The sequence below is a fragment of the Miscanthus floridulus genome, chromosome 9 (assembly GCF_019320115.1).
Source record: "Miscanthus floridulus cultivar M001 chromosome 9, ASM1932011v1, whole genome shotgun sequence".
NCBI lineage: Eukaryota > Viridiplantae > Streptophyta > Magnoliopsida > Poales > Poaceae > Miscanthus > Miscanthus floridulus.
The window spans coordinates 15,970,329-16,041,895 of NC_089588.1; the positions used below are offsets into that span (position 1 = coordinate 15,970,329).

The 71,567-nt window shown below is 44.4% G+C and overlaps 3 protein-coding genes across 3 annotated transcripts; 1 reads left to right on the forward strand and 2 right to left on the reverse strand.

The window, feature by feature from the left end:
* Nucleotides 1–21,044: 21,044 nt before the first annotated feature.
* On the forward strand, nt 21,045–26,249 carry LOC136481431 (2-isopropylmalate synthase A-like). Its single transcript, XM_066478777.1, has 12 exons — nt 21,045–21,739; nt 22,344–22,557; nt 22,650–22,730; nt 22,863–22,952; nt 23,045–23,131; nt 23,448–23,548; nt 24,112–24,145; nt 24,254–24,328; nt 24,609–24,692; nt 24,775–24,909; nt 25,607–25,752; nt 25,842–26,249. The coding sequence occupies exons 1-12, from the start codon at nt 21,045–21,047 to the stop codon at nt 25,981–25,983; spliced, it is 1,884 nt and encodes a 627-aa protein (XP_066334874.1). The 3' UTR covers nt 25,984–26,249.
* Nucleotides 26,250–43,060: 16,811 nt separating this feature from the next.
* On the reverse strand, nt 43,061–44,297 carry LOC136481432 (protein FLX-like 3). Its single transcript, XM_066478778.1, has 3 exons — nt 43,751–44,297; nt 43,429–43,562; nt 43,061–43,344 (listed from the first exon to the last, which is right to left on the reverse strand). The coding sequence occupies exons 1-3, from the start codon at nt 44,266–44,268 to the stop codon at nt 43,187–43,189; spliced, it is 810 nt and encodes a 269-aa protein (XP_066334875.1). The 5' UTR covers nt 44,269–44,297; the 3' UTR covers nt 43,061–43,186.
* A 5,048-nt stretch (nt 44,298–49,345) lies between these two features.
* Nucleotides 49,346–52,641, reverse strand: LOC136481434 (protein FLX-like 3). The gene is made up of 4 exons (XM_066478779.1): nt 52,509–52,641; nt 50,037–50,583; nt 49,715–49,848; nt 49,346–49,629 (listed from the first exon to the last, which is right to left on the reverse strand). Exons 2-4 carry the CDS (start codon nt 50,552–50,554, stop codon nt 49,472–49,474), a joined length of 810 nt encoding a protein of 269 aa, XP_066334876.1. The 5' UTR covers nt 50,555–50,583; nt 52,509–52,641; the 3' UTR covers nt 49,346–49,471.
* Nucleotides 52,642–71,567: the final 18,926 nt, after the last annotated feature.

The following is a 71,567-nucleotide window of genomic DNA, read 5'->3' on the forward strand; positions in this document are numbered from 1 at the left end:
CATTTCCCATTATGTTTTTTGGAAATTGCATTTATGATTCTATATGTACTGGTTATCGTGTTTGACCTTGATGAAGACATGGATTTCCCTTGCACATTAGTAACCCGAAGTGAATGCCATAAAGTAGAAGTTCCTAGAGTCCTAGAGCAAAGCAAAAGCTCTTAGATTCAAGGATGTAGGTCTGCATATAATCAAGGATGTCGAACAACAATTGTTTGAATTATTAATTTTTCGATAGACCAATGGATGAATGTATGAGCAAATATTTCATCCTTTAGTAATGTAGATAGAAAGGACGGTTCAGGAGCTTTGGTTCTTCGTTGTTGCATGTATTCTCCAACCTTGTTTGGACTTACTGGTTTGGTTGCAAAAAATTGTCAACCAACTATCTGATTTCATTCTGCTTTCTGCTGTTCTAAAGATAAAGGATACCTGTGTGCTTGTACGTTCAAGGCCTAGCCTGGGAGGATCTTGACAGCTACTTAATTGCCAGAGGTCTCGAGTGTTTTGAGGTCTATATGTGTGTTATGCCTGAAAGCTGACTATACTCTAGAAATGTGGAGATTGCTTAATCCAGATTCAAAATTGATCAAATCACAAAATTCTATTAATGTAGCTGCTCTGCTTTTAATCTTTATGTCATCTATTTTAGGATATATATTATTAATATATGTTAAATTTATAATCTTGAAACCTGTCGGCTCCGCTTTGTGCTTCTGTTTCGTATGTCATTGTCTATAATCAATGGTGCTTTTTCAAGAGTCAATCTTGACCATGCAGACAGTCCTCATTGGAAGCAAACCATGATGAAGGTTCACTTTGCCGCTTCGGCATTCTGCAGATCCTGCTCTCTACCTTGCCAAGCATCTTTTAATATGAATCACGCACCAAAAGCGAGCCAGCGAGAGTGCCCACATCGCTCACCGTTCCAGGCCGTCGGATTGGGCGCATCGACGGCCCAGATCGAGCCCTGGTAAAGCGGGTGGGTGGCCAGCGACCCCAGCGCGAGCGGGGTGCGGGCGACGCCTGCGCTGCAGCCGCGGCGTTCCCGGCCATCCCCGGCTGCCGTGCCGCGGTAGCGACCAAGCTACGCCGCTACAGCCAGGCCTGTGCTCGTGGCCAGCAGGCCACGGGCCGTCTCCGGCCGAGGCACGGCTGGCCCCGGTGTCCGTGCGGGACCAGCGCAGCTCGCCGGCAGACCAGGCGTCGGCGCTGAGGCCGTCCCCGTCCGGATCGACGCCGGCGTCGGCACCCTGCGCGCGTGCTCTGCTCTGCTGAGCGCTCCTGGGTGAGGAAAGGAGAATAGAAGCTTTTTCAGAGTTCCCAATGCAAAATCTCCTGACACATATAAAGCCCTGGTTTAGTTCGCGAAAAGTTTTTCCAAAAAGTGCTACAGTATCTATTACATCGAATTTTGCGATATGTGCATAGAGCATTAAATGTAGACGAAAAAAACTAATTGCACAGTTTGGTTGGAAATTACGAGACGAACGTTTTGAACCTAATTAGTCTATGATTGAACACTAATTGCCAAATAAAAACGAAAGTGCTACAGTAGCCAAATTTCTAACTTTCCACCCACTAAACACAGGCAAACAGTTGTTAACTGTACATCATAGCTCATTGAGAATAAGGAAAAGTATAGGGGCCTAAGTGCAAAACGTTTGTCCTATTAGGTTTCCCTTTTACTTTCATGTTTTAATCCGCTAATAAAAGTTATAAAATCTATATGAAAACATACAAAATTCATAAAATAAAAAAAACAAGTTCTGTTTTGTATCTCATAACGAGATCTATGCAATTGATATATAATATCGTACACATTAGTGCAACTTGAAATATTCAACATTAACGATTCAGTTTGTCCATCTATATCCATTTCACATTTTGAAGTATTTTTATCATTTATTTCCAGATAATCATGCTCCAAATTTTATATGGCATCTGTATAATAATATTTGAGAAACAAAATCAACCAAAGGTTTATTTCCACCGGTTAAAATACATGCACGTGATTATACTCTTAAATAACCACGTCTATGAACGTTGTTGCCCATTTACAAAAATTCGTTTCTCTCTCCAAATTCTATACTTCATATAAAAATTGCTTAAATGACTAACACAATGCATAACAATAACATCCATTATTGTAAGGCTAAACAGGTAATCTAAATACATACACTAACATTTGTATATATTCACGTATCCACGAAGGTCGCTCCATATTAGTCTACACGTAATTTCCACCTATAATATTTTCACGTACGTTTTCTTGCAAACCAAGGATTTGTCTTACCAACGTTGCTTAAAAAAACTTTAAAATTGCATAGTAAATCACAAAAAAAATTATAAATTAGAAAATCAAGTTGATCTGAAATCCTGACGAGTAGAACTATGCAGTGCATCCATAATATCACATGTTTTAGTAAAAAAAATTTCATATAAACTTTTACTTATGCTTTTTAGGGGTGAATAAAATTATAACTTCATGATGATAAAGTCTCCAAAATACATAAAAATCATAAAATAAATAAAAAATTGCTGAGTTTCTCATCACTACACCTATATTTTTATTGCCACTGGCCTAATCGAAAGAGAAGGCGCGGCAAAGCTGCGCCCGCGTTTCTAGTAGAAGAGTATATATCAGTAGGCAGCCTCCAGGTGTAACATCAAGTAGTAATATCGTAGTGCATTAGTGATTAGTGCTAAATTTGCACTGGTCAAGGTTGTTTGCTCTAATAATAAGGTCGACCATTTATGCTTGGCAATGGATGAAGTTTTGGTCTTCATGTTTGTTGATCTCCACTGAGGCTACTGTTGGGCCCATGCTGATTCGACGGGATATTATTTTGTTCATGTTGCAGTGCACAGATAACCCTCTATGGTACACCAAAAATTGTTGGGCCCATTCATTATACGGCAAAAATATTTGGTTATAAAATATATGAGACATGAATCTTAATGAATCTGATTGTTCATTTTACTTTTTACAAATTTTATTTTGTTTTGTATTTTACCGTAGCGTTAGCGCAGGGACGGTAACGGTAGTGATTTTAATAATCAAGTTTCTTTTCCATGAACCGTATATATGGTGTGTGCGGTGACTATGGATGAAAATGATATGGAAATATCCCGAACCGAACCGCAGTCGTTTTCTACATTTAACCCGATCGAATTCGTTTTTTGCGGACAAAAACGGATACTAAATTCGAAAATGAAATACGGAGTACATAATTCGAAATTCGGTACGAAATCGGTTTGGGCATTTGTTCGTTCGATTTCTACATTTCTACATTATATTCGCAATATACCGAATTTAAATTCAGTTTGGAACCGAATTTGGTCCAGCAGGGCAGAGGGCACTAGCCCATGTACTAGCCCAGCAGGGCACTAGCCCAGCAGTGCACTAGCCCAGCCCAATAACGAAGCTAACCCTAATCCCCAAACTCCCACTCCCCATCCCCAGTCCCCAGCGTGACTGCCCGACGGCTCCTCAGTCCGCCCCCTCCCTATTGCTTTGGCTAGCGCTGGCGGCGCCGTCCGTCATCCCCACGCGCGTGCCGAAGGTCGGCGAGGAGGCGCGCCTTGAACCTCCGCGTTCGCGACGAGCGCTCCAGGTGGTCCGCCGCGCCGGCCAAGTTCTCGAGGTACGCCGGGAGCACCGCCGCGCCCTGCAGCTCTCTGCCTGCCACTGCCAGCCAACGCCGCTGTCGATGTTTTACCACTGATAGCCTGCCACGGGGGTACCCGGGGCAGTATGTTCGGGTTTCGGCGTATGCCGAACTCGATGGTTTACGCAAGAGACAGCCGATTTATCCTGGTTCAGGCCCTCGATCGTAGATCGAGTAATAACCTTACGTCCAGTCAGCCTTAGCCTTTGCGTTGGATTGATTATGATCTGCTCTGTTCTCTCCTTTAACAGGAGCATTGCCCTCCTTTATATAGTCAGGAGGCCAGAGTCCTAGTTGGTTTACAATGAGATTTCCTAGTAGGATTACTTGATAGTTCTACTACTAAAATTTACATGGGAAGAATCCTAGTTGAACTAGATCTTCTCTCTCCCTTGCGGGGTATCCTGTGGGTCCCGTATCGACAAGCCCCCGAGCACTTCATGGTTGAGCTCTGAAAGTCTCGCTCTGTCCCTTCAAGTCTTGTTGAGTAGGAATAAGATGTCATCCGAGTGCTTTCTGAAGTGAAACCTTGTAGCGCTTCTTAGGATCTTTGAGTGGTGAGTGTTTTTCTGAAAAAAATACATCCATCTGGTTGTAGCCTCCGAGCCTCTTGCTATTTGGAATAAGGAGCTGGAGGATCTTGTCTTGAAGTTGTTCCGATTGTTCGTTGAAGTTTTATCAAAAAAAACTCGAATATGGCTCGTTCTAGGTTCTTTTTGTCGTAATGTCTTGAAATGGTCTGTGTTGAGGAAGTCTTTTGGTGACGTGCGCTTTTTCAAAGAAAAAGTGCACTCACTGAGTGTAGCCCCCGAGCCTCTTGCTATTTGGAACAAAAAGTTGGAGGGTCTTGATCCTTTATGTTGTTTGAAAGTTTGTGTTCTGAAGTAGTCCCCAAGACTTGATTAAACCATCGTCCGAGTAGTCTCGCGGCATCCTTCCGAAGTGGCCTTTTAGTCTTGGATTAAACCATCATCCGAGTAGTTTTGCGGCATGCAGCCTCTGAGCTTATGTCCGGGTTCCTTTTTGGTGAAATTACACTCACTGAGTGTACGAGCCTCGTGCTTTTGGGTTTATCCCGCAGCTCCGCGCTTTCTCCGAGTTCTTCTCTTTAGAAAAGAAGTCGGATGAAGAGTTTTGATGTATCGTCGTCATTGTAGTCTTGAGTTTCTTGTATTCTTGGTCTTTTGTCTTTGGTTCCGAGCCTCCGGAATTAGTTGAAAATAAAAACCGGGTTCCCTAGCTTAGTGTTGATTAGGCTATGGTGCTGGTCGAGCCTCCGAGCGTATGTCCGTGTTGTTTTGTTCAGGAGGAAATCGGATGCGAGGTCCTGGCGTATTCTTTGATGGTCTGCTATTGCCAGATGTAGTTGTATGGTGGTGGTTGAGTGTAAATGCCTTTTGTTCACGGGTTGTACTGTGCTGGTATATTCTTCCGAATATGCCCGTCTTCGAGTACTGCTTCCTCTCGTCTGAGTCATCTATTATTGAGTCCTGTCTTTTCACTGTGTCCTTTGTTAGGCTTATTTCGTTGGTACTCCTAGTCCATGTGCGCCGATCCTTTGGTCTATAAATACTGTCCCGGAGTGCTTGTTTTCATTCATTGGATATTCTGTTGAAACCTTGGTGGTCACGAACATGGTAGTTTGTGAAGTAGAGCAGCCCCCGGGCATGTTTTGTAGTTCCTATGTATCTTGTCGTAGCTAGAGGAAGTCTTGTGATAGGGATTAGAGGTAGGCTAATCCTGCGACAGCATTGTGCCAGGATGTACGTGGTGGTAGTTGGAGAAAGTCTTGTGATGTGGGCTTCGTTCCTTCATCCGGTAGTTCTGGGTTGATCCTCGTTGTCTGTCTTGAGACCGTCCGGTGCAGATCAACACCATATTCAGCATCACATCGGTCTTGGGTAGACAGATGCCTGCCGGCCTTCTATGTTCCATGTTGCCCTGTCGTGCTGTCGATTTCCGCCTTGGATGCACTGCGTCTGTCCTTTGAAGAAAACAGTGTAACTGATGGCGGTTTGTCCTTCCGAGTAGCAATTTGGGACACGTAGTCGTTCTAGAGGCTAGTCGTGTCTGTGTTCCTCTTTGCTACTTTGCTTTTCGTGGTGCCGAGTTCGTTGGGTCTTGTAAGATTTGTAATCTTCTATTTTTGAAGTCGCTTGTAATGTAACGAATCTTGTCTTCTGAGTTGTCTTTGACTTTTCTGTTGTGATCCCTGTCATTCATGAGACTACCGAGTTCTTTCTTACATAGCCGGGTTCTTTTGTTCCTTGTGAGGTAGCCCTTTCTTTCTTCTTTCTTTCTTCTTGGTTTGACGGGTTGTTCTTGTATCAATCTGATAACCCTGCCGTGGCGTTGGACGGATAAGTCTGAAATTTGCCCATTGGTTTGTACCGTTGTGAGGATTCATGCCCTCTGTCGTTTTAGCTACGTCGGTAAATGGACCGTTGCGTTCCCACATTGTGTTTTAACGGGCTTTATGGGCCGTTTGTATCACTGAAAAATCTATTTAAAGACATTTTATCTTCCTTTCCCTTATCGCCTAGCTCTTGCCTTTAAACCCTAGCTTTCAGAAATCTACCACCGTCATTGTCGCCATCACCCGAGCACCATCATTCTAGCTTCATCTTCCTTAGTGCCTTTTTTGCTTCCGCTAGTTCATGGGAAAGAAGAAAACCGCAAGCAAGTCTCAGGCGACCTTCGTGGACAAGGAGTCATCCCTGTCTTTGATTGAAAACCAGGAGTTCGTGGCCATGAGGGCAGCTCAGAAGGTTTGGCCGGCTCCAACAACAAGCGAAGACCAGCTGCGCGAGCTCGTTAGCGACGGCTTGATCCAAAGCAAAGTCATCGCTGAATGGAGAGTTCCGGGCGAGCATCGGGTTCCGGCTCCGGGTCCTGGTGAGATTGTCCTTTTTGTTTTCTTTGTCCGCGCTGGACTTTGTCTTCCTGCTTCCGCCTTCCTTCATCAGTTTCTTGGTTATTTCGGGGTTAGTCTGAACCATCTAACCCCCAATGCCGTTCTCCATCTTTCTGTTTTTGTTCACCTTTGTGAAGCCTTCCTTGGGATCCCTCCTTCTCTATCTCTTTTTTGCTTTTTCTTTTGTCTGAAACCTCAACCCCGCCGTGAAGAAACCAGCGCCCTCGGCGGTTGCGGGATTCAGTTTCGCCAGGGTCTCAAAATTAAGTTTTTTGATTATGACCTGGTTGATTCTGTCAAAGATTGGCGTGTCGAGTGGTTCTACGCTGCCAATTTGATCCCTTCTCTTGTCGTTCACTCCGGATCTGGTCCTGTGGTGAATGACCGATGGGACAAGAAGCTTGAGTCACCTGCTGAGATTCAAGCGATCCAGCCACTCCTTGATAGGATTAGCATGCTAAAACAGTAGGGTTTGACCGGCTTTGGTATTGTTTCAAGCTTCCTTCATCGCCGGGTTCAGCCTTTGAAAGAGCGGGAGCATCTCGGCTTTGAGTATTCTGGGGCCGAGGATCCTTCATGCATGGTCCTAGCTCTTGAGCTGACCGGTGAGGAGGTACTCGAGCGCCTCCAGAAGATGCTGAAAGGAGTGAGCGTCATTCATCCTGCCATCTCTGAGTTCTCGGCCATCAACCCGCCCCCAGCTGTGAGTTGTCTATCTTTTTATTTGAGTTCTTTATGTACTCTTGCTGCATCCGTTCTTGCTTAGCTTTTCCTTGTCTTGATGTTTTATCTTTTTTTGCAGGAGCTTGGGTGGAACTTTGTCGATCCGATCCCCCTTGATGTTCTCCCTGCCGTGGCGGAGACTGGGGATCGTCTAGTTGGTACTTCTGCAATTAGTAAGTCTCAAACTTTTACAGCCCTTCCTGGGGTTTCTTTCAGATTTGTTGATGTATATGAAGAATATGTTCCTCGTCTAGTCCCTCGCGGTCCTCGCAGTGTCCCGAAGAGGGGGCGAATGGATGGGTCTTCATCTGGCTTGCCTATCTCCAAGAAGCCTCGCAAACCAAGTACTCCCTCAAGTACTCCAGTTGTTGCAAGCATGCTCTTAGGTGAGCACATTTAATACTCTTTGTTCTTTTATTTTCATGTTTCTCTCTTGAACCGAGTAATTTTCATCTCCTTTTCAGCAGGTGCTCTGGTTTCGTTGGCTGAGGAAGAAGAGGATGATGAAGTCCCCCTCATCATGCGGCGGTGAGTTGTTTTTCATATTCTTGTTGCATTGAATTTCTCCTCTTTGTTTTGAATTTTAGTCTTGAACTTTTTGAAGTAATCGGAGGTCGGGTGTGAGTTCTTCCGAGGCTCCTGCGCCGACTTCTTCTGAAGCTCCGGTGTCGAGCTCTTTGGTTGCCTCTGTCCCGAGCTGTAATGCTCCTCCGGTGCGGAGTTCTCCCATGGCTCCAGCCCCGGCTTCTTCCACGGCTCCGTTGTCGGCTGTCCCGCTCCCGTCGCCGGGTGGCGGGGACGTCTTCGCCGTCGTGGTTCCCCCTGCGAGGCTTTCTCTTGGCTTCACGAAGAAAAAAGTAGTCGGGTGAGTAGATTCTAGCTTTATCTTTTTGGCTTTTATCTTCCTTCCTCTGGTTTTTATTGGTGCTTCCTTTTATCACTTTTCAGTGTTTCGTCTTCTCTAATTTCTTCATCGACTTCTTCTCTGCCTCCCGCCGCGCCAACGAGTTCTGAACCTCGAGACTCACAACATTCTGTTGATGAAGTCGCCGCGGGGGCTTCAGAGCTACCTGGCGGAGTTGCGGACTTGGTCGCTCCGGAGGTAACTGTGGCCGTCACGCCGGGTCCTTCTGTGGGTTTGGCTCCGGCTTCCCTGGAGGTTGCTTTGGTCATTCCTTCTTCGCCCCAGCCGGCCTCTCCTTCCCCTTCTCTCGCTTCCGGCGGCCCCTCCTTTTCTGGTGACGTGGTGCAACAGTTCGATGCCACTCATCGGTTATCGGAGCTGACCACATCCTGGGGGAGCTTGTCGGCCCTCGCGACTTCTTTTGGTGAAAAGCTCCAGGTAGGTTTTACTGCCACTCCTCTTTTGCATGCTTGTTTTTCTTCTATCCTTACGCCTTGTTTCTCTTTGCCTCTTTTTGCTTAGTCTTTCTCCCGTGATCATTCTGGCTTCTTTTTCTCATCTAAAAATGAGAGGAAGTTGTCTTCGGAGGTGGACGCTCTGAAAGCCGATCTTGACCTCCTCCGGGCTGAGTTGGTGATGGAGCGTCAAATGCACCAAAAGGAGGAGAAAGCCCTTCGCGCCCGGGTAGTGGAGACGAAGAAATAGAGAGATGCTGCGGTGGAGTCTGTGAAGAATGAATGCAAAGGTGCCGTGGGTTCTGCCTGTTTCTTCTTGTATTTTGACTTCTTTTTCCGCTGACTTGTTCTTGGGTGTCCTGTCTAGCTCTCCGAGTTGAGAAGCAGAAGCTCTCGGAGAGTATTGATGAAATGAAAGCCCTTGTCCGTTCTAGTCATAATAAAGCTGAGGAGGTAATTTCTCATGCTGAGGAAGAACTCGCCCTTGCTAAGCTGATTAGGCGCGGAGCTGACAGAGATCTTGTGCAGGCCCAAAAAACTATTGAAGGCTTGTCCGGGAAGCTGGCGACGGCTACTGAGAATTGGAATGTTTTGTGGAAATCTTTTCGTTCAGTAGCCGATGTCCTCCGGACTCCAGCGGATGACGGGCAATCTTAGGGCGCAGTTCATTCCCCGGATTCCGACTCGTTTCCAAGAGTTCACGAAGAGGTGTGCCCAAGTATGTACCAAGAATGTGCTGGCCCAGGTCCGGGTCCTTGCTCCAGAGGCGCCTCTCTCCAAGATAGCAGAAGAAGCTGAAAGCCAAGAATATCTTGACGCCGTTGAGAGGATGGAGTCTGAGGTCGAAGGTCTAGCCAGTAGGGTTGTAGACAGTCTAAATATTGACATTTCCCTTTCTGATGACAACGCCTGACTCGATTGAGCATCCCCTTGTAATATTACACTCCTTTTTAAATGAAGATTCTTTATTTTTGTTGATGTATTCTTTGCCTGGGTGCGGTTGAAGTTACTTGACTTGCTGAGTACTTTGTCCTGTTCCCGTCTCTGCTCCGCAAAACAACTCTGTGCGTTATTCTGACGAGACCCCTCGATTTGTCGAGTACTTTTCTTTTCTCCCTCCTTTGTGATCCGTCGAGTGCTTTGTCCGTGCTATGACTTGTTAGATGTAGATCTTTGCGTTAACAACCTTTCGCCTGCGCTATGTAAAACGACTCAGTATAGAATGTTTGCCTTGGCAAACTTCGGCATCCGAGTGCTTTCTTGAGTAGCGCTTGTGCTTTTCCGAGCAAAAAGTATTCCTATCTGGATGTAGCCCCTGAGCCTCTTGCTTTTTGGAATGAAGTGCTGGAGGGTCTTTTGAAGTTAAATTTCGGTCGACTCAGCCATTTTGCTTTTTGTTTCGGGTGTTAGCTTTTAGCTACCCTCATCGGCGAGCTCAAGCGTTTTTTCAGCTATTTTGCTCTCGGCCGGGATGCTCAGGCATGTTTTCAGCCATTTTGCTTTTTTGTTTCGGGTGTTAGCTTTTAGCTACCCTCATCGGCGGGCTCAAGCGTTTTTTCAGCTATTTTGCTCTCGGCCAGGGATGCTCAGGCATGTTTTCAGCCATTTTGCTTTTTTGTTTCGGGTGTTAGCTTTTAGCTACCCTCATCGGTGGGCTCAAGCGTTTTTTCAGCTATTTTGCTCTCGGCCGGGATGCTCAGGCATGTTTTCAGCCATTTTGCTTTTTTGTTTCGGGTGTTAGCTTTTAGCTACCCTCATCGGCTGGGCTCAAGCGTTTTTTCAGCTATTTTGCTCTCGGCCGGGATGCTCAGGCATGTTTTCAGCCATTTTGCTTTTTTGTTTCGGGTGTTAGCTTTTAGCTACCCTCATCGGCGGGCTCAAGCGTTTTTTCAGCTATTTTGCTCTCGGCCGGGATGCTCAGGCATGTTTTCAGCCATTTTGCTTTTTGTTTCATGAAAACAACTCGTTGAAGGTCATGACAAGACATGCTGTGGATGAATGCCATCTTTATTGATCATGAGTATAAACTACTACATATGTTGTTGAAGAGTATTGCTTTTCGTCGATTGTGAACGTTGGTCCCTTGTGGCTTGCATATCTGTTTTTTCTTGAGTTGTTTCTACGCGTAGAATCTTCTTAGCTGGCTGATGTGCCATGTATTGCTGACTTCTTTTCCATCTTCGGTTATTAACTTGTATGTGCCCTGGTCCGGTGACTTTTGTGACAATGAAGGGACCTTCCCATGGACTGAGTAGCTTATGTCGTCCGTCAGTCTTCTGTATCCTTCTTAGTACTAAGTCTCCGACTTGTAGTGATCGAGGTTGGGTACTCTTGTTGTAATGCCGTCTTAAACCTTGTAGGTATCTGGCTGATTGGAGGGTAGCATTTACTCTGATTTCTTCTGAGCTGTCGAGTTCTAATCTTCTTGTGTGTTCCGCTTCTCCTTCATCGTATTGCTCTATCTTTGGGGATGTCCAGATCAAGTCGGCGGGCAGTACGGCCTCTGACCCGTAAACTAGGAAGAAAGGTGAGTAGCCTGTTGCTCTGCTTATTTGAGTTCGTAGTCCCCATACTACTTTCGGTAATTCTTCAATCCATTTGGACCCATAGTCCACTAGTTCTTCGTATAATCTTGGCTTTAATCCGGCTAGTATGAGTCCATTAGCCCTTTCTACTTGTCCGTTGGCCTCTGGATGTGCAACAGACGCATAGTCTATACTGAAACCACAGTCTTGTGCCCAGCCCTTGAATTCTGTAGCTGTGAAAGGGGAGCCTAGATCTGTGATGATTCGATTGGGCATGCCGAAGCGGTGCATAATGTCTTGGATGAACTCGACTGCTTTGGTTGCGCTGTACTTCGCGAGTGGTTTGTATTCAATCCACTTGGTGAATTTGTCGATTGCTACGAAGATGTACTCGAAGCCGCCTTTTGCTTTTTTCAGGGGTCCTACTTGATCTAGCCCCCAGCAGGAAAAAGGCCAAGCAGGTGGGATGCAGATAAGATTGTGAGCTGGTACGTGGGCTTGTCTTGCAAACATTTGGCAACCTTTGCATTTTTTGACAAGCTCTTCTGCGTCTTTCAAAGCGGTTCGGCCAGTAGAATCCGGTGCGAAATGCTTTGCCAACCAGTGTCCTTGAAGCGGCATGATTTCCATAGCAACCTGAGTGTATTTCATCTAGGATTTCTTTGCCTTCTTCAAATGAGACACATTTTAGTAGTACTCCTGATGATGCTGCTCTTCTGTAGAGTTTATCCCCTACTAGAACAGTAGTTTTTGCTTCTGCGAACAACTTGTGTGGCCTCTGCTTTATCTGCTGGCAGTTTATTTTCTTTGATATAGTCAATGAAAACTTGGGTCCATGAAGTGTTGATTATCAAGATCTGAACGCCTTTAGCCTGAATTTCATGTGTTGTTTCACCGGGTTGTTTGATAGAGGGAACTGATAGCTCTTCTATGAATATGCCGGGTGGAACTTTTGCTCTGTCTGATCCGAGCTTGGCAAGGACATCTGCTGCAATGTTGGAATCGCGTAGGACGTGTAAAATTTCTAATCCTTGGAAATGTTTTTCAAGTTTCCGTATTTCAGCACAATAAGCACCCATGTTTTCTTTGGTGCAATCCCAATCTTTGTTGACTTGGTTGATGACCACTGCTGAATCGCCGTATACGAGTAATCTTTTTATTCCGAGGGTAATCGCCACTCATAGCCCGTGGATGAGGGCTTCATATTCTGCTTCGTTATTTGTAGCTTGCCATAATATCTGAAGGACGTACTTGAGTTGTTTTCCTTCTAGAGAAATGAGGAGAACGCCTGCACCGGCCCCGCCTAGTTTGAGTGATCCATCAAAGTACATCTTCCAGTGGTCAAGGATTGTATCTGATAAAGGCTGTTGAATCTCTATCCATTCGGCCACGAAATCGGCGAGGGCTTGAGATTTGATGGCTTTCCATGGGGTGAAATTGATGTCAAGAGCTCCAATTTCAACTGCCCACTTGGATATGCGCCCCGTGGCATCTTTATTGTGTAGGATGTCTCCGAGTGGAAAATCTGTCACCACGGTAATCTTGTGGCTTTTGAAATAGTGGCGAAGCTTCCGTGAGGTAATGAGTAGAGCGTAGAGTAGTTTTTGTACATGCGGGTACCGGATTTTGGATTCTGACAGTACTTCGCTGATGTAGTATACGGGACGTTGCACTTTATACACGCGCCCTTGTTCTTCTCTTTCTATGACTATTGCTGTGCTGATTACGGTAGGAGTTGCCGCAATATATAGCATCATATCTTCATCTTTCTTTGGAGGTGTCAGGATAGGCGATGAAGTGAGGTATTCTTTAAGTTTTTTGAAAGCTTCGTCGGCCTCTATTGTCCACTCGAACTTGTCTGTCTTCTTTAGTAGTTTAAAGAAAGGTAACCCCTTTTCGCCGAGTCTTGATATGAAATGGTTGAGGGCCGCCATGCATCCTGTTAGTTTCTGCACATCTTTGACACTTCTAGGTGGGCCCATTTCTGTTATAGCTCGAATTTGCTTGGTGCTGGCTTCGATCCCGCGCTGACTGACCAAAAATCCGAGTAGTTGTCCTGAGGGAACTCCAAATACACATTTATTTGGGTTCAATTTCCATCTCCATTTCTTCAAGTTTTCGAAGGTTTGCTTTAAATCTTCAATTAGAGTGTCTGGGTTCTTTGTTTTCACCACCACATCGTCCACGTATGCCTCCACATTTTCACCGATTTGATTCCCAAGGCAAGTCTGGATAGCTCTTTGGTACGTGGCGCCAGTGTTCTTTAGTCCAAACTGACATGGTCTTGTAGCAGTAGGCACCAAACGGGGTGATGAAAGATGTCTTGCTCTGGTCTTCTTCTTTTAGTGCGATCTGGTGATATCCTGAATAGCAATCGAGAAAAGATAATAGCGCAGATCCTGCTGTCGAGTCAACTATCTGGTCAATGCGTGGTAGCCCGAACGGATCTTTTGGGCAATGTTTGTTGAGATCTGTGTAATCGACGCACATACGCCACTCGTCCGTGTTTTTCTTCTGTACAAGGACCGGGTTTGCTAGCCAATCTGGATGAAGGATCTCCTTGATGAATCCGGCTGCCATCAGTTTTGTTATTTCCTTTTTAATTGCTGCCTTCTTGTCGGGTGAGAATCATCGTAGCCAGTTGTTTTACAGGTTTGGAGCTTTTGTTAACATCAATTCTAGTGCTCAGCCAACTCCCTTGGGACTCCTGGCATGTTCGGCTGGCTTCCAAGCGAAGATATCTTTGTTAGTCCCGAAGAAAGTTGGTGAGCGCGAGTTCCTATTTTGCCAAGAGGTGAGCACTGATAGTTACTGTCTTGGAGGTATCGCCTATGCCTAAGTCGATTTGCTTGACGTCGGCTTCTTTTGGTGGTGCGATGATGCTGGGATTTTTAGCCGGTATTTCTAATTCTTCTTGGCTTGTTTCTGCAGCGATTGCGGCTATTTCTTTTCTTCCATTGTCGGCTTGCGCTTTAGCTGCAATTTGGATCGCCTGAACGTCGCAGTCAAAAGCGCGCTTTAAATCGCTTCGAAGAGAAAGGATACCGTTGGGTCCTGGCATCTTAAGCAGTAAGTACGGATAATGTGGTATTGCCATGAATTTGGCCAGTGCTGGACGTCCGAGGATTGCATGATATGATGAATCGAAGTCGGCGACTTCAAATTTGATAAACTCTGTTCGGTAGTTTGAAGGAGTTCCAAAGGTAATAGGTAAAGTAATTTGTCCGAGTGGCATGGCTGCTTTGCCGGGTACTATTCCGTAAAAAGGTGTGCTTGTTGGCGTAATCATCCCGGCGAGTTGTAGTCCCATTTTCCTTAGAGTTTCTGAAAAGATGATGTTAAGTCCAGCTCCTCCATCGATTAGTACTTTGGTGACGGTCATACCAGCAATAGTCGGATCTAGAACCAGTGGATAATGGCATGCGTTTCCCACGCTAGTCCATTGGTCTTCTCTGGTAAATTGGATAGGATACTACGACCAATTGAGGTATCTTAGTGTAGCCTGGTTCTGCTGTCATAATGGTCCGCAGTGCTAGTTTTTCTTGATGTTTGCTTCTGCAATCCGGAGCCCCTGAGAAAATCACTGCTACCATTCCCCTGGGTTTTTGGAATCCTTTGTCCTCATGGTTGTCTTCTTCTCTTTTCTGATTGTCCTCTTTGGTGTTTTCCTTACTATCTTTTCTTGTGTATCGATCATTGAAAGTGTAGCAATTTCCTGATGGTGTGCCTCCCACTAGGGTGCAATGGGCAACGTATGTTTTCAATGTCATCATATCTTCTGGGTTTGGGAAACTTCTTTGATTTGTCGGCCATTGCCACAGTATTGTCTGGTCTACGTTTTCTTTCTTGATGTCTGCTATTTCGGTGATTTTGCTTGTCCGGGTTAGTCTTGGTTGCTTCTGTCCAGGGAACCTCTCTCGTGTTTTTTCTTCTGCAGTAATCATCTTTTCTACTGTACGTCTGAATTCTTCATTGTTTCTTAGATTTTCTTTGCAGAAGTCTTGAAATTGCCATCTAGCCATGATTCCGTGAGAGAAAGCTTCAATTACTTCTCGTTCGGTTATGTCATGCACTTGAGCTCGTAGTTCGCCGAATCGTCGATAGTAGTTTCTAAGACTTTCACCTCCCTTTTGCTTGAGTCCTTTTAGTTCTGCATGAGTGATTGGGTGTATAATGATTCCTGCGAAATTCTCACAAAAAGCTCTTTGCAAATCCTCCCAATTTCTGATAGATCCTGGATTTAGTTTATCGAACCATTGGAGGGGCATGGCCTCCAGTGCCATGGGGAAGAAAAGGGTTTAGATATCATCGTCTCCTCCAGCTAGTTCAATTGATTGTGAATATATTCTGAGCCATTGCTTTGGTTCAGTTTTGCCATCATACTTGGAGTGATTAGACGGTTTGAATTTGTGAGGTAATCGCACCAATGCGAGCCTGTTCGCGAAGCAGGGGAACCTAGTCGTGTGCCTTGGTTTCTTTGAATTTAGATTCGGCGCCTTCCTCTGGCCAACTGTTGTTCTGATGGGAACAATCTTGCGAGGTTGTCTGGGATAGGTACCCTGCTCCTAGTCTTCCTTAGTTGTTCAAATCGGTGGCCTTGATTATGTTCCTTCCTACTTCCTCCGTCATGGCTTCCACCCGGCCCAAGTCTTTCGAAAGCGGATTTCCTTTGATTTTGATCTTCTTGCCGGTGGGTTGTTGATCTGGCGGGTAGTCTTGATCGAGCTTTCTCTTCATGCGTTCTCGGGATTGTTGATCGGAGCAAGTCCTGGAGCTGTTCATACTTCTCACCAGGATGCGAAGTTGCTCCGAGTTCTTCTAATGCTTCTCGAATCTTATCGTAAGGCGTATTCGCCGTGCGTCTTCCTTCGACTTCTCGTTGCGATTTTCTTTTGTCGTACTCAGCCAATTCTGACTCGTATCTGATCCAAGCTTCCCTGCGCTACCTAGCACGGTGTTGGCGCCCTTGCTTCAACTTGTTTTTTCTTTCTCTAGCTTGTTTCTGACTATCTGTTTCTCCGTCGTAGCCCTGGGCAAAGGGTGATATGTTGGATTCTGATTCATCTGATGATCTGACATCGGGTGCTTCTGGGGGATTTAATGGTGACCGCGGTCGTCGAACCATGAGCACTTCTCGTGCATAAGTCGTTCTATTATTGGCGTTAGTTTTCATGCTGTCGGAGTTGCTGATAACTTTAGTGGATGCTTCGGTGTCGTAGATCGAGTCTCCTTCTTGGTAAGGTAAAATAGTTGTTGTTGTTGTGCCGACTAGTTGGGTTTCGCTACCCTCAGGAATGGAATCCGGCCAGTGGATGATACAGTCCTGCGATGTTATCGTTAGCACGAGACCCTCCTGAGCTCCTGTCAGTGGTATCCCGAATCTTGGATTGAAAAAGTCTTTCGACCTGTCCCTGATAGGATTTTGTCATGTTGTCGAGCCCAAATGGAAAAGAACTCGACTTCTCGAGAGAATTCTGGGGGTAATCCGAGTTGTTTTGAGTCGTGCTTTGGAATCTTGCCAAAAAAGAACTCGGTTTCTTGAAAGCACTCGGATAAAACTTCGCCTTAGAGCTTGAATTCGAATCGGATACGGGTGGTCGTGAAATCCGATTTGACTCGGATACTATGAGCTGTGCGAATCTTTTGGTGAGCTGATCCGTTGCAGTTGTTGAAATAGGAACTTATTTTAGATGATCTGGATCTTCGAGGAGATGGCTTTGAAGCTTGTCGTTGTTGTCTGCCTCGCAGATCCATGAGCCGAAGATGAAAGTTGATCCCGTCGGGAAAATTATGTTGTCGAGGTCCATCGAGCTCTCGGAAGCAAAGTCGCCGAAAGCCCCTACCTGGCGCGCCAGCTGTTGATGTTTTACCACCGATAGCCTGCCACGGGGGTACCCGGGGCAGTATGTTCGGGCTTCGGCGTATACCGAACTCGATGGTTTACGCAAGAGACAGCCGATTTATCCTGGTTCAGGCCCTCGATCGTAGATCGAGTAATAACCTTACGTCCAGTCGGCCTTAGCCTTTGCGTTGGATTGATTATGATCTGCTCTGTTCTCTCCTTTGACAGGAGCATTGCCCTCCTTTATATAGTCAGGAGGCTAGAGTCCTAGTCGGTTTACAATGAGATTTCCTAGTAGGATTACTTGATAGTTCTACTACTAAAATTTACATGGGAAGAATCCTAGTTGAACTAGATCTTCTCTCTCCCTTGCGGGGTATCCTGTGGGTCCCGTATCGACAGCCGCCGATCGTAGTGCCCATCGATGGCGCCCACCGAAGACGGCGTTTCTGCTCCCACGAAGGGCAAGGCCAAGGCTAAGACCAAGACCGTGCGCCAACTTCTTGCGCCGCCGACAGCACGGGCACCGGCACCGGCACCGGCACCGGCAGCTACGACTTCTCCAGCGCCACCTCCAGCTCCAGGTACAATCGGTCTGGGGTCTTGATGTTCCGCTTGGCTGCTCCTGCTAGCTATTTTACATTGTCGTATGCTCTCATACAGAACCAGTGCTAGAAGCTTTGCAGACATGCACTACTAGCTAGCACGTGTAAGACATATATGTTTCTAGATTGATGAAGTTTTAGTTGTGGACGTGTGATATCATACTGAGTAGAAAGTTTCAGTCTCAACTCTGAACATGTATGATATATCTGATGCATCGTTCAGTATGTTTTCTTTTCTGAAGATTTGTAGTCTTGATATGTGTGTTGTTTGTCAATGCTGGAGCGGTACATATGAGTCTGCTGGCTAGGGACATACACTAATCCCCTCTAGAAATTCAGGATTGGAACATCAACTTAGTATTATTCAGTTCTGCACTGAGTAATAAAGCCTGGTGCACTTAGGATTGGAACATCTTTTTTTTCTAGACACAAAACCAAAACCTGACACAAAGATTAGATAAGCACGGGCTATGAGGCTAGATAAAACCTAGTCTTCTATTTTGGTGCAGCATTGATTTGCCTTTGTAATTAATATTTTGTCCTGCAAAATCTGATATTTTTATTGGGAAAAACTATAGTTTTTATCAAAATCTGATATAGTTTTTATTGGGAAAAATCTGAGATATTTTTATCAGTACTCTAACTTATTTTGGTCATTTTGCTTGATCATCAGGATCTAGGAATAAAAGGTCTGCATCTCAGAGTATTAGCTCTGGAACTTGTGATAGTCCAGCCACACAAGCATCCGTAGCAGCGTCAGTTTCAGTGATCGGTTCCAGTGCTCCTATTGTTGACATTGACACCAGTTGCACTGGCGCTGGCACTGGCACTGGCCCAGCCCAACCTGGTGGTGCACCAGCAACAGACACACCTGCAGCTCCAGTTAATATTGGCGAAGATGATCAAGATGATGAAGAGCAGGCTCATCTTTCTGGCAAGAGGTACAAAAAATGCACATCACATGTCTGAAAGTATTTCACCAAGAAAAAGGAGGTTATAGAGGTGGATGGAAAGCAGTATGAGTAGCTGTGGGGGTACTGCAATTTCGCTAGGTGCAATAAGAGGTACAGAGCTGAGGGCCCTTGTGGGACGACTGCATTCAAGAGCCATTTGAGGTCAAAGCACAGTATTGTGGAGGGACAACAACAGCTTAATGTTGGTAAGAACACTGGTTCTGAAATTGCTCATATCGTGCCTTTCAAATATGACCAAGAAGTTAGCTTGAGGAAATTGAACTTGGCAATCACCATGCATGAATATCCTTTCAATATAGTTGAGCATGAGTATCTTGTTGATATTTTCCCCTTACTAATATTTTGTTCAGATGCGAAAGTGGTTGGATCAATTGTGAGTGATCTTGAAGTTGATGCTTTGACTAATGTTGTGGCTAAACTGAAAATTGAGGTATGTTTATCCTCTCCTCTGTCTATATTTGATGTTGGCTGCTGTTAAAGCTATCTTGTTGAGTGGAGTAGCACACTGCACACACTTTCAACTCCATCTATATATGGTGCCGTGGCATGCATGTACTTGGTCTAGTACTGGTGGCCTACTGGAGGGAGGATCGGGTTGATTGTAGCACAAATAAAAACATTTCTTATTCTCATACACTGATCACACTAATACCCAAAGAGAGTGCATTGCATTATCAGTAAGCCTTAATTATCAGCATATGCACGTTCTGGCAAGGAGAGATGGATCGGATGCACTAGCTAGCTGCCATATGCAACTCGGCTGATTCTATGGAACTCCCTAATGCTCCTCTGTATATATTCACTTTGCAAATTTCTAGGACAAGGACAAGGAGGGCGATGGGGACTCTGAGGAGGACAATGAGGATGCAAAAGACATGGAGAGCGATGGGAACTCTGATCCTGACATCATGGATGATGCTTATGAGCTCTAGATGTTCATGTTCTGTTAATTGTGTGTCGTACTACTTAAGACCACGGGTCACGCACTTGTTAATTTGAACTAGATCATGCACTTGTTAGTCGCGAACTTGTTATGTATTTGGCCATGAACTTGTTTAATGTTATGCTCTGTGGATCGGTTCGTATTGAATTCTCGTATTCCGACCGTGTTCGATATAATTCCGCTCGAATTGTTTCGTTTTCGAAATTCTCGATATTCCGTAAGTTCGTGTTCGTTTTCGTGTTCGGTTTTTCCGCTTTCGTTTTCGTTTTCGTATTCAAATGTAAAAGTAGAAAACAGTTGAGGAGTTCTCCGTTCGATTCCGTCCGTTTTCATCCTTAGCGGTAACGAAGGCTGAGTCCGGGTGTTCCCATAAAGGCCCCAAGGCCCCAAACGCAAAATGAGCCAGGTACTCCGGCTTCTTGTGCCGTGGGACAGGTCCGACTGCACGAGTTGGTAGCGGCGGCGCTAGAGTACAAGTCGCGCACGACCACGGCACAGCACACCGCCGCTCCCCCTCACGCCCTCACCGCTCTCGCGTGCTCGCCGCGGCGGACGCCGTGCTGCGTGCTCCGGTGTGTCAGCCAGCCCGCCGCGATCCGCTCCGCTCCGTGCCACCTACGAAACCACCACCCGTCCGGATCAGGATACATACTATACGAGGCCGTATCCGAGTCATCATCCCGTGCTGGCTGCCTTGTCGGACTCCTCTCCTTTTCCAAATCACTCCCATTTCCACCGTCAATTTTTAGAGACTTTTCTCTGTGTGTCATTATAAAAGATCGTAATTATTTATGTGCCTCTGAAAAAATTTAGCGGTTTTCAGCGCCACTACTCTAACTTTTTCGTGTCATCCATGCCACTTCCGTCAGTTTGGGCTCTAACGCCGTTAAACTGTAGGTGTGAAAAGACGAAAATGCCCTTAAGTTCAAATATGTTATTAATTTTTTTGAGCATCTTAACGACTTCAAATGAAAAAACTCAAAATTAGAAAGTTGTAGATCTCGTCGAGATCTATAATTTTCATATAATTTTTTTTCATTTAATTTCGTAAAAAAATAATATAAATTTTCTAAGATATATTAATCATATCAAATTATATTTTTTTTACGAAATTAAATGAAAAAAAATTATATAAAAATTATAGATCTTGAAAAGATCTACAACTTTTTAGTTTTGAGTTTTTTCATTTGAAGTCGTTAAGATGCTCAAAAAAAATTAATAACATATTTGAACTTAAGGGCATTTTCGTTTTTTCACACCTGCAGTTTAACAACATTAGAGCCCAAACTGACAGAAGTGGCATGGATGACACGAAAAAGTTGGAGTAGTGACGTTGAAGACCGCTGAATTTTTTCAGATGCACATGAGATATTACGATCTTTTTATAATGGCACGTCTCCAATGTTTACACAAGACCCCGCCGCCGCCGCCCGCCCCTCCTAAACCCCCGCGACGACTCTGAGCAAGCCGAGTCCCCGGCGACCAACCATGGCCTTCTCCGCTAAACCCTACTGCTCCACCACCACCAAACCGCCCACCCCCACCACCCACCTCTCCCCCTCCCCCTCCCCCTCCCCCTCCCTCTCCGCCCATGGCCTCTCCGCCGCCGCCGGCAAGTCGACCCCCAACATCATCCGCCTCCGCGCGTTTGCCCAGCGCATCCGGGCGTCGCAGCAGCAGCGGCGGCGGCGGCCCGAGTACGTGCCGAACCGCATCGACGACCCAAACTACGTGCGCATCTTCGACACCACGCTCCGCGACGGGGAGCAGTCCCCCGGCGCCACCATGACGAGCGCCGAGAAGCTCGTGGTCGCGCGCCAGCTGGCCCGCCTCGGCGTCGACGTCATCGAGGCGGGCTTCCCGGCCTCCTCCCCCGACGACCTCGACGCCGTGCGCTCCATCGCCATCGAGGTCGGCAACCCGCCGGAGGGCGAGGGCGTCCATGTGCCCGTCATCTGCGGCCTCTCGCGGTGCAATAGGAGGGACATCGACGCCGCGTGGGAGGCCGTCAGGCACGCGCGCAGGCCCCGGATCCACACCTTCATCGCCACCAGCGAGATCCACATGCAGCATAAGCTTAGGAAGACGCCTGAGCAGGTCGTCGCTATTGCTAAGGAGATGGTGGCGTACGCACGCAGCCTTGGGTGCCCTGATGTCGAATTCAGCCCTGAGGATGCCGGCAGGTACGGCTCTTCACAGCTTTATTACTGTTGGGGAACACTAGTACTTGCAAATTTTGTTGATTGTTTGTCACTGTTGTTTCAATAGTTGGCGTAAAGAATAAAGGTCCGAGTATTAGGTACATGAAACTGTAATCTGGTCTGAAACTTCCTGCCCATGTAACTCAAGTTCTCAAAATCATCCACTAATCTATTGGGCAGTTTGCACCAAAGGCTCAATTTTAGTGCAACAGAGTTGATTGTGATTTAAAGCTTCTTCTACTAGTTTCAAAAGTCGCACCACTTGGCGGGGAAAAAAAATATGCTGAGTAAAATCTGCATTTTGGAATCAACCTTATTAGCAAATCAAAACGGAGCAATATTTTCTTACTACCGAAATTTTACTGCCACGTTTGGTCTTAAGTGAAGCTTGTAAGCTTATTAGTGCATCCAAATTATTTTGGTTGGTCTTGGCCAATTTACTTTTGTAAATGGAATGCAAAAGTTTAGCTCATCCTGGAACACCCTTGAATTGTTGTACTATTTCACAAACAAAGGATCCGTTTTTCCCTGATGTGCTTAATAAGGCTGTGGCCTGATAGATTTCACCTTGCCAATTACCATCCAGGTCAAATCGAGAGTTCCTGTATCATATACTGGAGGAAGTCATAAAAGCTGGGGCAACCACTCTTAATATCCCAGACACTGTCGGATACACCCTTCCTTATGAATTTGGGAAGTTAATTGCTGACATAAAGGCAAACACTCCTGGAATTGAAAATGCTATCATCTCCACTCATTGCCAGAATGACCTTGGTCTTGCGACTGCCAACACATTAGCGGTACTACCTTCTCCTTATTTGTTTCTATTTTATATATAATTTATTATCATTGGTTAATCTTTAACCGGGTTACTAATTTGACTTACCTTTAGGGCGCTCGTGCAGGAGCACGACAGTTAGAGGTGACTATTAATGGTATTGGTGAAAGAGCTGGAAATGCTTCGTTGGAAGAGGTGAACTCATGTAGTTGCCGTATTATATGCTGACATACCTTACAAAATAGTGTATGATGGATTTTGGAAAAGAAATCTGAATTGGCTTGATAGAGTGTTTTTACATGCCTAATATTTCTGATCATTGTTCAGGTTGTCATGGCAATTAAATGTCGTGGGGAGCTCTTAGATGGTCTATATACGGGAATCAATTCCCAACATATTACTTTGACAAGCAAAATGGTACAATAATTGTCTTTTTTGTCTGTTTTCTTTTCTACCTCTTTTGAATTTTTCAGATGACTGAAATTTCTGGCGCAAATGCTCTATTCTAGGTACAAGAGCACAGTGGACTTCATGTACAACCGCATAAAGCTATTGTTGGTGCCAATGCCTTTGCTCATGAAAGTGGAATTCATCAGGTAAACATATTCAGTCTCCTTGCTACCATCAACTTTTTGGAATTGTAGTTCTGGTGGGTTGGTTGTTTCTAAATCCTTAGCATTTATCTTTTTCATCTGTTCGGTAATTGGTTCTCAACTTTTAGATAATTATTTTCACCTTTGTGATGGATCAATCATGGTTTCACCTTGCATCATTGCTCCGAATCTCTGAGATATATATATTTTTTAACTGATGATATCAATGCTGTATGATTTAACTATTTTTATAAACTGTGTTGGTTATAGATTGGAATGGTTCTTCATGTTCACTTTTCTTTTGTTTTATTGTTTACAGGATGGGATGCTTAAATATAAAGGAACATATGAAATAATATCGCCTGATGATATTGGTTTAACACGTGCAAATGAATTTGGTATTGTTCTTGGGAAACTCAGGTATTATGCAACTTTCTACTATGATGTCATTTTCTCCAATAATTCTGCTATGATGTCTCTCAATTGGATTTCTCTTACCAACTTTCTACTTTTTACTTTTGCCTGATTTGGTATGCATCCTCTTAACTAAAGAGCCACAAATGCTTAGATTCTGAATGCTTATGTATTTGGCTACTAAATAGGTATTAACTGTCGTTGACATTAGTATAGGTAGTGTTGCAGAAGTATTGGTTGTAGGGTAATGATGTAAACCATTACACTTAAGTCACATCATAGACATATACCCTCTAATTCTGTAATTATGCAATGATGTATTATATTCTTAAACTTGAACCTTGATCGTTTAGTGTGGCAAATGTTTGGTCTTCCATTATTCTATTTATCATGTTTATGCTTCTAGGACTAGGATTGTTGGCTTGGTATAGTTTTATACTCTTCTAGCTTAGATGAACTAGATTTTTCATGCTAAAATACAATTGGACAGGCATACAATGGTAAAATAAGTCAAATTTTAGAATCTCATCCATAGTAATGTACTAATGTTTTCTTTTCTTGTTGTCCAGCGGAAGGCATGCAGTGAGATCTAAGCTAGTGGAGGTACAGCTTGAATATTTCTTTGTTTTTCTTGCTACAAGTCCACAGCTAGAGGCCTTTCATTTCAGTTCTTACTGTTACTGAATGGCATCCTTGTTTTTCCACTTGTAGCTTGGATATGAAATCAGTGACAAGGAATTTGAAGATTTTTTTAAACGATACAAAGAGGTCGCGGAGAAGAAAAAGGTGACTCTTTGCTTAAGTATACTTTGTTTATTGCTTGTGTGATACTTTCTATCCTTCAATTATTGTCTTTCTAAAAATTACATGCATTTAATTAATAACTTTCACCTTTTATTTGCCATGTTATTTTCTCTCTCTGCATTTTTATTGAATCGTTACATTTGCATTGAGGACTGTTTGCTCTCATGCTCAATTTATTCATCAAATCTTTATTATAATCTGTAGCTGTAATTTCTGACATGCACTATGCATTGAAACTCACCAGTTAGTTCACCATTTGCAGCGTGTAACTGATGAAGACATAGAAGCGTTATTGTCAGATGAAATATTCCAGCCTAAGGTTATTTGGTCCCTTGCTGATGTACAGGTATAACTGAGCTGCAGTTAACGAAACTTTGGTTAATAGAAACATGATATTCTAAGCTCGAAATGCTATGCATCCCTTGCAGGCAACATGTGGAACACTTGGCTTATCTACAGCAACTGTGAAACTGATAGCACCAGATGGAGAGGAGAAAATAGCATGTTCAGTTGGAACAGGTCCAGTTGATGCAGCTTACAAGGCTGTTGACCAAATCATCCAGGTTAGTTGCTTTCGGGATCTTGGTCTTTCTTGTATTGGTACACGATATCTAACAAGATGGTATTGATCCATTATGTTTTAGTTATGAAACTACTTGTATCTGGTGAACCTGTAGTTTAGTATCGTCATTATAAACCCACTAAAATCAAACCCAGTGTTTACAAGGATTTGCATCAAATTTATCACCACCAGATGAATTTCATGAGAAGGGATACACTGGTTCGATGTTGAAAATGAAATTGCATATATATATAGTGGCATGACTTGTTGATATGATGATTTAGCAGAGTATTGAGTCTGGTTATAGTTTAGCAGCTTGAGAAAGAAATGAAAGTGTCAGTTGAGCTACTTGGAAAGGTTCCAAGGTCCATTTCAATGTTGTGGTATCATGCAATGTAGCATGGGATGCTATTCTATCGACAGCACTTTCCAACTTTGGCTTGAGAAATTGTGCATCTTCTGAAATAGTGTCTACTTTAGCTGGTGTGCATTTTGAGTAGAAAACTGGGGTGTCAAAAAATGCTTAGATGTCAACATGGTTTGGCACCTATCAGTTTTGAGTAGAGAAATACAAATGGACTAAGTAACTAACTGATGCAGCCAGGATTGGGCCCAAATGCATTAACTCAATTATTTTGTTTCATTTATTATCGTTGGATCAAAACCAAGAGAAGTCTAATAGGACTTGCTATCTGCAGATTCCAACTGTCCTCCGAGAATATGGTATGACTTCAGTCACAGAAGGCATTGACGCAATTGCGACAACTCGAGTGGTTGTCACTGGAGATGTGACCAACAACTCCAAGCATGCCTTGACTGGTCACCCTTTCAATCGCTCCTTCAGGTTATAGCCCATTCAAATCCGGTTTCATTTTTAAAATGCTTCTGCCATTCCCTTCTCTCTTAACAAATATCTGTGTTTGCTGACTTCAGCGGGAGTGGGGCAGCAATGGACATCGTTGTGTCCAGCGTCAGAGCTTACCTGAGTGCCCTGAACAAGATGTGCAGCTTTGTTGGTGCTGCGAAAGCCAACAGCGAGGTACCTGAGAGCGCAAGCATTCAAAGCACAGAGTGAGTTTGGCGATCGTTTTGGTTTTCATGTGGGCTGGGTGATGTAAGAGCTTGAGCAACTATAGAGTGACATTTCGTTTCAGTAACAGGCTGTTCAGTATTGGGTTTCCCCTTGTCAGTGTGGTGATTGTGCTGTTCCTTTTTGGGAGGATAGTCCCTTTAGCTTAGAACATGCAGGAAATTTTGGCCCTATGTAGTGTACAATTTGTATCTTATATGAACCATACTTTCAATAATGAAATAATATTAGGGTGCATCTAGCCACCCATATATCTACCCCAAATTTGTTGGTTTTTTCCCCAGAAATCCAACGTACCGGAGAACCTCCCTTTTCCGGAGTGGTGGTGGATGTGCAATACACTTGTTGCTTTGTTAGTGTGGAATAATGGTACAGAGTTACCGTGTGGCGGTTTATGTTGACGCCTTAATTCAATTTGATGGTGTTGTTTTATTTCTTTTGTTGCATGCGGTTGTTAGTTTGTTGCTTTTTTGTCCTTTATTAAAAAGCAGCTTTAGAAGAATATACTTGGGGCCTCACCTACTTTTTGGGGTTGAGTGGCAAAAACCTTACTCTAGTAAGGCCACTGCTAAGACCGTCTCTAACAACATGACTCTATTCAGGAGACATATTTACAGTATGTGTTGTACTGAAAGAAAAAGGTTATGGACCTAAAAGCTGCCTTCTCCAACATCAACGCCAAATTTACCGGAGCTAGGAGCAGCATACAGCCGGACACCGTTCTGGCCATGTGAGCAGAAGACGCAAAAGCAACGTGAACCATACATTTTTGGATTGTGCCCAGCCTCTCACCCAAAATGGGTACTGCGTTTGCCTACTTTGTTGGACCCGTTTACTGTCGTAGAAGCAACGTGAACCATGTATTTTTTGATTTGGGTGCCGTAATGGCTAGGCTGTTGGAGACGGTCTAAGTCCCTCAAATGTAGGGGACCCTTGAATCACTCTCAACCCCTATATTTCTTTTTTTTCGAATTACTAAAGTACAGACATAGACGCACGTGCACTCACCCTTATGAATACACGTACGTAAACCCCACCCCTATGAGCACCTCCGTAAGACTGTGCCGGCACATCTCGAGATTAACGAAGTCATCATAGGCGCCTCGTTGTCGACGGGAACATCGCCTACCACTAAAAGCACAACGCCGTTAAATCGTGTATTAAATTCAGAAAAATGGGAGCACCCTTGTCAAGTCGAGGACTTAAGCCAGGGTGGGCAGGTTCCACCACAAGGAACCTAACCAACTGAGCTATGCTCATTTCGCTCAACCCCTTATTTCCAATGGATTAAAAAACCCTATTTTTATGACTCTATCTAAGGCCCCTACTTTACGGTTTCTATCCTTCCCATCTCCCTTTTAACCCCATATCCGCACATAATCATCTCGAGCCCCCCTCTACTTCCACCGTCCACATTTGCCTCTTCGATGTCGGTAACCAGATTCGCACCCCGCCATGGGTCCCTTGTGTTTTCCCTGCCTGATTTGGTCCCTTAAGTGAAACCCTAAATCACGCCTTCCACCTATGACTTTTCAAGCTCCGATTGCCCTAACTTGGCCTTTGAGCTCCGCTCGCCTGCCATTGAGATTCAGCTCCTACCTCTGCTCTTCTGCCCCCAGGGTTCGGCCTCGAGCTCCAGCCTCCTCCTCGACCCTGGTAGTACCCTAGCCTCCACCTGGGTCTTGGTAAGTCAAACTTGTATCAAATTTTATGTCAACCCATGGACGTGTCAACCAAATGTCAATTTGGAGTATGAAATGTAAATTCTTGCATGGGAGTTTGCTTGTGAATTTATTTGAGACTATATGTTCCTATGTCATTTTTTATTGCCAATTGATTTGACACTTTAGATGTGTATTTAATTGTTGTAGCCGATGTTGTCGGATGATGAATATTTAATTGATTTGTATGAACTTTTTATTATAATTTATTAATTTGAATTGATGTAGTGTCAAAAGAGAGAATACGTATATGTGTGCGAAAAGAAAGTAAAGATGAAATAGGGGGCCTACGGGTCCTGCGGGAAAGCACGAAGCGTGATCGAGCTGGAGCCATGGGCTGTCAAAAAAAATGTAGAAACGAGCTGGGATGTGTATTGGCTTGTCGACCCTCAACGGAGTACGATGGCTAAGCCTGTCGTAGGGCCGTAGGGGTTAGGAGTCCGGTCCTTAGCAACCATGTTTCTGTTTCCGGAATGGGAATGTGAACTTAGGTATCATTTTATAACGTGGGAATTAAAATATTTGCGTTTCTGGAAAGTAGATGTTCTCGGAACGTGGAACATGAAAACAGAAACGTGGGCCATGTTTCCATTCTTAGGCTGCTAAGGTCTGGTCTACGACATCATCGACAAACGATGCAAGTGGCAACGATGGCACAAGTGTTACATGGCTTAGAGTTGACTACGACGGGTACAAGCAGCCTGTTCGGCAGCCTATAACTGTCTATATCTAGCTTAGCTTATCAACCAGCTAACAGTGTTTTCCTTTTATACCAAACTAGTCAGCAGTATTTTCAGCCTATGACTTATAAGCCAATCTAGCCGAAACGAACGGGTTGAAGGGATGACTCGGTGCATGACATCGCCGAAAATGATGGCACAAACAATGATGATGGCATGTCAACAACTCAACATGATTCCTTTATGTTTCTCTGACGATGGTGTAGTGTAGCGACCGACATGTGGTGGTGTGGTTCTTCTGGAGTGATCGTGGTGCGGTGCTTTCTAGAGTGGCGGCGTCGTTGCTACCTTGCTGGGATTGGGGAGAAGAAGGTGTGAAACAAAAAGTGGTACTCACGGGAGAAGTCACGAGATGAATTCGGACCGAATGTCAGATGGTGTGTGACCAAAATACCAATTATAGAAAATCTTTTAGAAAAAAATACAAGTTTGTATACCAAGTGGACTGCAAAGCTTGACACACATCCCAAAACAAGATTCAACGGTTGCATGTGTGTCAGCATGAGCCCTTAAGGGCAGAATTTCCATATCTGAAGGCGGCCATAAAAATAACACACTCTCTCTCTCCTCCATCTTGTGCATGGTGGCGGGCCATTTGTCTATTATTATACCTGTCCTTATAGATCCATTATTGTTCTGTTCAGTTTTGTTGTTTTTTTTTATAAAAAAAACAAAAACAAGTCTCTACATAAGCTTCGTTGAGCTGGACGATGAATTCATTCACCTCCATGAGTCATGCCCGCTGATCATATGCTGCACGGCAGTACGTGACGGCCTGGTAGGCCTTCAAGGTGTGGTGCAGGACGTAGGAACTAGCGCCAGAATAATCTTGCGCGCCCGAGCGGCCGAACCAATAATGGCCCAAGCGTGTATCGCCGGAGCCAGGACGGAGCGTCGCCGGAATCCTGTACCGATTCCGATTGCCCGAAGTGGAAAGGACGCCCATATGGCACATCGACCACGGCTGCGAATCGGATTTGCCGGCCTGTTGGTACACCCACGCCTCGGATCTACAAATATCACGACACCTGGCCGGCCCGTTAGTTCATCCTCTCCGGCCGCACGCTAGCTGCCTTCTTGTCGGCCCGCCTCCGGTGCAGTGTGTAGGGAGAGCGAGATCAAGATGGACGGCGCCGGCAGCAGCTCCGGCGACGTTTCCTCGACGCCCGCCACCGACGAGGGGCCTCGTGCGGACCCGGAGCTGCCGCAGCCGACGGACGACGTCTATGTCATCGCCGTCACGCGCAACCTCGCTCCCGTCGCGCCTTCCAGGGGGGTGAGGGTGCAATTAGGCCGAAACGGCATGCAGCCTACCCTCATCTTCTTGGAGTCTCGCGACGGCGACGGCGACGCTGACGCCGGAGTGGACGACGACGCGCACGGCGGGTTCGGCTTCGGCTTCGGCTTGGGCGCCGTCCCGGTCCCGGCGTCCGGCGTGGCCATGGCCTGTCCGCCGGAGACGACGGTGGGCGAGGGAGAGAGAGGCGAGTGCGCGGTGTGCCTCGAGGAGTACGAGGCCGGCGACGCGCTGAGGACCATGCCGTGCGCGCACGGCTTCCATGAGCGCTGCATCTTCGGCTGGCTCCGACTCAGCCACCTCTGTCCGCTCTGCCGCTTCGCGCTGCCGCCTGAGCCCTGAGGAGGGCACGGAGGCCGACGTGGACGAGGATATACGATGATGACGAAGGCCGGGGACGCTGCTGACGACGGCGGCGGCGCATTGGATAGTACCTACGATTCATGTTTGTAACGTGATGATGGAGATGAACTCAACATGGTGCCGGAGGATGGACATGTGGAAGATAGTACTATGGACAAGACTACCGATTATGAAGTGTTGTGCTGAGGAATGAGAATTAGGCGGCTATGGTTGCAATATTGAAAGGCCCTAATGGCTAGAGGGGGGGTGAATAGCCTAATAAAAATTTCTACAACAACACTTAACCAAATGGTTAGACAATTATGAGGCGAAGCGAGTGTTGCGCTAGCCTACTCAAAATGCAAGCCACCTACCACAATTCTAGTTTAGATAGTGTCAATTCACACAAGATCAATGACACTACCCTATGTTAGTGTGCTCTCAAAGGCTAACTAAAGAGCCACACCAACCAAGCATGCAAGCTCTCACAACTAGTTACACTAAAGAGCTTATCAACTAGTTTGCGGTAAAGTAAAGAGAGTGATCAAGAGGGTTATACCGCCGTGTAGATGAATGAACCAATCAATCACGAAGATGAATAACAATGATGACCAATCACCTCGGAATCAATGATGAACACAATGATTTTTACCGAGGTTTACTTGCTTGCCGGCAAGCTAGTCCTCGTTGTGGCGATTCACTCACTTGGAGGTTCACGCGCTAATTGGCTTCATACGCCAAACCCTCAATAGGGTGCCGCACAACCAACACAAGATGAGGATCACACAAGCCACGAGCAATCCACTAGAGTACCTTTTGGCGCTCCGCCGGAGAAAGGTCAAGAACCCCTCACAATCACCATGATCGGAGCCGGAGACAATCACCACCTCCGCTCGACGATCCTCGCTGCTCCAAGCCGTCTAGGTGGCGGCAACCACCAAGAGTAACAAGCGAAATCCGCAGCGAACCACGATTACTAAGTGCCTCTAGATGCAATCACTCAAGCAATGCACTTGGATCACTCCCAATCTTACTATGATGATGAATCAATGATGTAGATGAGTGGGAGTCCTTTGGCTAGGCTCACAAGGTTGCTATGTCAATGAAAATGGCCAAAGATGTGAGCCACAGCCGACCATGGGGCTATAAATAGAGCCCCAATCAAATAGAGCCGTTATACCCCTTCACTGGGCAAAACGCGCTCTGACCGGACGCTCCGGTCATACTGACCGGACGCTGGCCCTCAGCGTCCGGTCGCCCGATGGACGCCACGTGTCATCGCCTTCAAACGCCATTTGTCAGATTCCAACGGCTACGAAGCTGACCGGACGCTCCGGTTAAAACTGACCGGACGCTGAAGCCCCAGCGTCCGGTCGTTTCCAGTAAGCTCCCCGAGGCATGTTTTTTCGACCGGACACGTCCGGTCCACCTTGACCGGTCGCAGACCAGCTTCCGGTGCTCAACCCTACCCACTGTGCCGTCTGACAGCTCGACCGGACGCAGCCCTTCAGCGTCCGGTCGCTGAGTGACCCAGCGTCTGGTCAGTAGACCGACGCCAGCATCATTTCGATCAACTCCATTTCAACTCTAACTTCTTCACCCTTGCTCAAGTGTGCCAACCACCAAGAATTTTGCATCCGGCGCAATAGAAAATAGACATTTTATTTTCCCGAAAGCGCCGAATCGCAAGCTCGGCGGGAGGGAGAGAGGGACCCAAACCCATCTCAACCCTACAAACACCTTATGCACATATGGTAGCATATTTTCACAAATATTATCAAGGGTGTTAGCACTCCACTAGATCCTAAATGCATATGCAATGAGTTAGAGCATCTAGTGGCACTTTGATAACCGCATTCCGATACGAGTTTCACCCCTCTTAATAGTACGGCTATCAAACCTAAATGTGATCACACTCTCTAAGTGTCTTGATCACTAAAACAAAATAGCTCCTATGGTTTATACCTTTGCCTTGAGCTTTTTGTTTTTCTCTTTCTTCATTTCAAGTTTAAGCCTTTGATCATCGCCATGCCATCACCATTGTCATGCTATGATCTTCATTAGCTTCTTCTACTTGAAGTGTGCTACCTATGTCATGAGCACTTGATAAACTAGGTTAGCACTTAGGGTTTCATCAATTCACCAAAACTAAACTAGAGCTTTCAAACATGTCAAGCGAGTGTTTGGGCTTAGGCGATCTAAAGATTGTAGTTAGTTGGCCTATTTCTTTTTTCTGAAGAAGACGATGATAGGATTTCCAGGACCTCTATGTGCAGATCTAGTGGGTAATACTTGACTTAGATGGGATGACTTGCTGATGTATCTCACTAAACCCTATCGCGGTCGAGGCGTCGGTGACGTAGTAGACACAGCGGGTCAGAGTAGAGGTAGCCGTGACCTAGGTCGTCGTAGGTAGCAGCAGTGCAGACGCGGTGCTGTGGCGGCGGTGAAAGCGATGGAGCTTCCCATCACTTACAGCGTCCCTCTCGATCGGTCTTGGGATAGGACATCGGTGAGAGCTGGCGGCTGCAGTGAACCTTGTACCTTGCGCCACGGCCCCCACCTTTCTCTTTATAGTGTTGAGCGACGGGGGCCCATTAGCCAGGAGAACGGCTGGGCGCCCCCGATCAGGGCGCGGATAAAGGGCCCAATTGGCACTTGGGCCAACTTGGTGGAGATCAATCTAACATTCTCTCCCTTGATCTCACCTTATGACTTAAACTTCACTTACTTTATCTTTTTCCATCAGTGCATAGAGCGTGCCTCATCGTCACGGTCAGTTGCCATTAGATTAAACAACTACAATGCTCCTCTCTGTTTTGAAACAGATTCTCAACTAGGCCCTTAGTATCTAAAAATCATAGGCTATCCCGTAAACCCATGTCGACTGTGTGTTCTCTGAACGCACTGGGTAGTTAGCCTTTGATAAGCGGATCCGTAAGTATTTGCTTGGTACTTATATGCTCAATGTTTTTAAAATGATTCTAGATTTTCTCCTTTACAACATATAACTTAATGTCAATGTGTTTGGCAACACACTTGACCTGTTGTCTTAGGAATTAACTACTTTAAATGGTTATTGTTATTGACTACCATTGTTAAATCCGGGTACATATTCCCTTAACCACTTTTGACTGTTCCTGAGGCCTCATGACAAGCTATATTATGGTATGCATCATTGATGACACCACAATAGTTTTATTGGAGCTTTTCCACAATAATACTCCAACTACGAGTGTTAGCAACTACTGTGGATTTCACTACACATCTCGCCAAAACTTAACATTTGTGCCAACAACTATTTAAGAGTACTTATTCTTTCTTACTCAGCATGAGGCCTATGATACTTTGCAAAAATTGCAAGACATTCTTAACTCCATTCCAGTGATCTATATCTGGATTGGACTTCTGCCAAAATATCATGTATATGTAAACTACATCAGGATAAGTTCTTACTTGTACATTCATTAAGCTTCCAACAGCTGAAGCATATGAAACCATGTTCATTTGATTGATCTCATATCGGTTTCTGGAACACTGAAAATTCTCAAATCTATTACCCTTGACTATAGGAGTAGGCATAGGTTTACTCACATGCATACTTTATTTCTTTAGAATCTTTTCTAAGTATGCCTTTGCGATAGTCCTAATACCCCATTTTCTTTTATCTCGGTGAATTTCGATTCCTAGAACCAATGATGCTTCATCAAGATCATTCACATTGAAACTTGAGGATAAAACTTCTTCTCCAATAACAGATTAACATCACTACTAGTGAGTAGAATGTCATCTATTCACAGGATGTGGAAAATGAATTTTCCATTCTTGAACTTCGCATAAATGCTGCTGTCCTTCTTATTTTCTTTAAAACCCAAACTTTCTTATTGTTTCATCAACTTCAAATATTACTGTCTAGAGACTTATTTTAACCCATAAATGGATTTCTACAGGCGGCATCCCATATGTTCTTTTGCTTTCATGACAAAACTTTTGGGTTTTGCCATGTAAACATTTTCATACAAATCCCCGTTGAGGAATGCCTATCTTTATATTCATCTGATGTAACTAAATCATAATGCGCCAATAACACCATTATGATTTTAAAAGAATCCTTGCATGAGACTAGAGAGAAAACTCTCATTGTAATCTATTCATTCTCTTTGCGTAAAGCCTTTTCCTATAAGTTGTGCTTTATATCTTTCTACATTTCCTTTGGAGTCACGTTTTGTGTTGTAGACCCTATTACAGCCTACTCCTTTGGGCTCTATTAGGAATTTCTTTTAAGTCCCAAACATCATTGGTATTCATCGAATTTATTTCAACTTCCATAGCTTCTTGCCATTTAAACGAGTAAACGCTTCTTATGGCTTCTTCAAATGAGGTGGGATCACCCTCCATTTGAATTTCTTCACTAACATAGACTTGATAGTCATTAGAAAACTGGTTTACTAATTCTTTGAGACATTCTGTGACCTTAGCGCTACTGGCACTTCCATGTGGAGCTATTGTTGCTCTTCATTGCCAAGAGGCAATTGATTCTACAGGCTCCTGTATCACAAGATTCTTGTTTACATTATTCATCTTCTTTGAATATCCAACAACAGGTGTTGTATAAGTCATACAACATCAACAAGTATCGAGAATTTTGTTGTTTTGAATCACTGAAGTGGGCACATAGTCCTGCTTCTCTTCAAGTCATAGGTCTCTACATACCTCTACATACCATGCTCTCCCAGATCTTCCCATCTTTTCTAAAAATGGTGTATCTTCAAATATCTTATTTTGGATTTAATCTGTTAAAACCTCATATGGCGCTTTAAGCACCACCTTAACATCTTTGAGGCTGACTACGCTATCTTCCTATCGGAACTTTAAAAGATCCAAAAATTTAGCTATTTCTCTGCTTAGGGGTATCATTGTTGTGACCATTGTACTCCTCCAACGGTCGCATTTATCTTAATTAATCTTTATCTCACTCTTAATGAAGAGTATCTTTCTTAATTGATCTTTATCTTACTCTTAATGAAGAGTATTTTTCTTAATTGAACTTAATATTCTACCCCTCGAAATATGGTATGAACTTTACTGCCATAATTTTGAGAACTATTCAGAAAACCTGTGAATGAGGACACATTTATAACTTACTTCATTCAGATGATTATGTCATGTAAACAAAGTTATTTCTTGATCCGTTTAGTAGTACACTTTCCTTATTTCACTTCAAGAACTTAACGAGGTCTTTTATTAGCAGTACTTTTACAAGTCATGCTTGCATCTTTTCTTATCTTTTGGTTAGTATTGACCATGACGATGCATTTTTATTGTGCCACGGTCAATACTAGGACAGCATAAGAGCTACCCAAACTTCTCTCGCTATGCGGAATACAAAACATATGAATCATCACAAAACTTCTCCTGCCATGCAGTATTGACTAGCATAAGTATTATGCCAAAACTTCTCCTTATGCGGGATAAATCTATACACAATTTACTGTAACGAAAACTTAGTCATGACAACTAAAACATTCACTTATTTCTTTATTTTCTAATTAAATCTTACCATTGGTTCTAATTTAATCAGAAAATTAGTAAACTAACAAAAAAAACAGTCTTGAACTGGCTTGACTCAAGCATTTTCATTCACATGGCCCAGCATTGCAGCCCGTTGGCATGCAACCGAGTGATTTGGTCGGTTAAATAAACAAGGTGCTTCTGCATCAATAGTACATCACCGTTGGGCAGAAAATAAAATTAATGCATAAAACTCATAAATCAACTTAAAATACATATAACTACTCTTCAAAATTAAAATCTCCTGCTGGTTCGAATTTAATTAGAAGATAATCAACATCATTGCAGCGAAAACTTGATAATAAAATACATTCTTTTAGTTCAGAAGCATTTCTTGGTCCTTACTTACTCTCTGAAAAATTGACCACGTTGGTGTAAAATTTATCAAAGATTTAAACTTTAAACTTAAATTCATTATAATATTGTTATCATCAACGTTGGTAAAAAAATAACAATACCATAATCTAACATAAACAAATCGGACTACTCCTCTAATTTAAATTTTTCTGTTGGTTCCAATTTAATTAGAGGATAAATATAATCATAATTTACTAAATGTAATAGCTCTTCGAATTAAATTCTCCCGTTGGTTCTAATTTAATCGGAAGATAATCAACATTAAACTTTACAGCGAAAATATGAGAAAATTATTTATCTACTTTTCAGAAGCATTTTACTGTACTCAACTAGTCTCTAAAAAAATTATCCTGTTGGTTCAAATTTTGATAGAGATTTAAACTAGACAAAAAATCATCAAAATTTGCTTCTAAAAATAAATAAACATAAATGTGCTACTGTTTTATGGCCCTTAGCAAAATTGGCCCATCGGCCCATCCGCCAGCGCGGCCCAGCGTGCTCAGCTCACCCATGGGCCCATCCTTTACCGCGGCCCACGATGGCCACTCGCACCGTACTCTCCCCGCGCCTAGGCCGTAACCTGGGCCTGGGCCGGGAATTCACTTCCCCGACTGTGCTTCTTTCGATCGGAGCACACACAGCCGTCCGTAGTGATCCGACAGTCGTCCGTCATTCTCGCGAGATTAAAACCGGCAGCCATGGCGGTGCGCCTGAAACCCTAGCTCATTTGTGTTCTCCACTTTCTCTCTCTACGCCGTAGTGCTCAGTGCTGCAGCTCTGGTAGACACCCGCAGCGCAACCGGAGAAGAGAGAGAGCAGCGGAGTGGCGCCGCCGCCGGTCCCCTCATCGACGTGCACGCTCGCCCTAGGCTGAGTGCGCCGCCGTCGAGCGGTCTTGGAGACGGTGCCCTAGACTCCCACACGCACTACGGTGGGGTTCGTCCTAAACCCTAGTGCGACATCACCGTGGGTCCCCTCATCGGAGCGCACGCTCCCTAGTGGGTGAGCACGCCGCCGTCAAGTGGTCTTATGACGGTGTCCTCGGCCAGGGCTCGCACGCACAGCGACGAGCGTGGCTCGCCATCTCCTCGTGTGTCGGCGAGGCGACGGCGGGTGCATCTTCCCGCGCGCGGTGGTGGCGACGATGGCGAGAAACCGGGTATGTGCTCCCCTTCTCTATCCATCTATCTAGGGTTAGGGTTAGGTATTTGAGTTAGGGTTTCGATCTGTTTCTACAAATTGAATCCCCTCCTTCTACTTTCTTGTTCTGATCTACTCTAAGAGCTAGATCTATGCCTAGTTAACCTGGCTCTGATACCATTGATATGATTTACTGGACCTCTATGTGCAGATCTAGTGGGTAAAACTTGCCTTAGATGGGATGACTTGCTAATGTACCTCACTAAACCGTGTCGCGGCCGAGGCGCCAGTGACGTAGTAGCCATAGCGGGTCGGAGTAGAGGTAGCCGTGACGCGCCCGCTAGGTCATCATAGGTAGCAGCAGTGCAGGCGCGGTGCTATGGCGGTGGTGAAGGCGATGGAGCTTCCCGTCGCTTACAGCGTCTCTCTCGATCGGTCTAGGGATAGAACATCGGTGAGAGGCTGGTCGCTGCGGTGAACCTTGTAGCTTGCACTCCGGCCCCCACCTTTCTCTTTATAGTGCTGCGCGACGGGGGTCCATCAGCCAGAAAAACAACTGGGCGCCCCCTATCAGGGCGCGGATCAAGAGCCCAATTGGCCGTTGGGCCAACTTAGTGGAGATCAACCTAACAGATGATACAAACATATGGTAATTAAATTAAATTGCCTAAATAGTTGGAAACGTAAAACCATAATCAATTTCATTTGTTTTACGTTTTCTTAGAATTTATTCTATATATTTGTGGTTTGAGCTACCATTTTTGTTTTTCTAAGAAAAAGAATGTAGCTAAAATTTTTGTTTTTCTAAGAAAAGAATAAATTCTCGAAGATTGACCATAAGTAAACGATAATTACCACTTCCGTTTTCATCCTACACACCGCGCCCTAATAGTCAATTTCCAAAGACTTGAGATGGGTTGCTGGAGTGCGTTCTCGCATCTTCTTGCACTATGGCAGCGGTCAATCTTGCATAGTGGTGGTCGTTCTGACACAAGGAGGCTCTTTGAGGGTAGCTAGAGATGGTACTTCTAGTGCAATTGATATCTACGGTATGTTGGCGAGCTGTGGGCAATATAGGCTACTAGATAGATGAGATGCATTGGCCATATCTCGAAGGGCGTGAAAAGCTTAGTGGTCGCCCAATATGGTGCTTGTGTATTGGCTTGGCGGCTTTGCAACGGAGTACGGTGGCTAACCCAATGTGGGAGGGTAAGTATAGTGTAGGACATCATCGACGGTGTGTGGCAATGACGACACGAGTGCCATATGGCTTAGAGCTTACTGCAGCGGATGGAAATGGCTTGGTGTGCGACATTGTCGGTAATGACGACATAAGCAATGACGATGCCATGTCCACATGATCGACCAGACTAAAAGGCGAATATCCGCCTAAATTAAATTTAGAAAGGCTACATTTCCTTTTCTAGCAAAAAAAAATCCCACCTTTATCCTTTTTCTGGATGGAACCACACGTGCAGCAGCCATTCTCCTCTCAAGGCACGCTTTCCAAGCTGCTGACATCATTAAAAAAAGAAAAAACATTTATTTCAAAATGCTATAACTTCTGAACAGTGTATCTGTTTTTAATTCTGTCTGCACCGGTGTGTTCTACACGACGAGACGAATAAAATTAGACCTTACTTACACGTGTTTCGAAGAATTTTTTTTCCAGTAACAATTTATGTGTACTAACTTATAACGTATATCTTATAACATATGACTTATGCCAAAAACTTGTAAATACAAAAGTTATGAAAACACAACTTAAGTATAAAAAGTTACGAAACCCAACATATGTTAATAAGTTATTCTAAAAATTTATGTACTTAAGTTATTCTATACAATTTGCCAACGCTAAAGTTAAGATAAAAACTTGTGTTAATAAGTTCTGCTCTGCAAAATTTTATATTGTAAAAGTTGTGGTAATATGTTGTGCATAAAAGTTATGTGTATAGCTTGGTAACTTCCAAAAAAGGAAAGTTAAGTGTATAACTTGTTTGTATAACTTAAATATATATAACTTGATAAATGATTTAGATATAAAGTTGGACATATAAGTTATATTACATAACTTAGTTGTACAAATTAATATCATAACATAATAGCAGAAATATGAAACTATGTACGAAAAATAACTATATAGTATAACTTATAAATATGTAACAAAAAAAGATAAAAAATAGTAGAAAGAAAAAAAATGAAAGAAAAAATAAACGTCCGTACAGCCAATAGTCAATGCCATGGGACAAATCTGACCAATGTACGGAATATATCTACGTACCATGGAAAGAGGGGAAATATTTAAGAACGAAGTGGAACCTATAAAAAACAGCAAGAATAATTAAAGGAAAAGGAACGGAGAGATCCGTGCGGATGGACGCGTCGTTCGCTGGGGAGAAATCCAGTGAACGACCGCTCAACTGGATTTGGGCCACACGATTCCTTTATGTTTTTGTGACTATGGTGTAGTGTGGTGACCAACATTTGGTGGTATAGGTCCCGTTCGGCATGCTGAAACTTGGCTGAAAGTGGCTGAGAAACACTGTTCTGGCTGAAATGTTGTGAGAGAAAAACACAATTTTGATTGAAAAAAGAAGCCGAATAAACCGGATTTAAGGTAAGCCGAACGGGGCCATCGTGCTTTTGGAGTAGCGGTGGATGCGCAACCACTTGTGTAGAGGTGTTGTACAATGCATGTTGAGGCCTCAATTCAAGTAGACACCATTATTATTTATTTATTTTTCATTGCTTGCAGTTGTTAGCTTAGCGAGCATCCCAGTTTTAGTCCTTTAAGAGCAACTCCCGCAAATACCAGACGTCTAGGACTCATCTACTTTTGGCAATTGAGTGGCAAAACACTTACTATAGTAAAGTCATTTCTCAATCCCTTTGGCAATTGAGTAGCAAAACACTTACTATAGTAAAGTCATTTCTCAATCCCTCAAACTTAGAAAGTCCTCGGATCACCCTCAAGTCTTTATTCCCATGACTCTCTCTAAGGTCCTTACTTTACGATCTCTATCCTTCCCATATAGATGGCCATTCGGGCCGTCCGGCCTAGCACGGCACGGGCCCGTGCTCAGCCCGGTCCGGTGATCATGGGCCAGCATGTCTTGTCAGGTTCATTGGGCCATGCCGTGCCAGCACACGAGCGGCACCAACGGCCCAAGCACGGCCCTAAAGGGGCTAGGCCGTGCTGAGCCGGCCCGACGGCCTGTTGGCCTGACGTGCCTGAGTCGGCCCAGGAGCGAGCTGCTACCCTACTGCGCGGGAGCTGCTGCTGCGCCGCCGCCAGGCGGTGGCCATCGAACGCGGAGGAGCTGCGCCGCCGCCGCAGGAGGAGCTGCCGCCGCCAGGCACTGGCCGTCGAGTGCGCTGGGCGGAGTCAGAAGAAAGCGAGGAAGTAGCGACGGGGTGTGCGTGGAGTCACGTTGCGGTGCTACACGAGTCGAGTCGGGGTACGACGGTTAGGTGTGGGAATTAGGAATTAGGGTTTGGTTTTTATACCTAAGTTGAAGGTGGCTATGAAAGGCCTTAACAGGCCATCTGCAGATCGGGTTGGGCGGCACGACGGGCTCAGGCACGGCCCTAGGATCGGGTCGCTGGCCTAGGCCCGACGGCCACCGGGTCGTGCCATTCCTGGGCCGGGCCAAAAGAGCAGGCTGTGGGCGGGCCATCAGGCCTCGGGCCTTATGGCCAAGTTTACCTTCCTATGCCCCTTCTAACTCTACACCCGCATAGAATCACTTCATCATCTGAGCCCCCCCCCCCCTCTATTGCCACTGGTTGGATCCACCTCCCCGCCGCCGGTAATTAGATCCTTACTCCACCTTGCCTCCCTGATGTTTTCTCTGCCCGATTTTGTCCCTTAGGTGAAACCCTAGCTCGTGCCTCCCACCTCTGAATTTCCATGCTTGAACCGCCCCCAACCTTGACCTTTGACGCTTCGAGCTCCACGCGCCCACTACCAAGGTTGGGCCCCCAGCTCCTGCTCTCCTACCCCCATGGTTCGGCCTTGAGCTCCAGCCCGCTCCTCGGCCCCAACAATACCTTAGCTTCCACCCGGCCCCACGTAAGTCCATATCAAATTTTGTGCAAATTTATTCAGTATGTTTGTACATTGATGTTGCTATATGAACCCATGGATGTGTCAACTAAATGTCAACTTGGAGTATGAAATGTGAATTCGAGCATGGGAGTTTGTTTGTGAATTTATTTGAGACTATCCATTCCTATGTGTGTATCTATATGATGTTGACGGATGATGAAGATTTAATGTAATAGTCGTGGGATTATGAAGAGTTAATTGATTTGTATAAACTACATATTATAATTTGACTTGATGTAGTGTCAAAAAGAGAGAATACATGTATGGGTGAAAAGAGAAGATGAAGTAGGGGCCTGATTCGAGGGACTTCAACGGAGTTAATTGTTCTGTTCTATTCAGTGTGAGCTGGTGCTCTTGCCTGATTGTTTTTAATGAGAAAAAGAAACAAGTCTCCACGTAAGTTTCGTTGAGGTGGACGATGAATTTATTCACCTTCACGAGTCATGACGCCGCCGATCATATGCTCAACCGCCCAAGGTGTAGTGCAGCACGAAACGCCCCCGGAGCCAGGACGGGGCGCCGCCGGAATTCTGTTCCGATCCCGATTGCCCAGAGTGCAAAGAACACCCATGGTCGACCCGGGATCGGAATGGACTTGCCGGGCTCCCACGCCTCGTCTTGTAACTACTAGGACTAGGAGTCCAGCGAGCGCGCAATTGCGCATTGTTCCTGTTACAACTACCCGGCCCGCCCGTTCATCTTCTCCGGCCGCGCGCTAGCTGTCCTCTTGCCCGCCCGCCTCCGGTGCAGAGCGAGATCAAGATGGACGGCGACGGCGATGGCAGCAGCTCCGGCGAAGTTTCCTTGACGGTGGGCCTCGCTCGGACCCCGATCTGACGCAGCCGAACGCGTCGCCGCCGCCGCCGCCGGACCTTTCCCAGAGAATGTCATCGCTCAAATGCGGCTCTACGATCGCACCATGCTGCCTCACAGGGTGCCATTAGACATTTAGACCCAAACATGGAGGCTGCTGAAGTCTTCGTCTTCGTCTTCGGGCCTCGCGATGACAGTGACCGGGGAGACCATCCGCGGCACGGCGACGCCGACGCCGACGCCGGAGCGTACGACGACGAAGAGTACGGCAGCTTCACCCTCGGCGCCGTCCCGGCATCCAGCGTGGTCATAGCTTGTCTGCCGGAGACGACGGTGGGCGAGGGAGAGTGGGGAGTGCGCGGTGTGCCTCGACGAGTACGAGGCCGGCGACGCGCTGAGGACCATGCCGAGCGCGCACGGCTTCCACGAGCGCTGCATCTTCCAGTGCCTCCGTGCCAGCCGCCTCTGCCCGCTCTGCCGCTTCAAGCTGCCGCCTGAGGAGGACACGGAGACCGACAACGAGGAGGACGAAAGGGAGGCTGGCCATGACAACGACGACGGCGATGTAAGAGAATGAACAACTGTTCAAAGTGACACTGATCCCTCTGTTAATGTAGGTTCATGGCATCCATCTTCCCCTCTATCTATGACTGTAACTTATATAAAGGGGTTAAGGGAATGCTTGGTCTCTATGATTTGGCCTTTATTAGTGTTCATGAAACTTCTGTTCAGATTGATTTTGTTTGTGCAGGTGTAGGTGCACTGTATCTCTGTTCTTTTTGTTATGCATCTTAAAGTCATGTTCCCTAATAAGGAATCAAAGCCAAAACTCACCGCTGCAAAATGACAGTGACCAAACATCTAATGCTCCGGTAGTCCGCTGCATGCACAACATATCAGCACACATCATCAGTGTGTGCAACAGGGGTGGGCGCCAATTTTCTAATGAAAAAAAAGGGAACCAAGGCAACCAGAGTTGGTATATCGCTGTGTATTTATTGACCAGCTAGGGGGGTACACCGCATGTTATACTACTACAAGAAGCTTAATCAAGGTACTCAGGGACCTGTTCAGAGGAGAACACTGGTCAGAAGCACAATTACAGATGCGGGTAACCATGGGGATCATGCGAGCTCCAAGGCCCAGTGCCACTGCCATAGCGGCTCCCAACCGTAGGATAGCTGCCATCATACATGCCTTGCAAACCCATCCCAGGAGTCGACAAAGAGGCGCCATAAGCCCCACGGCTGCTGAAACCTGAAAGTAGACTATGTTATAGGACTCGATGTGTTATTATTTTAGTAATAACCATGCAAATGGGGGGAGGGGGGGAGGACTTACTAGGTGTGTTTCTCTTTGCAATATCAGCCCTCAGCTTCTCAGCCTCCTGAGCCATAGCTACAAGATCATTCTCCATTGCCTGAACCTGTGCAGTCAGCTCTGGCTTTGCCTTCTTTTCAAACTCAAGGTTCGCCCTACAATGATACCATTAGTTAGCTGGTCTTCAACTAAATACAAATACAAAAGGCAAACCAAAGGGACACTGAACTAAAAGGGCCTTGAAGGCAGCCATCAGAGTTAACACATGAACCATCATGAAAATCAACAGGCTGCATCTGTTCTAGAAGAAAGACAGTAAAATAACATCTCAATACCTACTTACCTAGCCTGGTGCAATTCTTGACAGAGAGCATCACGTTCAGCTATCATAGCAGTCATTTTCTGGCTTTCAGATTTCTGATGTTCAAGCTCTTTCAATAGACCTCGAACCTTTGCAGCCAACTCTTGCCTCAAAGACTGTAGTTTACTTGCTTCAGATTGCAGATACAGAGCATCTTGCCTAAGGGGTTCTAAGGCACGCAGTTCAGCTTCCAGCTTCAGATTCCTCTGAGTCAGCTCCCTCGATTCAAGCTCTTTATCTGCCCGGAGCTTCGGAACAGCCTGACTTGAGACTTGGAGGTCTTCTTCCAAACGTGGCTTGGTTTGCCTGAGACTAACAATTGCATCTGCCAGACGCTGATTGTCTTCACGGATTCTACGCATCTCGGCATGGCGACTAGATAATTCCTCCGCCAAGCGACGCGGAGAGAGAGGCCTTGTTCGTGCAAGTGGAGGTGGAGCATCACGATATCCTCGAGGGTCATCATGGTATTGGCGGGATGCACGGTGCCTTCCTGCCATTTATAGCCTAATGAAGAGTAATCAGAATCCTGCACAAGAGAGTAAGGATATGTAAAATAATGAATCGAAATATAACTCAAGAGAATATATTGTGTTCATGCTGCATGTGAGGTATAAATTCATGAGAACTGTGCAGTCACAAATACTCGAATTGAGGCCATTCTGAAAATAACTGACACTAGATTACATGAAAACTCACTTTTCAGGACAGGTTATATCATCACAGTTCAAAGAAAAGTAAGCGAAATCAATTTCTTCAGTTAGTTGATGAGATCCATCTAACTAACAAGACCCCCTTTTTCATGCAGGTATATTTGTATCTTAATAGCATCTCAATAAGTATGAATATCACAAGTTTGCAACAACCATCTTTAGAGGAATATAAACAAGAAAATCGGCCACAAACATAAAACATACAATTACAACGTTAGCTACTATCATCTATCCATCAACATGGATAGAAAAAAATAATGTAGATATGCAGCACATAACCCTATTAACAAAATAGGGGTAAAAGTGGGTACTTTCAGTTTTCATGCTGAAAACTCAGCACAGACAATTTGCATGGGCCATTGAGTATCACTATTTTTCACTTTCATGCTGCTTCAAAAAAGAAGCAACTTCATAACGCATAACCATCCAACTTCTATGTTTGCAGAAACATGCCGCGCAAGGATAACTAAGCTACATCCATCAGACCATCACCCACATCCAAAAGACTGAGCAACCTGGAGGTTGGTCGATCTGCTGCAATAAACATTGTTCTGGCGAACCAAGCATAAGCAACCAGATTTAGAGCAATGCAACCGCAGCGCACATAATAGCATGTCTATGGTACAGAATACCGAAGCAACAACGCCATTGGAATATCATAACATTGCAAGAAAAATACTCTTTTCTTGCATCAGTTGGCAACTTTTATGGTGTATAACTCAGAGGATGCCTTATCTTTGTTATGTCTGCGTGGATACTCATATCAAGATAAAAAGGTGAGAAGAACAAGGTTGCTTGGATTACCCTGTTAAATCTTCACAAGAACAAGCGAATAACAATAGCATTGGGGAAAGATAGGCCATGCTGCAGGCTGCAGATAAAGAGGTATCCATAAAACTATACAGACCAAAAGCTGGATTACAGCTAACTGAAAATAGAAACTGTTTGGTTGGCATAATGAAACGCAAACGCAAAGGAATGAGATAAACAGCGCTAACGTAAACATGGTAAGGAATTACTTGATTAGTTTGGTTAGCCTTGGTAACGGTAACGCCTAAGCTACTAACTGCAGTCGATCGGATACTTGCATCTTGTCGTTTTGTTTTCCCTTCACTCAACTCGATGATCGTGTGAGCGAACAAGGTGGACCACGGTGCCCAGGCTAGCGGAGACGGCATCCAGTATCGCGGATAGCGTCGTGGTGGCAGGGTTATCGCTTTTGTGAAGTTCAGCGTGATTCGATTACAGGAAGCCATACACCCATCGCTCGAGTCCCTTGCAGTGGAACCTATAAAAAACAGCAAGAATAATTAAAGGAAAAGGAACGGAGAGATCCGTGCGGATGGACGCGTCGTTCGCTGGGGAGAAATCCAGTGAACGACCGCTCAACTGGATTTGGGCCACACGATTCCTTTATGTTTTTGTGACTATGGTGTAGTGTGGTGACCAACATTTGGTGGTATAGGTCCCGTTCGGCATGCTGAAACTTGGCTGAAAGTGGCTGAGAAACACTGTTCTGGCTGAAATGTTGTGAGAGAAAAACACAATTTTGATTGAAAAAAGAAGCCGAATAAACCGGATTTAAGGTAAGCCGAACGGGGCCATCGTGCTTTTGGAGTAGCGGTGGATGCGCAACCACTTGTGTAGAGGTGTTGTACAATGCATGTTGAGGCCTCAATTCAAGTAGACACCATTATTATTTATTTATTTTTCATTGCTTGCAGTTGTTAGCTTAGCGAGCATCCCAGTTTTAGTCCTTTAAGAGCAACTCCCGCAAATACCAGACGTCTAGGACTCATCTACTTTTGGCAATTGAGTGGCAAAACACTTACTATAGTAAAGTCATTTCTCAATCCCTTTGGCAATTGAGTAGCAAAACACTTACTATAGTAAAGTCATTTCTCAATCCCTCAAACTTAGAAAGTCCTCGGATCACCCTCAAGTCTTTATTCCCATGACTCTCTCTAAGGTCCTTACTTTACGATCTCTATCCTTCCCATATAGATGGCCATTCGGGCCGTCCGGCCTAGCACGGCACGGGCCCGTGCTCAGCCCGGTCCGGTGATCATGGGCCAGCATGTCTTGTCAGGTTCATTGGGCCATGCCGTGCCAGCACACGAGCGGCACCAACGGCCCAAGCACGGCCCTAAAGGGGCTAGGCCGTGCTGAGCCGGCCCGACGGCCTGTTGGCCTGACGTGCCTGAGTCGGCCCAGGAGCGAGCTGCTACCCTACTGCGCGGGAGCTGCTGCTGCGCCGCCGCCAGGCGGTGGCCATCGAACGCGGAGGAGCTGCGCCGCCGCCGCAGGAGGAGCTGCCGCCGCCAGGCACTGGCCGTCGAGTGCGCTGGGCGGAGTCAGAAGAAAGCGAGGAAGTAGCGACGGGGTGTGCGTGGAGTCACGTTGCGGTGCTACACGAGTCGAGTCGGGGTACGACGGTTAGGTGTGGGAATTAGGAATTAGGGTTTGGTTTTTATACCTAAGTTGAAGGTGGCTATGAAAGGCCTTAACAGGCCATCTGCAGATCGGGTTGGGCGGCACGACGGGCTCAGGCACGGCCCTAGGATCGGGTCGCTGGCCTAGGCCCGACGGCCACCGGGTCGTGCCATTCCTGGGCCGGGCCAAAAGAGCAGGCTGTGGGCGGGCCATCAGGCCTCGGGCCTTATGGCCAAGTTTACCTTCCTATGCCCCTTCTAACTCTACACCCGCATAGAATCACTTCATCATCTGAGCCCCCCCCCCCCCTCTATTGCCACTGGTTGGATCCACCTCCCCGCCGCCGGTAATTAGATCCTTACTCCACCTTGCCTCCCTGATGTTTTCTCTGCCCGATTTTGTCCCTTAGGTGAAACCCTAGCTCGTGCCTCCCACCTCTGAATTTCCATGCTTGAACCGCCCCCAACCTTGACCTTTGACGCTTCGAGCTCCACGCGCCCACTACCAAGGTTGGGCCCCCAGCTCCTGCTCTCCTACCCCCATGGTTCGGCCTTGAGCTCCAGCCCGCTCCTCGGCCCCAACAATACCTTAGCTTCCACCCGGCCCCACGTAAGTCCATATCAAATTTTGTGCAAATTTATTCAGTATGTTTGTACATTGATGTTGCTATATGAACCCATGGATGTGTCAACTAAATGTCAACTTGGAGTATGAAATGTGAATTCGAGCATGGGAGTTTGTTTGTGAATTTATTTGAGACTATCCATTCCTATGTGTGTATCTATATGATGTTGACGGATGATGAAGATTTAATGTAATAGTCGTGGGATTATGAAGAGTTAATTGATTTGTATAAACTACATATTATAATTTGACTTGATGTAGTGTCAAAAAGAGAGAATACATGTATGGGTGAAAAGAGAAGATGAAGTAGGGGCCTGATTCGAGGGACTTCAACGGAGTTAATTGTTCTGTTCTATTCAGTGTGAGCTGGTGCTCTTGCCTGATTGTTTTTAATGAGAAAAAGAAACAAGTCTCCACGTAAGTTTCGTTGAGGTGGACGATGAATTTATTCACCTTCACGAGTCATGACGCCGCCGATCATATGCTCAACCGCCCAAGGTGTAGTGCAGCACGAAACGCCCCCGGAGCCAGGACGGGGCGCCGCCGGAATTCTGTTCCGATCCCGATTGCCCAGAGTGCAAAGAACACCCATGGTCGACCCGGGATCGGAATGGACTTGCCGGGCTCCCACGCCTCGTCTTGTAACTACTAGGACTAGGAGTCCAGCGAGCGCGCAATTGCGCATTGTTCCTGTTACAACTACCCGGCCCGCCCGTTCATCTTCTCCGGCCGCGCGCTAGCTGTCCTCTTGCCCGCCCGCCTCCGGTGCAGAGCGAGATCAAGATGGACGGCGACGGCGATGGCAGCAGCTCCGGCGAAGTTTCCTTGACGGTGGGCCTCGCTCGGACCCCGATCTGACGCAGCCGAACGCGTCGCCGCCGCCGCCGCCGGACCTTTCCCAGAGAATGTCATCGCTCAAATGCGGCTCTACGATCGCACCATGCTGCCTCACAGGGTGCCATTAGACATTTAGACCCAAACATGGAGGCTGCTGAAGTCTTCGTCTTCGTCTTCGGGCCTCGCGATGACAGTGACCGGGGAGACCATCCGCGGCACGGCGACGCCGACGCCGACGCCGGAGCGTACGACGACGAAGAGTACGGCAGCTTCACCCTCGGCGCCGTCCCGGCATCCAGCGTGGTCATAGCTTGTCTGCCGGAGACGACGGTGGGCGAGGGAGAGTGGGGAGTGCGCGGTGTGCCTCGACGAGTACGAGGCCGGCGACGCGCTGAGGACCATGCCGAGCGCGCACGGCTTCCACGAGCGCTGCATCTTCCAGTGCCTCCGTGCCAGCCGCCTCTGCCCGCTCTGCCGCTTCAAGCTGCCGCCTGAGGAGGACACGGAGACCGACAACGAGGAGGACGAAAGGGAGGCTGGCCATGACAACGACGACGGCGATGTAAGAGAATGAACAACTGTTCAAAGTGACACTGATCCCTCTGTTAATGTAGGTTCATGGCATCCATCTTCCCCTCTATCTATGACTGTAACTTATATAAAGGGGTTAAGGGAATGCTTGGTCTCTATGATTTGGCCTTTATTAGTGTTCATGAAACTTCTGTTCAGATTGATTTTGTTTGTGCAGGTGTAGGTGCACTGTATCTCTGTTCTTTTTGTTATGCATCTTAAAGTCATGTTCCCTAATAAGGAATCAAAGCCAAAACTCACCGCTGCAAAATGACAGTGACCAAACATCTAATGCTCCGGTAGTCCGCTGCATGCACAACATATCAGCACACATCATCAGTGTGTGCAACAGGGGTGGGCGCCAATTTTCTAATGAAAAAAAAGGGAACCAAGGCAACCAGAGTTGGTATATCGCTGTGTATTTATTGACCAGCTAGGGGGGTACACCGCATGTTATACTACTACAAGAAGCTTAATCAAGGTACTCAGGGACCTGTTCAGAGGAGAACACTGGTCAGAAGCACAATTACAGATGCGGGTAACCATGGGGATCATGCGAGCTCCAAGGCCCAGTGCCACTGCCATAGCGGCTCCCAACCGTAGGATAGCTGCCATCATACATGCCTTGCAAACCCATCCCAGGAGTCGACAAAGAGGCGCCATAAGCCCCACGGCTGCTGAAACCTGAAAGTAGACTATGTTATAGGACTCGATGTGTTATTATTTTAGTAATAACCATGCAAATGGGGGGAGGGGGGGGAGGACTTACTAGGTGTGTTTCTCTTTGCAATATCAGCCCTCAGCTTCTCAGCCTCCTGAGCCATAGCTACAAGATCATTCTCCATTGCCTGAACCTGTGCAGTCAGCTCTGGCTTTGCCTTCTTTTCAAACTCAAGGTTCGCCCTACAATGATACCATTAGTTAGCTGGTCTTCAACTAAATACAAATACAAAAGGCAAACCAAAGGGACACTGAACTAAAAGGGCCTTGAAGGCAGCCATCAGAGTTAACACATGAACCATCATGAAAATCAACAGGCTGCATCTGTTCTAGAAGAAAGACAGTAAAATAACATCTCAATACCTACTTACCTAGCCTGGTGCAATTCTTGACAGAGAGCATCACGTTCAGCTATCATAGCAGTCATTTTCTGGCTTTCAGATTTCTGATGTTCAAGCTCTTTCAATAGACCTCGAACCTTTGCAGCCAACTCTTGCCTCAAAGACTGTAGTTTACTTGCTTCAGATTGCAGATACAGAGCATCTTGCCTAAGGGGTTCTAAGGCACGCAGTTCAGCTTCCAGCTTCAGATTCCTCTGAGTCAGCTCCCTCGATTCAAGCTCTTTATCTGCCCGGAGCTTCGGAACAGCCTGACTTGAGACTTGGAGGTCTTCTTCCAAACGTGGCTTGGTTTGCCTGAGACTAACAATTGCATCTGCCAGACGCTGATTGTCTTCACGGATTCTACGCATCTCGGCATGGCGACTAGATAATTCCTCCGCCAAGCGACGCGGAGAGAGAGGCCTTGTTCGTGCAAGTGGAGGTGGAGCATCACGATATCCTCGAGGGTCATCATGGTATTGGCGGGATGCACGGTGCCTTCCTGCCATTTATAGCCTAATGAAGAGTAATCAGAATCCTGCACAAGAGAGTAAGGATATGTAAAATAATGAATCGAAATATAACTCAAGAGAATATATTGTGTTCATGCTGCATGTGAGGTATAAATTCATGAGAACTGTGCAGTCACAAATACTCGAATTGAGGCCATTCTGAAAATAACTGACACTAGATTACATGAAAACTCACTTTTCAGGACAGGTTATATCATCACAGTTCAAAGAAAAGTAAGCGAAATCAATTTCTTCAGTTAGTTGATGAGATCCATCTAACTAACAAGACCCCCTTTTTCATGCAGGTATATTTGTATCTTAATAGCATCTCAATAAGTATGAATATCACAAGTTTGCAACAACCATCTTTAGAGGAATATAAACAAGAAAATCGGCCACAAACATAAAACATACAATTACAACGTTAGCTACTATCATCTATCCATCAACATGGATAGAAAAAAATAATGTAGATATGCAGCACATAACCCTATTAACAAAATAGGGGTAAAAGTGGGTACTTTCAGTTTTCATGCTGAAAACTCAGCACAGACAATTTGCATGGGCCATTGAGTATCACTATTTTTCACTTTCATGCTGCTTCAAAAAAGAAGCAACTTCATAACGCATAACCATCCAACTTCTATGTTTGCAGAAACATGCCGCGCAAGGATAACTAAGCTACATCCATCAGACCATCACCCACATCCAAAAGACTGAGCAACCTGGAGGTTGGTCGATCTGCTGCAATAAACATTGTTCTGGCGAACCAAGCATAAGCAACCAGATTTAGAGCAATGCAACCGCAGCGCACATAATAGCATGTCTATGGTACAGAATACCGAAGCAACAACGCCATTGGAATATCATAACATTGCAAGAAAAATACTCTTTTCTTGCATCAGTTGGCAACTTTTATGGTGTATAACTCAGAGGATGCCTTATCTTTGTTATGTCTGCGTGGATACTCATATCAAGATAAAAAGGTGAGAAGAACAAGGTTGCTTGGATTACCCTGTTAAATCTTCACAAGAACAAGCGAATAACAATAGCATTGGGGAAAGATAGGCCATGCTGCAGGCTGCAGATAAAGAGGTATCCATAAAACTATACAGACCAAAAGCTGGATTACAGCTAACTGAAAATAGAAACTGTTTGGTTGGCATAATGAAACGCAAACGCAAAGGAATGAGATAAACAGCGCTAACGTAAACATGGTAAGGAATTACTTGATTAGTTTGGTTAGCCTTGGTAACGGTAACGCCTAAGCTACTAACTGCAGTCGATCGGATACTTGCATCTTGTCGTTTTGTTTTCCCTTCACTCAACTCGATGATCGTGTGAGCGAACAAGGTGGACCACGGTGCCCAGGCTAGCGGAGACGGCATCCAGTATCGCGGATAGCGTCGTGGTGGCAGGGTTATCGCTTTTGTGAAGTTCAGCGTGATTCGATTACAGGAAGCCATACACCCATCGCTCGAGTCCCTTGCTAAACCTCTGGGGGTGAACCAAGCCAAGGATTTCCATCCTTGACGCTCATAGCCAACAACAAATGTATCAGTTCCTCGCCCTCGAAGCTTTCTATGCAAATTCCAGACCCTATGCCCCATGGCTCTTACATGTATTCACTTTCCAACAAAGAAGCAACCAAGGTATACTGCAATTCACAGGAACTTGTCCGATCCACACACACTTCACTGTTGGGGCGCAAGCCCCTCCAGATTTCTCAAAAAAAAAAAAAGAAAAGAAAAGAAAGCACAGGCGAACCCAGAAAAGGGCATGGCTGTACACATGTACGCCCGATAAAAAAAAAATCGAACTTGGTAGGCATAATACATGTATACACTTGAGATTCGATCAGATCCGAATACAAATAACAAAATAGATCGAGTTAGGGTTCGGGTACTCAATTTGGCAACGCAGGAAGGGGGGAGAAGGGGCGGGGCCATACCGGGTGCGGTGGGTTCTCGTCGCCGGCACCGGCAAAGGGCGCGACGAAGCCCTGGGTCAGCTGCGCGTAAGGCGGCGGCCGTCGTCGCCCCCGGGGAGAAGACAAACAGCAGTCAGTGTGAACCCAGGAGAACAATTCTTCGGGCTCCCCTTGTTTACAGCTTGCTTCTCTCGGCGAGCGCTACTGGGCCAATTTCCGTTGCAAGAAAGCGGCCCATGAAACTGGCTCATTCTTTCTCCGTCATTTTTTCCCTTTCTTTTGCCATGATTTTTTTTTCTTTTTTTCTGTTTTTATTTTGCTGTCAACTGCCTTCATTATGATAGCTTATATCACTAATAAACAAATTTACATTTTCATATCCACTAGTGAATATTTTTTTCTTTTCTATCACTATCCTAGGGTAACATTTGGTAATGGTCTTTTTAAATCTATGTTTGATTCATTTTTATAGTATTGTTATTTCATATAAAATATATTATAATTTTTTTTATCCCAAATTTATAGCATTTTTGGTGATGTTGGAACAAAATTGTTCATTGTGCTGGAATAAGTTTCTCCTAAACATGGAACATTTTGGTCATGAAGCTAGCAAAATTTCTTACGAAGCTGCAACATTCTCCTAATGAAGCCAGTTTTTTTTTCATGAAGCTAGAACATGTTTTACATTTTTCTTCTTAAGTCTGAACATTTTTTTAAGAAGGCACATTATCATATTAAAGTATACTTGTATTTTATCATATATCATATCATTTTACTACATTTTAAGGTTAGGGTATCCTAGAATTTTTAGGACATATATTATGTAATAAACTAAATTACTCATGTAACCCTTCATGTTCACTATATTTGGGTTAGTAAAACTATGGTATATATACATGTGAATGTTTTCTTTTTAAGTTGGGTTAGAGGGTTAGTTCACCTAGAATCTCTTATGATTTTTAAGCTAAATTTTGAATGCTTATAGTATAGATAACTTATATTTCAGGACTAGGACTCTAGGAGAGTATTTCTAAATGAAAAGGTACAAGCAGGCTCATTACGAACTAGATTAGGAGCACAAATCCATTTAAGTGATCGTTCACCATATTTCTATTTAGCGAACGACGATCCTACAACGCCACGCGCGAATGCATACAGGCGACGATTAAGCTGCTGCTGACGTCAGTTAAAAAAAGTGAAACGTTTATTTTTAAATTGCTATAACTTCCGAACGGTGTATCTATTTTTAATTCCATCTGTACTGATATGTTCTATGTGACGAGCGAATAAAATTAGACCCCACTTACATATGTTTCGAAATATTTTATTTCTAGTACCAAATTTTGTGTAATAACTTATGACATATATATAGCTTACAACATATAATTTATGACTTGCAACTTATGCACATAAGTTATTTAAATAACTTATGTACACAAGTTATATGTAATAACTTATGCACACGTGTTGTATTGAATAACTTATATACACAAGTTGTATGGAATAATTTATGTACACAAGTTGTGTTAAGCTGCGTTTCATAACTTTTGTATTTCTAAGTTTTGGCATATGTTATAAGTTAATCTGTTTCTTTGTGTGTTAATAACTTTGTGTTTGTAATTTTTGGCATAAGATATAAATTAATTCGATCCTTTGTGTTTAATAACTTTTTTTTAAATAAGTTGTGTTTATAAGTTTTCGCATAAGTTATATGGTATAAGTTAGTATACATGATTTTCCTAAAAAAATTGCTACTAGCAAAATTCTTCGAAACATATGAAAGTGAGATCTAGTTTTATTGGTCTCGTCGCGTAGAACACCGATATAGATAGAATTAAAAATAGATACATCGTTCAGAAGTTATAGTATTTTAAAGTAAGTAAACCGTCTGCTTTTTCGTAGTTTGTGTCCATGGTGACGTCAGACAAAAAGAAAGCAGGCGAGTGGAATTGGCGCGCATGCATACGTCGGAAAATTGATCGCTGGGATTAAATCCAGTGATCGTTCGTCGATTAGTGTGGTCGGATTAGGAGACGACGAGACTGCGATGATCCAATAATCCAATCTAATGTGCACACGGCACACGCCGTTTAAGAACTGGGCTAGGAAACGCCCGGCTCAGACATGGTAGCCGACAGGCTAGCAGGAGCAGGCTTTCCTTGGACGCTCGACAAGATCTGTTCGGATTCGGAATGGTAATACCATAAGCTAGCGCAAGTATAAAACTCAGACCCCTGTCACCGGCGCCGATGACCATGATATTGAAGAAGACGACACTGAAGGAGAGGTGACGCTGAATGTTGGGCCAAGGGCGACTAAACCGAATCGACGCTACGTTGGGCCAGAGTGGGCCAAGTAGGAGCTTAGCCCATGTAATGGGCGGGTGCCGTGCATCCTATAAAAAAGAGAGGGTGATGAGGAAGCAAACTTGAGTTTTATCTTGTAACAGAGAACCCGGCCGGTGGCCTGGGCGACGGCGGCGTCTGGCTCGTTGCCGGTGACCGAAACTATTCTAAGATACATTTCCACTACCACTATCAATCGATTGTGGTGACAAACTGGTATCGGAGCGAGCAATCCTAGCGCTGCACTCGTACTGCACCCGTAGGTAGATGTCGATGGCGACTCGGGAGGAGCAATTCAGGCAGATCCTCGCTCTGCTCGGCGAGAACTCCAAGGGGATCACCGAGCTCAAGCACTCGATGGAAGAGATGAAGCTGGCGAAGACAGACTTCAAAGCATGGAAGCCGGAGGTGAATTGTCTCGTTGCTGATCTCGAGCACGTGTTGAACTACTTGGGGGAGCGCATGGAGCACTACTTCAGCAACAAATCAAAGCAAGTGGTGATCGAAGGCGAGATCCATTTGTCGCACCCCGACCTTGACTCTGACCCCAAACTGGAGTCAGTGAACAAGGCGACAGGCTCCGCTCACCTGGGGCCATCCTCGTCCAAGGCGCCGTCTGGTCCAAGTGGCCACCGTCATGAACCCCACCACCGTAGTGCTAGATTTGGGGTGGTGTACACCATCCCAGATCCACCTCTGGTCATAGGTGCGAATGCTCATCACAAGTCTCCCTAAATCTATGTAGATGATGATTTTACATGCTGTGACCCGAGAGTTCATACATGTCATCAACTACCACCCAGTGCTCTGCCAAATTGTCCTTTTCCCTCGTTCGATGGGTCAAATCCTCATTTATGGGTTACAAAAGCTGAATCCTATTTCGATGTTTACTCAATCGATAGCTATAGATGTGTTAAGATTGCTATGATGCACATTACTGGGTCAGCTAGTCTTTGGCTACACACCTGAGGGGAGGGGCTAAATCTATGAAGTGGGATAAGTTTACCACCGCTGTTTGCCATAAATTTGAGAAGGATGAGCATAATCAACCCCTTAGATCCTTTTTCCACATCAAGCAGAGCACTAATGTCACTGAATACATTGAACAATACAGTGATATCCTCCACCAAATCTTAGTTCATGATCCTACCATTTCATCTGCTATCATCTGTAACCATTTTGTTGATGTCTTAAAAAGAGAAATTCGTGTTGTTGTTATGATGCATAGACCTACCGACTTGGATACCGCGAGCTCTTTAGCATTGTTGCGGGAAGAAGCATTGCAAGACAATCCAAGCAAAGAGACAAGATGACAAGAGTATTCAAGCCTAAACAAGAAGTATTCTATTGTGGATGGCTCTAAACTAGCAGTTTCTTCTAGTCCTGCTAGAGCTACTGTAGGTGAAGAAAAGAAGGGAGGTGATCAGCAGAAGCCCAAATCTTCAGAGGACAAGTTGTCTGCTCTAAAGAATTATAGAAGAGCAAAAGGATTATGCTTCAAATGTGGAGAAAAGTGGAATTCTTCACATACTTGCTCTGCTGTCTCTGTGCATGTTACGGAGGAAGTGTGGCAAATTCTTTCTGAAGAGCATCCTAGTCATCCATCCTAAGTGTTTGAGGAATCTGACTCTAGTGATGATCTGATGGCTCTTTCTGTTCAAGCTCTAAATGGAACTGAAGGCAGTAAAACTATCAGGCTGATAGGGTTTGTGGCTGGGCAAGAGGCTTTTATGTTAGTGGATTCTGGTAGTTCTCATTGCTTCATCAATGAACAGCTAACTTCCAAGGTTTCTGTTTACACCAAAATTTGGAAAGAGAGTCGCAGGGACTCGAAAGCTCCTAGGATCATGTCATCAAGAAATCAATTGCGTGCAGATTGGAACCAGTTGATTCAGATGTAAAGACTGGAATTGACTTTCTTCAGATAACGCTAGTGGATAATGACAAAGGCTACGTTCGGCACCAGGACGAGACATGTTGGACTCTACAAAAAGGGAAAGATTAGAGGCCAAGTTATCTTAAATTAGGAATATTTTCTCTAGGGTTAAAAATTATGATGAGTCGTGCTTAGACAAGAGTCATGCGCAGGTCCCAGGTATAAATATCAAGCCCCGGCTATTGTAAAAGACAATAATCAATCTAATAACAAGTTATTTACTTTTTTGGCTCCGGCCACCCCTTAGGAGTAGGAGTAGAGTAGATCTCAGTGAGTTCTTCAGCAAGTATGGTTGCATCGATCCGGTCGACCTCCACTGCTTATTGTAAGTACCGTCATGGCTTATACCTCTGTTCGTACGGCTGCATCGATCCAGTCGACCTCCACTGCAACTCTGGTATAAATTAGTTATCGATTCTTGCCTAGTTCAAGTATGGCTGCATCGATCCGATCGACCCTCATTGCATGAACTAGACCAAGGTCAAGTTATCTGCTCTACCTTAGGATGATAGTCTTTGGTAGATTCATTAAGTTACCGATATTGCTTATTGCTTTTATTATTTATCTAAATTATAGCAATATCACTCTGCCCGATTGGGATTGATCTAGATCGGCCTTATATCTTGTTTAGCCCATCATTTGTTAATCTGAAACTGATATAATCTATACATTAAACGATGAGTTACGTTTTATTGGTTGTTTTACGTCAATCTTGATCGTGCATAGTGTGCGGTTAAAACATATTGCGTTTTGAGTAGATTTATCGGCTAGCGAGAATCGTTCCATGGCCCATTATCATAGCCTGTGTGATTCTGCCTCACACCCTACTGTTAGCACCGTGGAGTGGGGATCATTATTTAATAGATCTATTCCTGATAAGGCATTACTTTAACTGTGCGCTATGCCTGAATCGACTGTTTAGCCGATATCGAGTGCTTTCACGAACAGTTCGCATCACAAGGCCGTTGAAGTAAAGATATGTTGAAAGATATGTTAGCCCCATGATCTTATTATTGTATTATGGCCTGCATGATTCTGCCTCATGCCCCACTGATATTAGTAACGAGTTAGGGTCATCGACTCTATTGTTATTTCTATGGCCTGTATAATTCTGCCTCATGCCCCACTGGTCATAGCGATAGATGAGATCTAACATGTTCATTAGATTTACCTTTATTAAACGGTTAAGTGGTGTTGAATTGTTTCTTTATATAAAAAGGGGTTTGGTTATGATGTAGACTAGGCCTGATCTTCCAAAAGGTATGATAGCGTCGATTGGTGGAGACTCGACATTCATGATCTAGTCTTCGAACCAAGACTGATTTAGACCCCCACAACTGTTACACCACTGCTCTGTTGGTTATCAACTACGCAAATGTGATTGACCTCGCCGAGAAGGCTTTCCTGTAAGCGAATCAAGAACTCAAGCAAGAACGTGATGAACGCAATCTGAAATTGCAAATAAATATGAGGCTTATGATAACGAGAAGGAGTTCAAGTCTTTATTCGAAAGGACTAATCACCACAGGCGAACAAGATCAAGAACTGGGGCCCTGGTTCACAGCAAGCAGCCTTGGCGGCACAGTTGTAGCAAAATAATGTTGTTTCACGAGGAAATCAAGAACTAAACAAAATCCAAACACTAAGGAGAGCGACGGCTGCTATTTATAGAGTCTTGGGTGTCACCCTCCTGGACGCGCCCCCTAATGGGCCCAAACACGATACACTGTCCAACGGATCTAAAGACGGTGTCGCAGCACCCTAGCAGATTCTGGACGCTGACTTGTTTTGACGATTCCTATTGATTCCGAAGGTCTTTTGATGTGAAACCAATTAAGTTGGCTTCCTTATCCAATTAGCTTTCCATCCATATGTGGATCATCGAAAATGGAGTCTGGATGCGTCCTGGGTGACCAGTTTAAGGCAGACTGGTCCTGGAGGCCGAGATGGACTTGAACTTGATTTGGGCCTCCACCTTGGTGACTCAAACCGGATGAGCTTCGGCCCTCCTTCATGCTTAGGACACCCTCGCTAATCTCCTTGGTCTCCATATGGTTCTCCAAGCATGGTCATATGTATGGAGGTCATGTCCTCATCATCCTCCTTTTCTTGATGAAAAGCCGTCCTCGGCGTCAATTTTGTTTAAAGTCGATCCTGCACAACATGAGGACAAACGATGTTTTCAAAATAATGGGAATGGACACTGTTGTGGGAAAGAATATGACCACATGTCCAGGTTTGTAGCATGTCTTGTCCTACAGACAAGTAGTCTGCTCGATTGAAATACACATGATCTTTGCCAATACTATCCTGCAAAAGATTAGTACTAACAAGAAATATATGCTCCATTTCTTTGGATTCCACTTGTGTTCGAAAAGCAAAACTAGAGGAATATGGCATAACAACAGTGTTGATTTTACTATCCTCTAGTTGATTATTACTTTGCACAACAAAAGGAGAATTTGGATTTGTACAAATGTAAACTCGTTGTATCAAATATTGCCCTTGATTGTTATATTTACCAAAAATATGATATGTATGTCTAGAGAACCATGGTAAATCAGCATATGCATAAAGTTTCTCCTCTAAAGAACTAAGATTACATAGAACATCAAATTCAATGTAACCCAAAGTATTTAAAGAAGACAACAATTTTGGCTCGTCAACTTCACTAGCATTATGAATAACAAGTCTATTTTCAGCACAAGTGCTCGATTTCAGCACACATATAGCATGATCATTCTTCAATGATTGCATGGGTATAACATAAATATCTTCATGCAAGTCATCTTCATCATAAAAAACATCAAGCAAATCATCTTGTGACAAAGGTAAATTAAGCGAATGCTCCACTAAAATTTGCTCTATTATAGCATGATTGGTGGAAAAATTCAGCATATCAAGAGAACTCTCACCAGCTGTGAGTTAGCATCATGGGCATTACCTTTGCTCTCATGTTCAACAGGGGTAATAATTGATGGTTCTGAATTTTCACATGAGGCTGTGAGCTTCTCATTTTCTATCATGTCATCCTCGCTCTTTTCTACATTGTCCCACAAAAGGTTAGGCATAGCAGGAGGAATAACAACAGACTCTTCCTCTAAATTGTGCACCTCATCATATGAAGTCAAAACAGGAGGTGGATTAACAAAGGTTTCCCACATAAGAAGTTTCATATCATTCCAAGTTTGAGGCTTATCAGAAGGATCTAAAGACTCCCACCAAGATAAAGCAGAATGTCGCAAAACACTAACTGCATTTTTTATCTTCCTCCTTGGACACATAAAGCGAGTAGCAAATATGTTATCGATGACAATTTCCCACTCCATGTACTCATCAGCACCTATACCATTATAAGTCGGTGGATACGAACAACCTATCATTGTTAGAAGACAGCAAAAGACAACACAAAAGTATTATCCCTACCAACTACTTAGGTTGTGGACAAGGAAAAATCAAGGCACTCAACTCTCAAGCGTCTTACCACAGTCTTACAAGTGTTCTTACCAAAGCAACAGGTGGTGCAATCGGTCGGTGACTATGATACCATTGTAGCTTGAGTGTAACAGTTGCAAGGCGAACCTGTACTTGGTTAAAAGAAAGTGGAGCTTGGACAGGCATAATATAGTAGCAAGGAATAGCAATAATTTAATTCAGAAATTGCAAGATTGAAAGTAGTCCCAAGCTAGTCTATGTCGCTAGCCTAAACTCGTCCTGAACATAGTTCAAGCAAGCAATACAATACAACTTAGCACAAGGACTGAAAAGGATGCAAGCACTTCTGAACTTTTTTTTTCACTTTCTTTTTCTTTCCTTCTTTATTTTTTCTCTCTTTTTTTAGGTGCGGCTTTTTTCCTTCTTTTGGTTTTTGCACCTCTTTGCCTTTTTCTTTGTTTTATATTTTTTATCTCACAAAAGTGCCGCACATAAGAGATTAGACTTTAGATATTTCCACCATGGAAGAAAAATACCTAACCGAGGAAGACGTAGAAGGAATTGCTAGACAAAACAAACTCAATCATGCAACCCACTCCGTGACTATTTCAGATCCAAAGAAAAACTAGAGATCAATCTGATGCAAGCCACACTAGGAAACAAGACTTGACACTAGACCAAGAACAAGATCAGAACACAACAAACACTAAGACGCGGCAAGGGACGACAGTTCAATAAAGCAAACTGAAATTAAAAAATTTGCAAAGGCATAGCGGGGCTATAGGACTAGAGATATGTGATAGTGTATATTTTTTGGCTTTTTGTGGACTATAGGTAAAACAAAAATAGTAGCAATCTAAAGGAGAAAACAAAGTTATACCTAACGGGCAACAAGGTCTCTGATACCACTTGATGTAGACTAGGCCCGATCTTCCGAAAGGTATGATAGCGTCGATTGGTGGAGACTCAACATTCATGATCTAGGCTTCGAACCAAGACTGATTTGGACCCCCGCAACCATTACACCACTGCTCCATTGGTTATCAACCATGCGAACGTGATTGACCTCGCCGAGAAGGCTTTCCTGCAAGCGAATCGAGAACACAAGTAAGAACGGGATGAACGCAATCTGAAATTGCAAATAAATATGAGGCTTATGATAACAAGAAGGAGTTCAAGTCTTTATTCAAAAGGACTAATCGCCACAGGCGAACAAGATCAAGAACTAGGGCCCTGGTTCACAGCAAGCAGTCTTGGCGGCACAGTTGCAGCAAAACGATGTCTGCTCACGAAAAAATCAAGAACTAAACAAAACCCAAACTCTAAGGAGAGCGACGGCTGCTATTTATAGAGTCTTGGGCGTCACCCCCCTAGACGCGCCCCCTAATGGGCCCAAACACGGTACACGGTCCAACGGACCTAAAGACGGTGTCGCAGCACCCTGGCAGATTCTGGACGCTAACTTGTTTTGAAGATTCCTGTTGATTCCGAAGGTCTTTTGATGTGAAACCAATTGGGTTGGCTTCCTTATCCAATTAGCTTTCCATCCATATGTGGATCATCGAAAATGGAGTCCGGATGCGTCCTAAGTGACCAATTTAAGGTAGACTAGTGCTGGAGGCCGAGATGGACTCGAACTTGATTTGGGCCTCCACCTTGGTGACTCGAACCGGATGAGCTTCAGCCCTCCTTCATGCTTAGGGCACCCTCACTGATCTCCTTGGTCTCCATATGGTTCTCCAAGCATGGTTATATGTATGGAGGTCATGTCCTCATCAGGTTACTTGTAATCATTGGTTGGCATAAACTAATCATTGTTGACATCTTATTGCCATTGATTAATATTTGTTCAAATAATGACATTTATCCTGAATGATAACCAATTCTTCTTATACAACCCAATGAGCTTTAACCAATTTATTCTCATAAATATGCTGGAATCGACTATTTAGTCGATCTCCTTTCATATCGGCTCTCAGAGCCGCACATTCGGGACTGTCTGGCAACACCGGCAAGTTCCGCCCTTAATTACTGATGAACTTTCTCTCCTTATCAATTATAGGGTCAAATTGACTGGCATGTCTTGGGAGGAGTGCGCAGGATTGACCACCCCTACACTGAAGCTAGGTGGATCTATAGCTCCATCGAGCAGACCCTTCTGGCTTGCTGCATGTGTCCTCGGCATGGGACGAAAATTCTATGTCGACATATGTTTCTGGCACGCCCGGTAGGACCCGACAATTGTCATGGAGGTTCACAACAACAACGACATCCTTATGATGTATTATGAAGATTACCTAATGGGGATAAGGGTATCATCAGCAAAGCTATAGAAGAGTTTCAGAACAAATGTTTATTGTTCTACACCAAAACACGTGACAACACAATTATTCAAAAATTTCCACTACCAAGAGTTCTACTACATGGGCAGACAGATACAACTAAAGATGAAGACATGTGTTTCTTTAAGGAAGTTGTAGACAAATCTGTTCATGATGCTATATCAGGCCATAACGAAGCTTTTGTGGACATATTCCACAACGCCATGAAAGAGGCGATTCATGGATTTCCAGTTGGTCAAGGCAGACCAGCTTATTACAACATTCTAGATCTGTCGACCCAAGGGACCAATCAAGTCGGTACCAGCCATCAAGAAGCAGCACCAGCTGGAAGTGGTGATGTCCAAACAGTTCAGGGTTCATCTGAACAAACTCAGGGAACTACTGCAAATCAGACACAGTACAATCCTGGATCATCAGTACAGCATGTGCAATAGCCAGTGGGGCAAAGTCAGAACTAGGTAATCAATTTTGGTACATTAGGCCACATACCATTGTCAACTCAAAAAATAGCACTATCAATTCAAAGGATTCATAGAGATATAGATCCTTATGTCTATAATCAGAGACTTCAAGTAGCAAGCTAGCAAAGGACCCAGCAGATTGAGATTCCACGGGTATCACTATGGCATAGATTATAACACCCTCCATATGATGTCAAATCCAGGATATCAAGGCACATGGGATTTTAATCCATAGATGGGTCAGCAGGTGCAGAGGAATCCAAATCCGCAAGCTGATGAATTATTGCTGAGGGTGACCGAGATGACGAAGAATTAGTTCGGTCTGAAGTCAAAAGGGCTGACCTTTTTGTACAAACGCTCATATCTAGAATGGTATGATTTGGTCGCTCTTCCTACAAATTATAGGCTCCCAGAATTCACTAAGTTCATTGGCCAAGATAGTACAAGCATGATAGAACATATCAGTTGGTATCTTACACAATTGGGCGAAGCGTCAATTGAGGATGCCCATCGAGTTCGTTTCTTCTCTCTATCCTTATCAGGGCCAGCCTTCACTTGGTTTTCATCATTGCTAGTCAATTCCATTGCCAATTGGGCTGACCTAGAGAAGAAGTTTCATATATATTTTTACAGTGAGACTAGAGAAAAGAAGATTACCGATCTGACAACTATAAGACAGAAGACTAATGAATCGGGCACTAAATTTCTTCAGAGGTTCCGAGAAACTAGGAACTTGTGCTTCTCCTTAAACTTGGCCGATGATCAACTAGCTGCTTTAGCTGTTCAAGGAATGTTGCCGACGTGGAAAGAAAAGCTGCTGGGACAATAATTTAACAACTTGGGCCAATTGGCTCAACGAGTAGCAGCGCTCAATAGCCAATTCCAGAGTATGTGCAGAGATACCCGGTTCTAGAAGAGTACCACAGTAGCCGAAGCCTATGATCCATACTCAATCGATGACGACTATGAAGATGAAGAAGAAGAGGTTGTTGTGGCTGAATGGAATTGGGGCAAGAAGACAGTGATGGTGCCAAATCCTTGGGCAAGAAGAGTCGAGGAGAGCTATGACTTTGATGTTACCAAATCATATAAGCTCTTTGATTTCTTTCTTGAGAAAGGGCGGATCAAGTTACCCAATGGTCATGTCATGTTGCCCCCTGATCAGTTGAAGAATAAGTTCTACAAGTTCCATAATGCTACTTCTCATTCCACTAATAAATGCAGAATCTTCAGGCAGCATATATAGAGAGCTATTCAACAGGGGAGGCTCAAATTTGATACGCCTCGAAAAATGAAATTTGATGATAATCCTTTTCTAAGAGATCAAAACATGGTTGATGCTGGGCTATTCAAAGGAAAAACTAAGGTCCTAACATCAACCAAATCAAAAGAAGCTAGAACAGTCGATCCCAAGATGCAAATATCGGTTGATGAGTACAGAGAGATTAGAAGACGTTGAGATAAGCAAAAGAGCCGATACGAGCAGGGAAAGACGTCAAAAGTAGAGATGACAAAGCCACGGGTCACATCTTGGATTCTGCTGAATAAATGGCGGCGGTAGAAGGAAAAGAATTATCAACGTTGGTTGAAAGATCAAGCGTACCAGCATCAACTGAAAGAAGAGAGGTATGAAAGGAAAAAAGCCGAATTACACTGGAATTATCCTTTCTTTAGACATTGCTGGAATGAAGGTTTGAAGTTACCTACCAGATATGACTGTCTAGAATGCAGCAATCAATATCGGGAGTATAGGCAGTCTCAAGCCAACCGCCGATCTATCCATGCTCAAGATGCATGTCATCATAATAACATGGATCGATGCTTAAAAAATAAATTTGTTCATGATCGGCTTAGAAAAAGAGTCGTTGACCAAAACTAGGTTGATTATGAAGAGGAAGACAATGGAAGAAAATATGTGTTGCAGAAAGGCCAATGGTGCCTAGAAGGTTTAATAAGAAGCCAGAAGAGAAGGGTGCAACGCCTAAGGAATAAAGAGATGGAACAGACTCAGGCATCTGGTAAAACTCAAGTGTGGCGTACCAAGCAAATAGCCGATAGAAAGCAACTATCGGCTAGTATCCAAATGGCTTTTCTGTTGCCATTAGAATTCAGAGTCAATGGTGAAAGCCAATAACCGATCCAAGTAGTCGGCTTTGAAAATTTGTATTAATGGATAATCCAATAGATGGTACAGATGGCAAACTAGGACATGACTTCACGTCAGTCGATGAATTAGAAGAAGTAGATATTGGTCCTAGAGATAGACCTAGGCTGACGTACATAAGTGGTAAGTTCGATCCGGAGTATAAGCGGGAATTGATTGATTTATTAAGGGAATTTAAAGACTGCTTTGCTTGGGAATACTATGAGATGCCTGATTTAGACCAGTCAATTGTTGAACATCGGTTGCCAATCAAACATGGATATCGGCCGTTTAAACAAGCTCTGAGGAGATTTAACCCGAACGCGCTTGATGATATAAAAAAGGAGACTGAAAGGTTACTGGAAGCAAAATTTATCTGATCGTGCCGATATGTAGAGTGGATATCGAATGTTGTCCCTGTATATAAGAAGAATGGAAAATTGAGTGTTTGCATTGATTTCAGGGATCTAAACAAAGCCACACCTATGGACGGTTATCCAATGCCAATAGCTGATATGTTAGTAGATGCAGCGGCCAGGCACAAGGTTATTAGCTTCATGGATGGTAATGCAGGATACAACCAAATTTTCATGGCTGAAGAAGACAGAGCAAAGACCGCTTTCAGGTGCCCCAGTGTAATCGGTCTATTCGAGTGGGTTGTGATGATCTTTGGTCTGAAGAATGCTGATGCAACTTATCAAAGGGCAATGAATTACATTTTCTATAAGTTGATCGGCAGGATTGTTGAGATCTACATCGATGATGTGATGATAAAATCCAAAGGGTACAAAGAACACATGGCTGACTTGCGTGAGACTCTAGAATGCACGAGGAAGCATGGTTTAAAGATGAATCCTAATAAGTGTGCTTTTGGAGTATCAGCCGGACAATTTTTAGGATTCATGGTCCATGAGAGAGGAATCGAAGTTGGTCAGAAAAGCGTGAAGGCAATTGATGAAGCAGTTCCCCCAACTACCAAAATAGAGTTGCAATCTCTGCTTAGTAAAATTAATTTCATTAGAAGATTCATTTCAAATTTGTCAGAAAGGATCCTGTTGTTTTCTCCCTTGTTGAAGTTGAAAAATGATCAAGAATTCAAGTGGGGTGACATACAACAAAGGGCGTTCAAAGAAATAAAAGAATATATGAAGTGTCCACCTGTGCTGGTTCCTCCTCAGCAAGGTAAGCCATTTAAGTTGTACATATCGGCTGATGACAAGACAATTGGATCAACCCTAATGCAAGAATTTGAGGGAAAAGAGAGAGTTGTTTTCTATTTGAGTAGAAGACTACTGGATCCAGAGATGAGATATTCTCCCACCAAAAAATTATGCTTGTGTTTATATTTCTCTTGCACTAAATTGTGACACTACTTATTATCGTTTGAGTGTACAGTTGTTTCCAAGGCTGACCTGGTTAAGCACATATTATCAATGCCAATACTGAATGGAAGAATGGGAAAGTGGATTCTTGCGTTATCAGAATTCAACTTGAAGTATGAATCGGCTAAAGCAGTCAAAGGACAAGTAATGGCCGATTTTATCACCCAGCATCACAAGCCAAGCATTAGTTTTGTAGAGCCGATGCCTTAGACATTGTTCTTTGATGGGTCATCATGCAAACAGGGTGGTGGCATTGGTATTGTTATTATTTCGCCTTGGGGGCAAGTTTTGAGTTTACTTTTCTAACTGAACCAATGATTACTAACAATCAAGCGGAGTATGAAGCTATTCTCAAGGGACTTAAACTTCTTCACGAAGTAAAGGCCGAAGCAGCTAAAGTGTTTGGAGATTCATAGTTAATTATTAATCAGTTGATCAGCCTATATGAGTGCAAAGAAGAGACTTTGAAAGGATACTATGATGAGTGCCAAAAGTTGCTCAAGGAGTTTCTTCATATCTCTTTCCAACATATTCCAAGAGCGTAAAACCAAGAGGCTAATCGACTAGCTCAAGGTGCATCAGGGCATCGAATGTTTCAAGAAGTCTTGAGTAGTGAAACCTCAAGTGATGATTGGAGGATTGAAATAGCCGATTACCTTAGAGATCCGTCTCAAAAAGTTACCAGGAGGCTAAGGTATAAATCAGCTAAGTATATTTTGTTAGATGATCAGTTATATTATAAAACAGTCGATGGGGTGTTCCTCAAGTGCTTGAACCAAGAAGAGGCTAAGGTGTTGATGGGTGAGGTGCATGAAGGGATATGTGGAGCTCATCAATCGACTTATAAGATAAATTGGATTATTCACAGAACTGAATATTTCTGGCCAATGATACTAGAAGATTGTTTTGAATATTACAAGGGGTGTCAGGACTGTTAATGTTTTGGTAATGTTCAGAGATCGCCTACATCGGCCATGAATCCAATAATCAAACCATTGCCGTTTCGGGGTTGGGGAATTGATTTAATTGGCCAGATTTTTCTGCCTTCAAGCAAAGGACATAAGTTCATATTGGTGGCGACAGATTACTTCACTAAATGGGTTGAGGCAATTCCTTTGAAGATGGTAACCTCAAAGAACATGATTGATTTTGTCAGGGAACATATTGTGTATTGTTTTTGGATTCCTCAAACTATAACTACCGATCAAGGGACAATGTTCACATCAGAAGAGTTTGGGGATTTTGCTGCCAGTATAGGGATCAAGCTATTGAATTCCTCCCCTTACTATGCCTAGGCTAATGGACAGGCAAAGGCATCCAACCAGATTATGATTAAGCTGATCAAGAAAAAGATCGAGGAACAGCCAAGGAAGTGGCATTCGACGCTAAATGAGGTGCTATGGGCATATAGGATGGCCTGCCATGGATCAATTAAAACGTCACCTTACAAACTTGTGTATGGCCATAATGCAGTTCTTCCTTGGGAAGTTTAGACTAGATCGAGGCATGTTACACTGCAGAATGATTTATCAACTGAGGTCTACAAGAATCTTATGATAGCCAATTTGGAAGACTTGAGTTGCCTTCGGCTGCGTGCTCTTGAAAATATCGAAGCCAATAAACTGAGGGTTGTGAAATATTACAATAAAAAGGTCAAGATTAAGCAATTCTCTGAAGGAGGCTTGGTCTAGAAAGTGAAATTGCCGATCGGATCAAAGGATAGTAAATTCGACAAATGGTCACCTAACTAGGAAGGACCCTATCGGGTTAAATGTTGTGCGCCTGGTAATGCTTATATTTTGGAAACACTAAAAGGAAAGGAAGAATTTGGCCGAGCAATCAACGGGAAATATTTAAAGAAATGTTATCCTAGCATTTGGATCAATACTTAATAAACAATATGTTCGGTTGATAACTTTAATAGCCGATATTGGAAAGGTATTGTCTCTAGTGCAAAATGAACCCAAAAGAGTAAAAGCCGATACGAGGTGTATCGCCTATAGAAGCAAAGCGAACACGAACGAAGTGATGGGTATGAAGCACGAAACAAAGGGAAATCACTCAAGGCGAGGAAGTTGTTTGCTAAACATCACCTATTACAAGCTATGGGCCGGAAAACACTTTGCCTACTATATCATCGGCTAGGGTATTGAAAGCTATAGAGTTGGCGGTGCTCATAAAATCCTTAACCAAGTGCTCATGCTCCCTAGGGTACGCTACGTCCGGAAAGCCATGGGGAAGAAGCCAAAGATTATGGCCCGAATGGGCTTGTGCAGCAGCCAACGCCACGACAGCGCCATGATGAACACCGTGAAGGGCGACCTCCCTGACATGATTCGGGATGTCATGCAAGCGAACCACCGGAACGGTGCCCCTAGCATTGACAAATCCCACCGCATGATCTGTGGCTGATCGAAGACTCTCCAACTGAGCAGTTAGATCTAAAATATTCAAAGAAAGAATGATCTGAAATCTTGAGGGTAAAATCAAGGAAAAATAGAGAAATAATGATAGACATCTCACCCATGATTCTAGCTTCAGCCCTGACCAACCTTTCCCTCACCAGGCTAACCTTGGGGGTGATCGGTCTTCAATCATGGCCAAAGTTGATTCTGCTAGGGAGAGGCAGTTGGCTAGATGCTGGTCGGTCCGATCGATGGAGGCCAGCAGATTGTCATTACCGATCTATCGTCTCGAGTGACGAGGAAGCTGACAGCGAATTGGTGCCAAAGATGACCCCAAGGGCTAGGCGGAGTCAGCCCTTTGATCTAAAGCGATGGGAGCACCCTAAGATGCATCCTCTTGACGATGAAGGCGCTGGCATGATGATGTAGATCCGTTGAGGGCTTCTTTAGTAGACCTCTTGTTGTTCTCCATGACCTTGAACCTATGGAAAGGCAGAAAATATACTGAATACAAAGAAGGATTGAGACAAAAAGGGTTGTTTTTTGATCCACAGCCGTAGCCCGTATATATAACCTGGGAAAGCGAGAAGATAGATTTTGATGGAAGTGTGGAATTGAAATCAGAAACAAAAATGGATTAACGCTCTGGGAATTTAGGGGACGGATAATAAAGAGATAACGGACTCGAATTTATTGCTTCCCCGGATTACAAAATATCGTGGGATGGATACATTGACCAGAGATTAACCCACCAAAACTTCTTTGGATTGAAGGGAGTCTGAATCTTCGCAAGGCCAAAACTCATTGTAAATCGAGTCACATCGGCCCATCGATAAAATTGTACTAGAGAAGAAGAAAGGTCACCCGCCTAACATATGCTCAGTAGATTTCTCAATAAATTGAGGAACTATGGGAAAGAAGCCTGAGGCTTTCCCAGTGGGCATTTGGAGGAGCAACAAGGGGAAGGTGTCCACACATTCTAGCCCTCACAAACAATAGAATAGCTTTGTGAGCATGGAGAGAAGACTCAAGTGATATCACAACAATTCTTCTAACCGTAATGGCTGGTCTTCTTGCTCAACAAGGCACTAGAATAAGTGACACAATCACCCTATGCACAAGAATTCTTCTAGCCGCTTCAGATCTTCATAAGATAGACCATGTTGGGTCTAGCGAAGCCGGGAGCACTCGAGGAGGCAGATAGAAGAGAAACATGGCTGAATTGTTGAGTTTCTCTCGCCAGGGTCGGATAAACATTTTATAGTTGACCTAGAAGGATGAATCCAAGTGCTCGTGAAACAAAGATGCTCTCGTAAAAGTTTGAAGTATGGGCTCATGAGCTAATATGGACAGTGACAAATAGTAGACCCCAGATCAAGATTCTCTACCCGTGACTATGAACCTATTGGGGATACAAACATGATAATTTTGGAATAAAATTACTTTTATTCCAAAATTGGGGGGCATGTGTTTACACCAAAATTTGGAAAGAGAGTCGTAGGGACTCGAAAGCTTCCAGGATCATGTCATCAAGGAATCAATTGCGTGCAGATCAGAACCAGCTGATTTGGATGCAAAGACTGAAATCAGCTTTCTTCAGATAACGCCAATGGATAAAGACAAAGGCCATGTTCGACGCCAGGACGAGACATGTTGGACTCTACAAAAAGGGAAAGATTAGAGTCCAGGATCATGTCATCAAGGAATCAATTAGGAATGTTTTCTCTAGGATTAACAATTGTGATGAGTCATGCTTAGACAGGAGTCATGCGCAGATCCCATGTATAAATATCAAGCCCCGGGTATTGTAAAAGACAACAATCAATCCAATATACAAGTTATTTACTTTTTTGGCTCTGGCCACCCCTTAGGAGTAGGAGTAGAGTAGATCTCAGCGAGTTCTTCAGCAAGTATGGCTGCATCGATCCGGTCGACCTCCATTGCTTGTTGTAAGTATCATCATGGCTTATACCTCTCTTTGTACGTCTACATCGATCCGGTCGACCTCCACTGCGACTCTAGTATAAGTTAGTTATCGATTCTTGCCTAGTTCAAGTATGGCTGCATCGATCCGGTTGACCCCCACTGCATGAACTAGACCGGCCCGATTCATTAAGTTACCGATATTGCTTATTGCTTTCATTATTTATCTAAATTATAGCAATATCACTCTGCCCAATTGGGATTGATCTAGATCAGCCTTATATCTTGTTTAGCCCATCGTTTGTTAATCTAAAACTGATATAATCTATACATTAAACGATGAGTTATGTTTTATCGGTTGTTTTACATCAATCTTGATCGTGCATAGTGTGCGGTTAAAGCATGTTGCATTTTGAGTAGATTTATCGGCTAGCGAGAACCGTTTCATGGCCTGTTATCACGGCCTGTGTGATTCTACCTCACACCCCACTGTTAGCACCGTGGAGTGGGGATCGTTATTTGATAGATCTATTCCTGATAAGGTATGACTTTAACTCTACGCTATGCCTAAATCGACTGTTTAGCCGATATCGAGTGCTTTCACGAATAGTTTGCATCACGAGGCCGTTGAAGTAAAGATAGGTTGAAAGATATGTTAGCCCCATGATCTTATTATTGTATTATGACCTGCATAATTCTGCCTCATGC

Excerpts from the sequence above, each read along its gene's own strand:
- LOC136481431 (XM_066478777.1), top strand. The coding sequence starts at position 21,045 with ATGGCCTTCTCCGCTAAACCCTACTGCTCCACCACCACCAAACCGCCC. Across the intron at positions 22,953-23,044 it reads TTACTTTGACAAGCAAAATG|GTACAAGAGCACAGTGGACT; the intron begins GTACAATAATTG and ends GCTCTATTCTAG. Across the intron at positions 24,146-24,253 it reads TGAGATCTAAGCTAGTGGAG|CTTGGATATGAAATCAGTGA; the intron begins GTACAGCTTGAA and ends TTCCACTTGTAG.
- LOC136481432 (XM_066478778.1), bottom strand. The coding sequence starts at position 44,268 with ATGGCAGGAAGGCACCGTGCATCCCGCCAATACCATGATGACCCTCGA. Across the intron at positions 43,563-43,750 it reads CAAGAATTGCACCAGGCTAG|GGCGAACCTTGAGTTTGAAA; the intron begins GTAAGTAGGTAT and ends GTATCATTGTAG. Across the intron at positions 43,345-43,428 it reads TGCAAAGAGAAACACACCTA|GTTTCAGCAGCCGTGGGGCT; the intron begins GTAAGTCCTCCC and ends GTCTACTTTCAG.
- LOC136481434 (XM_066478779.1), bottom strand. The coding sequence starts at position 50,554 with ATGGCAGGAAGGCACCGTGCATCCCGCCAATACCATGATGACCCTCGA. Across the intron at positions 49,849-50,036 it reads CAAGAATTGCACCAGGCTAG|GGCGAACCTTGAGTTTGAAA; the intron begins GTAAGTAGGTAT and ends GTATCATTGTAG. Across the intron at positions 49,630-49,714 it reads TGCAAAGAGAAACACACCTA|GTTTCAGCAGCCGTGGGGCT; the intron begins GTAAGTCCTCCC and ends GTCTACTTTCAG.